The sequence below is a fragment of the Vigna angularis genome, chromosome 5 (genome assembly GCF_016808095.1).
Source record: "Vigna angularis cultivar LongXiaoDou No.4 chromosome 5, ASM1680809v1, whole genome shotgun sequence".
NCBI classification, from domain to species: Eukaryota; Viridiplantae; Streptophyta; class Magnoliopsida; order Fabales; family Fabaceae; genus Vigna; species Vigna angularis.
In genome coordinates, this window is record NC_068974.1 from 32845527 (window position 1) to 32916718 (window position 71192).

General features: G+C 31.2%; 7 protein-coding genes across 12 annotated transcripts in view; 3 read left to right on the top strand and 4 right to left on the bottom strand.

The window, feature by feature from the left end:
• Positions 1 to 10490: 10490 nt before the first annotated feature.
• On the bottom strand, positions 10491 to 13446 carry LOC108339668 (GDSL esterase/lipase At5g22810). Of its 4 annotated transcripts, none has more exons than XM_052877794.1 (7): positions 13225 to 13446; positions 12383 to 12576; positions 12060 to 12163; positions 11815 to 11945; positions 11467 to 11700; positions 11096 to 11351; positions 10491 to 10902 (listed from the first exon to the last, which is right to left on the bottom strand). In XM_052877794.1, the coding sequence occupies exons 2-7, from the start codon at positions 12514 to 12516 to the stop codon at positions 10709 to 10711; spliced, it is 1053 nt and encodes a 350-aa protein (XP_052733754.1). In that variant the 5' UTR covers positions 12517 to 12576; positions 13225 to 13446; the 3' UTR covers positions 10491 to 10708. The 4 variants fall into 4 exon arrangements, with proteins under 4 accessions (XP_052733754.1, XP_052733753.1, XP_017432342.1 ...); XM_052877793.1 differs by having other exon boundaries at positions 12383 to 12559; positions 13225 to 13445; XM_017576853.2 differs by having other exon boundaries at positions 12060 to 12458; positions 13225 to 13444.
• A 3930-nt stretch (positions 13447 to 17376) lies between these two features.
• On the top strand, positions 17377 to 19292 carry LOC108339423 (GDSL esterase/lipase At5g22810). The gene is made up of 5 exons (XM_017576556.2): positions 17377 to 17670; positions 17838 to 17968; positions 18070 to 18303; positions 18396 to 18651; positions 18985 to 19292. The coding sequence occupies exons 1-5, from the start codon at positions 17397 to 17399 to the stop codon at positions 19215 to 19217; spliced, it is 1128 nt and encodes a 375-aa protein (XP_017432045.1). The 5' UTR covers positions 17377 to 17396; the 3' UTR covers positions 19218 to 19292.
• Positions 19293 to 20456: 1164 nt separating this feature from the next.
• LOC108339968 (uncharacterized) lies at positions 20457 to 22156 on the top strand. Its single transcript, XM_017577199.2, has 4 exons — positions 20457 to 20637; positions 20716 to 20824; positions 21315 to 21376; positions 21760 to 22156. The coding sequence occupies exons 1-4, from the start codon at positions 20518 to 20520 to the stop codon at positions 21871 to 21873; spliced, it is 405 nt and encodes a 134-aa protein (XP_017432688.1). The 5' UTR covers positions 20457 to 20517; the 3' UTR covers positions 21874 to 22156.
• A 525-nt stretch (positions 22157 to 22681) lies between these two features.
• LOC108338916 (uncharacterized) lies at positions 22682 to 27125 on the bottom strand. Of its 2 annotated transcripts, XR_001833086.2 has the most exons (5): positions 26778 to 27088; positions 25125 to 26099; positions 23804 to 23851; positions 23052 to 23585; positions 22682 to 22941 (listed from the first exon to the last, which is right to left on the bottom strand). XR_001833086.2 is itself a non-coding variant. In XM_017575986.2 (4 exons), exons 1-4 carry the CDS (start codon positions 26952 to 26954, stop codon positions 23166 to 23168), a joined length of 1620 nt encoding a protein of 539 aa, XP_017431475.1. In that variant the 5' UTR covers positions 26955 to 27125; the 3' UTR covers positions 22682 to 23165. The 2 variants fall into 2 exon arrangements, 1 of the variants encoding a protein (XP_017431475.1); XM_017575986.2 differs by having other exon boundaries at positions 22682 to 23585; positions 26778 to 27125.
• Positions 27126 to 41391: 14266 nt separating this feature from the next.
• On the top strand, positions 41392 to 46125 carry LOC108340794 (aspartic proteinase 36). 2 transcript variants are annotated; one of them, XM_017578375.2, is made up of 10 exons: positions 41396 to 41851; positions 42111 to 42240; positions 42381 to 42631; positions 42826 to 43053; positions 44068 to 44230; positions 44377 to 44453; positions 44572 to 44668; positions 44827 to 44893; positions 45262 to 45333; positions 45747 to 46125. In XM_017578375.2, the coding sequence occupies exons 1-10, from the start codon at positions 41628 to 41630 to the stop codon at positions 45905 to 45907; spliced, it is 1470 nt and encodes a 489-aa protein (XP_017433864.1). In that variant the 5' UTR covers positions 41396 to 41627; the 3' UTR covers positions 45908 to 46125. The 2 variants fall into 2 exon arrangements, with proteins under 2 accessions (XP_017433866.1, XP_017433864.1); XM_017578377.2 differs by lacking the exon at positions 45262 to 45333 and having other exon boundaries at positions 41392 to 41851.
• Positions 46126 to 46686: 561 nt separating this feature from the next.
• LOC108340594 (protein argonaute MEL1) lies at positions 46687 to 52701 on the bottom strand. Its single transcript, XM_017578079.2, has 22 exons — positions 51999 to 52701; positions 51642 to 51865; positions 51362 to 51517; positions 51135 to 51268; positions 50945 to 51051; positions 50548 to 50651; positions 50107 to 50242; positions 49882 to 49998; positions 49698 to 49805; positions 49555 to 49626; positions 49078 to 49200; positions 48842 to 48992; positions 48644 to 48768; positions 48380 to 48517; positions 48160 to 48296; positions 48025 to 48087; positions 47868 to 47931; positions 47614 to 47755; positions 47453 to 47526; positions 47257 to 47351; positions 47141 to 47172; positions 46687 to 47058 (listed from the first exon to the last, which is right to left on the bottom strand). The coding sequence occupies exons 1-22, from the start codon at positions 52503 to 52505 to the stop codon at positions 46889 to 46891; spliced, it is 2979 nt and encodes a 992-aa protein (XP_017433568.1). The 5' UTR covers positions 52506 to 52701; the 3' UTR covers positions 46687 to 46888.
• Positions 52702 to 65438: 12737 nt separating this feature from the next.
• The window catches only part of LOC108340375 (vacuolar protein sorting-associated protein 41 homolog), a 12685-nt gene continuing 6931 nt past the window's right edge, over positions 65439 to 71192 (bottom strand). Inside the window, exons 8-19 of the mRNA XM_017577712.2 lie at positions 70511 to 70614; positions 70339 to 70432; positions 70077 to 70232; positions 69935 to 69997; positions 69726 to 69791; positions 69178 to 69378; positions 67211 to 67288; positions 67017 to 67136; positions 66828 to 66908; positions 66353 to 66438; positions 66126 to 66207; positions 65439 to 66031 (exon numbers count right to left, since the gene is read on the bottom strand). Of these exons, the coding sequence (XP_017433201.1) occupies positions 65591 to 66031; positions 66126 to 66207; positions 66353 to 66438; positions 66828 to 66908; positions 67017 to 67136; positions 67211 to 67288; positions 69178 to 69378; positions 69726 to 69791; positions 69935 to 69997; positions 70077 to 70232; positions 70339 to 70432; positions 70511 to 70614 (1572 nt within the window). The 3' untranslated portion in view covers positions 65439 to 65590. The remainder of the gene's footprint in view (positions 66032 to 66125; positions 66208 to 66352; positions 66439 to 66827; positions 66909 to 67016; positions 67137 to 67210; positions 67289 to 69177; positions 69379 to 69725; positions 69792 to 69934; positions 69998 to 70076; positions 70233 to 70338; positions 70433 to 70510; positions 70615 to 71192) is intronic.

Genomic DNA, 71192 nt, shown 5'->3' on the forward strand with positions numbered 1-71192 from the left:
AGTAATAGTGTAAAAACAATTTTTTTGATTGAAATAAAATTAAAAAGAAAAATATAATTATATATAAATACTTAATTCAAAGTAAATTTTTCAGAAAAAAAAGTTAAAAACCTAACTGTATTGGGTTGGTTGACCAATTGCCTGTCACGCGCCGAGGGCACAACTGTCAATTGACACTCACAACCTTGCACCGACACAGACAACGGTTGCTCGCAACGCGATTGTGGCGAGCTTGAAAAACACCGTCTTTTTTTTTTCAATTATTTAATTTTTAATTCAGAGATAAACTATTTTTCTTTAATCTAAAATCAATTAATAAAGATAAAAATTAATCAACTTGCTCAATCATGATCTCATTCCTAATTCTTTGTCAAAAAACCATAGCTGTCATAGTAAAATTACTATAAAAATCTAATATATTTTTGACTAATTTAAAATATATACCTATATATTAATTTGAATACAAATATGTATGTAAAATGACATTCATGATATTTATATAACTACAAGCGCAGTTTTTATCAAGCTTATGTGTTCAATTTTTTTAAATATCTAAAATATTATAATATATTATAGTATATATTAGGTTTAATCCTTTTAAACATTCCTGTTTGTGGAGGTTTGTCTCAAATAGCTCATCGTATTCTAAATGGTCTCAATTAGGTTCTTTATTGTATAAAATTGAATTAATTTAGACATCGTCGTTAATTAGGCTGGACGGCGTTAAAAATTTTGATTCGTGGCTTGGTGACATGAGCAAGTTGTTATGACGTGGCATACATTGGTCGCTGAGTTGGCTTTCTTTTAAATAAGTTGATGGTCGGCCAGGTGGTTGGTCTGGTGGTCGGCCACTCGGCCTAGTGATCGGCCAATCGGTTTGGTGGGCGGCCACTCGGCCTGGTGCTCGATCACTCGGCCTGGAGATCGGTCACTCGGCCTGGTGGTCGGTCACTCGACCTGGTGGTCGGCCGACCACTAGGCCGAGTGACCGACCACCAGATCGACCACCAAGCCGAGTGACCGACTACCAGCCCGACCACCAGGCCGAGTGGCCAATCACCAGGCCGAGTGACCAACTACCAGGCCAAGTGGCCGACCTCCAAACCGAGTGACCAACCGCCAGGCCGAGTGGCCGACCACCTGGCTGACCACCAACTTATTTAAAAGAAAGACAACTCAGCGACCAATGTATGCCACGCCACGTCAGGATAACTTGCTCATGTCACCAAGCCACGCATCAAAAATGTTAACGCCGTCCAGCCTAATTAACAGCAAGGTCTAAATTGATTCAATTTTTCATATTCAGGGACCTAATTGAGAGATTTTATAATATGAGGACCTAATTGAGAAATTCCTGCATAAATAGGAATGTTCTAAATGATTAAACCTATATATTATTATATCGAAATATGTGTTTACTTGTCTATTATGAGATTTGAGGACTAATGTACTGATTAAGTCAATGATCATTTCATTATTACGAAAATGATATTTCTTTTATCTATGTTATGTGGACAACTTAATAAAAACATATATAAATTTTAGCAAATTTATAGAATTTGAAATCGATGTATACCGTAAATTTATATTTATTACCAAAGTGAGATATATTTTTACACACACACACACATATATATATATATATATATATATATATATATATATATATATATATATATATATATATATATATATATATATATTATGAAAAAGAAAATATCATTAATTTATTTAAATTTTTTTAATTAGGAGAGCAAATTAATGTTAAATATGTATATAAAAAATGACACAAAGTGTTTCAAACAGATTTGCTAAAACCCTAACTAACTCATGAGTTAAATTAACATTTTTTTCTTTGGTTAGACTAGGATTAAAATTACATGCAACTGGAACTTTTGTCTATGTAGAAGATAATAACAAAGTTAAATACAAAGTTTGTGTTAGTTTAGAAATTACATCATTCTAATGAAGAAAAATATATATGTTTCTTTGTTGAAATAGCCTCAACACTAATTGTTTAGGTCATGAGATGAATGTTTCAAGTGTATCTCCCACTAATTTCACCTCCTCATAGCATTGAAATTGGAGTTGTGACACCTCTAATATCTTCAGCTACCACTCTATCCAAATGATTTGACATTTGCAGAATGTGTATGGTTGATCCCCTTAGATATAATCTGTCAATGGTAACTAGACAAGGAGGAATCTCTCCAACATACAACTTACACATGTAAAAGATATCAGTCTCTATGTTCTTTCCTTCATCATCTTGTTGTACCACATTATGTTATTGGGACATGGACTCCTATCATTGATCAAATTTATGTCTTAATTCATCATCAACTTGTGTCTTTATCGTCTAAGTTAATTGCTCATCTCATGTGTAATAAGATTCATCACAAATGTGTTTTGTTGATGATAACTTCTATAATATTGTCTCACACTCACACCATAACAAGCAGTACGTACGCAACCATGGTGCTCTCCAGTACCAATAACAATGGTTAATATGTTTTGACGATCCTAAGGAACAAAACTTTCCTGTGTATGTTGCTCTATAGAGAATCTTGTAAAAATAATGTTACTCATAACACAGTAAAATAAATTCTTAACTCAAATATATTTACTAACTTACAATTCTTTACTAAATAAAGTTGTGATTTTTCATATCTCATTTGTCCTTCTGGTTTAGAATGAACTAACTGTTATAAAAATTGTGCTGTTACACAGATATTGCAAAATAATTCTCATGTTTGCTTATCTATGCCATATATCGAACAATGAGAATTCTCTTTGTATTTTCAAAATACATATAAGATAGACAACATTGATTTGAATGCTATATATTTTATAGTTATGGATGAGAGTATCTTCTTCCGTATGATTTCAGAAGTCTCAAACTCATAATTATGCTACAAAATAATGAGACATTATTAACATTGAATAGAAATGAGCAATAAATATTCATAAGTTAACAAAATAATTTACACAAATATCATACCAAATCATATTTTTATCTACTTTTGACACATGATCTCAGTCAACTTTCAAAATAAACACCTTTGTTTGAGCTAACACCCGTAAATAACTAACAAAATTTACATAATTAGGGTATGTTGCTTTGCATGTCTAAGGGTATATGCAAACATGTATTTTAGCATTATCCAATCACTTAATAGCTAGATTTTGTAGATGGATAGCTTCTCTGATCTTCTTCTTAGATGACTATGCCATGTTACCTTCCAAAAACAACATATGTTAAATAAATCTAATTTTAATCACATTTGCATGAATTAACTACATGATGCTTAGAGTAAAGTGTGGACAAGTGAAATGACAGCAAAATTAAATACATTTGAATGAACATTGAAATACATTAAATTTGTGGTATAGTTGAAATAAAAATGTTGAGAAGTAATTATGACAAACCTGTGACAAGTAGGGAAAATAGCTTGGTTTGATTTTAAATTCTGTGGCAGTTAGAATTTACTTATGCATAAATAGTTGGAGATGTTATTCAGGAACCATACTCACTATTGATGTAATTTTATTTTAATATTGGTGGAGTTTGTTTTAGGCAATTTTTTTTCTCCAATTCAATTATATTTTATTTAAAACAATTCAATATGATTGTTATATTAAATTTAGTGTTAAAAAATGTGACCACGTGTTTTTATTCTATTTAAAACAATTCGTTATATTAAATTAATGTTAAAAAAGGTGACCAAGTGTTTGAATTTTTTATTCTCCGTACACTTTCCTTTTCAAATTACACAACTTTATATATATATATACAGGTTCTATTTTTCAGTTGGTACATTTTAACAATATGTATCGGGTTTTAGTAGACAAAAATACTCTTATATATCATGGATTTTAAGTTTTAAGGTTAAGGGTATTTTAATAATTTTCATTCTCAAAACAAAAAAAAGCTCCAAACTTCTACTCACCCCTCTCATTTCCGTTCTTATTATTATTAAATTTCATTTTTAAATTAAGTCACAAGTAGGGATAACAAATAAAAGATTGGAGTGAGAGAGATGAAAGAGAAAGAGTTGAAAGGAATGAGAGAGCTGAATAAGGGTTGGGGTTTCTTTTTTTAGTTTTGATAATGAAAATTATTAAAATACCCTTAACCTTAAAACTTAGAATCCATAATATATAAGAATATTTTTGTCTACTAAAATTCGATACATATTTATAAGATGTACCAACTGAAAAACAGGTATACGCGCATTAGCAAACTCATATATATATATATATATATATATATATAAATATATATATATATATATATATATATATATATATATTTGAATGTATTATATCAAACAATCCATAATAAAAAAATTATATTTATCATAAATGTTATCATATTTTTACTTTTATTAATATTATAAATATTATATTTAAATACAAAAATATAAAAAAAGGAACATTGCACAAGGTGAAATGCGTTGTACCATTTGCCAACATAAACAAAATAATATTAAATAATTTGAGTTATTAAATAACATTACCAATATTAATAATTTAAAGTAAAATTATTAAAACTCTTTAGTTATTAAATAATATCTATATTAGTTATTTATTTAATAAAAAAAATTTAAAAATTATTTAATATAATATTAAATTTATTTAAAATTTAATAAATTTAAACCGTGCATAAGCAATTAAGAGAAAATGAGTACATGGGAATACATGGTAGAGGAGTGGAGTAAAACTGCTTTTAAAAATCCTAAACTTGCACAATTTAAATTTTGGAGTAAAACTTCTTATTAGAAGTTGTTTATCAAGACGTGGGTGTTAATTTATGCTTTCGATTTTTAAATAGGTTTTTCAATTTCTTTTCCTTTATCTTGCTCTATTTTTAAAGATATTATATAATTTAGTTATTTTTGTTAATGATATACTAACTACGTTAACTCATGTTTCACGTTTGTTTGTGTTTTTTTTTTATTTAAAGAAAATTATCATGAATGTTGTAACATAGTTAGCATAATATAATAATGATATTGTTTCCGTAGAATTGGTCTGAGGATTTTGATCTTCAATCCTCTCCGAAAATGCAATCCACTTTGATGAGTTGTTGACCTGCAGAAAACTATCCGACGCTCAAGTCACATATGTGTGGTAAAGAGGTCTATATTTTATTGTAATAGATTAAGATTCTTGTACCTGAACATCAATTATATTTTATGGGACTTGTGACAACTAAGTCCATTGATTAACCATTAGTGCAATATATTCTTAGACAATACAACCTGTCAATCACTCATAAATAGCGTATATTCGCATTCAATATAACCATTAAATGTATTAATTGATCATTAATGATATTTACCTTTCCTGATTAGTGTTTGACTGATAGTCGGTCGGTTGCCTGTTTTGGCTCCAGATTCTCCTTAGCCGATTGGTCACCAGGGTATAGTACATTAAGTCCCCCAAGCCCCGAGCAATTGTTTACAGGTGCGAAGGAGTTTAACTTTTTGTAGTTGAGTCGTGTTAGGAGCGGTTTAAGCTGGTCACTAGAAGACCATAGTTGAATGTATGGCCGCCCGGGATTGCTAGTGAGTAGATCACTAGAAGACACAAGTGAGCTGATCACTTGACCGCTTAGGATTGCTAGTGAGCTGGTCACTGGAAGACCATAGTTGAACATCATAAGTCTGGACCTTCCTGCACATGATATTATTACTCACAAAAATATGTGGTGTTAAGCAAATATATTATAATTTATAAATTATAATCAAAAGTGGAACCTGTTAAGATTGAACGTAGGACTGAACCTTCCTGTGCAGGATATTTTTACTCACAAAAATATAAGTTAAACAAATATATTATAATTTATAAATTATAATAAAAGTGGAACTTTAGAGTGTGTATACTTTAAAAAAATGTAAATACCTATATTATATTATTCTAAAATTCTAAGGAACTACTGGTTAATATAAGAAACAGTAATAAATTAAAATAGAATTATTCTCTAAGTCATTAAAAGTCTATATCTAAAGCGTAATTTGAGATATATAATTGAAATACAATTCATAATATAAGTATTTACTTTAAATTATATATTTTGAAATAAAAAGTAGTAATGTTAATGTTTGAAATTGGATAGTTGAAAACTTATTTGAATTTCATAATCTTGAACTGAAATTGAAATTATGGGATGCAGAAGAAATGCGCCAACAAAAGTCCCCTTAGAACCCAAGTTTGATACTTTTACTTACCTTAATTTTGTTGGTTAAAGCTTCCTTCACTCCATCAAATTTTACCTCTCACTCCATCAAAAGCTTTCCAGAAATATATTTCTTAAAAGGAGGGGTGATTGATTTTTGGAAAAAAATTTCCGAAATTATTTATTGTATTTGAAAAATAAATTCCAGAAGTGATAGAAAAAATAATAAGGTGCTGGAAGAAAATATAGGATGCAAGAAGTAATTGCTTATGTCTTTTTTCTCGTTAAGTTTTTCTGTGTAATATTGGACCTACGTAATGGTCTTTACAAAAAGTTGTAGGGACTTTCTTTTTACACCCTCAAATTTTTCTAAAACCTATAAATATCTTTTTATCTTTTATTAGGGTAAAATATATATATATATATATATATATATATATATATATATATATATATATATATATTCTCAAAAGAAGCATATTTGACATCACACTAAGAGTCCAAGAAGAAAAATTAGAGATACAGAAGAAAGTTCAAATTATATATCCCATGTTTGTCTTGGATGCTACACTGCATGATTTTGTGTTTTTTTTTCTAAACCTTATATTACTAAATTATTCCGTATATTTTTATGAGTCAAGATGAAGAGATATCATGCAACATATTTTCTAGGTTATATTTTGTTTTTCATTTTCGTTCTGACCATACTTATACTTATTTTGAGAATTTGAACACTCGATTTTTACATATCCTATTGTTTTTCATAAGTAAAACAAGTAAAGTTAGGTGAATTTAAATATTTTTTTTACAATATCCTTTTCGAGTGTTTTTGTTTTAAAAAATTTCAAAATTTCTAGACAAATGTTTATAATCACTTTCTCATTTATTTTACTTTATTTTGTCTTGTTTTTCTTTTTCTCTTTTTTTTTATAGAGTTTTCTTTTCTTATAACTTATTTATTATTCAATAAGTTTATTCATTCTTAACTTATTTTAAAAAATGGAATGTCGGGTTCATGCTTGACAAGGATTTTATTCTTAATTGTAAGTTGTAAGTCATTTTTGGTTGTGAAGATATTCTATTACACTTGAAGGCTTTAATAACCAATTATTTTTCTTTTTAATTTTTTTATTTAGTGTGATATCAAATAAATTTTTTTAGACATATAAAATCACTTTATTAAATATTTTATATTTTGGATAAGTGTGCAATTATTTATTCTCTTACATACATTATTCTTTCATATGTCACTTTGAGTGTATCTTATATTTGTTGACGCATTTAGATCGAGAAATATTAAAATGAAAAATTTAAATAATTATATTTGTGAGTTTAAAATTATAACTAATACTTTCATTTTGAACATCATTTTAGTCAACCAAGAATTGGTCGACATCGTAATCATAATTTTGAATTTATTAAAGATGGTTAACATAACATCTAACATAACAATATCAATTGATTTTATAAAAGTCTTCAAATATTTTATCTAAAATAAAAATCTTGACATAAATTTATCATTTCAAATGCTTTCCTTAGTCAACCAAGATTAAAAATCAAAAGTTCACATGTTTATAGTATAAATTATTACTCAAGACCAAATCAACAATTTTAACTCTTGTATCATCAACAATGATGATTAATGACATCAAATCTTTAAACTCATAACTTGATTAAAGTTTATATTTCAATAGTTTTTAAAATGTTTTACTTTATAATAATTAAAACTATTTTTTTTGTACTTTTTATTTAACATGTCCTTATTTCATTTCTATTTAATTCAAAAAATATTTTCTTATAAATAATTATAAACTCAAAGTTAATAACAATGTGCACTTATTCTAACAGGTAATGTCATGAATAGACTCTAAAACCTATAGAAGATTTTCTTTTATTAATTAAAATGTTATTTTAACGAGTTATACGAATATGAGTTTCTTAAGATGATAAAGTTTCTTACAGTTTTCCTATGGCCAGAACCTCACCTCAAGTTTAATAATACCTTAATTTTATGAAAAAAAATTATGAAAAAAAAAATCTCATTAACACATGTTGATGTCATATAAAGAGATACTAAATTGATATGAATTATTATTTTTTAATTAATGACCATCATTTTTATACTGTCAACACAACAAGTCTTTTTGAATTCATCATTCTTCAAATTGATTGACCAGCAAATAATAGACAAAATGGAATGTAAATCTTAAAAAATAAGAATGCATATATCATTTTATCTAGAACTTATTCAAACAATAATAATATTTATCAAGTAGTCATTATTTTTTAATAAGCATTTTATAAATAAGGATTGTGCATTATTTAGAATACAATAATAATTATTCACAGCTTATATCTTTTCATTAAAAATGGTTTGCATAAAATTATATTTTAAACTAAAATTTATGTATTAGATAACTTATAATAATATTAATGTACTTTTTTACTTTACTTTATAATTATAACTAGTTATTTTTTAATTTTTTAATATAGCTAATGTTTTGTTTTTAATACAAATTTCTGTTAATATTTTCAAGATCAGATTAACCTGTACTTTTACTTATGATTTTTTTTGGTGAACTACTCATTCCCTACTATTATTAGCAACGTGTGTATATATATATATATATATATATATATATATATATATATATATATATATAAAATATGCACACTAGAATACATTAGCACTTAAATATATAATGAAAGATTATATTAATATTTTAATTTTAATACAGTGAAAAGATCAGATGATATATTAAGGCATAAAGATACATAATATAAAAGATTGCATTAATATTTTGATTGTATAAATGCAAAATATAAAATGATTGTATCAATATATTAATACATAAAAACATAATATGTTGACACAATCACTGTACTGATAATTTAGAAATGTTTTTTTTTTCAGTTGTATAGTTTTATTTTTTTAAAAAAAACAAAACTGATATAAACTATTGTACCAGATATTTTATAAAATACAATAACCAAACATTTTAAAGTATTAATTTATAAGTAATTTTTTTACAAAATAGTTTTATTTCATACTGATATAAACTATTGTACTGGATATTTTATAAAATACAAGAACCAAACATTTTAAAGTATTAATTTATAAGTAATATGTTTACAAACATTGTTATTTAATTTTAGAATAATTGTAGCCAAATAAAAAATATACAATTGTGGGTATTGAAAAAAAAAAAGCCAAAGCTCCATCTCAAGTAAAATAGTTTTGACAAGAATATATAAAGAGAAAAAATATTCATTGATTAATTTTATAACTATTTAAGATAAAATAAGCTTTTATTACAGATAAAAATGGAATACCAATATTTCAATTAATTTTGGGGATTAAATTTTTTTTATATATTTATTTATTTATTCTTTCTGTATGCATCCTGCTTTATTCTGTCTGTATTTTTAACCTTTATTCTCTCCTTTTTTTTTCAATTTTTTTTTTTCTAATCATGTGTGTTTTTTATGGTATGTTCATGGTGTATTCAATTGTAATTCCATCCACTTGTATGTTTCGATAAATCAAAGGTAAATGAGAGACTATAATTTCCAGAAGTTACGAAAAACAGTGCTTACATGCAAGAAGGATTTTTGATCTACATAACTGTGGTTCCAAAAATGATGAAGTTTGGTGAGACTCACTTCTCTCATGGGATTGCAGAGAATTTAGAGGATCCAAAATATGCTCATTACAAATACTTGTCTAACTCGCTTGAAACCAAGTAAGTATGCGAATTCATGCAAACTTTTCACTAGTTTTTCCTTAAAAGATTCAGTGATACTCTTTTACTCTTAACTCACTTTCACTCATTTGTCATGGTTATAGAATTCTTTTTGTAATGAATTTAAGTATCACACCTTAAAGCTCTAAGATATTGACACCACTTTTGTTCATAAATTCTCATTTGATTTGTCAGTTTTAAAAGGATTAAAATGAATTTATGATTCAGACTACCTGATGCTAATATACTGTCTATATGGGGTTGAAATTCCTAATGAAAAATTTATCCCTTCTGGCATGCACTAGAGTATTCCTTTGCAATTTGTTAGTTCAGAAGATGAAGAAGAAGATAGTTGGTCACAGAATGGTGTTTATTCTGTGGAATTTGATGACAAATTGTGCAAGTAACCATCTGCCATCAAGAGAACTTCATGATATGATGCAGTCTCATTGTGTTTAAAAGCCTAACTAAATAAAAAATTTATGAAAGTCTCTTTATGTTTAAATCTTTCTAAATTTGATCTCAATATGAAGTCTGCACTTAGCAACCAGTCAAAAAGAGGTAGATGAATTGAGAAGATTTTGCTATACAAAATCTGATGCAAATAACACTTTACACACACATCAAGCATAGAGACATGAGTAACAAGGAACATAAAAGCGTACATTTTATCTATGCAATTTAACATACAAAATCTCCTTTAGTCTTTTACATAGGCCTTCTCCATACAACTCCAGCAACCACAAGTGTAGAAAATCCAGAGTATGAACGGTGAGGTGTTTGATTAGGATATGAGAGAGATTCCAGCAGCAACCAAACTATCAGCCAAAAGCCTGTTAGCAGCCTCTGAGGGATGGAAACTATCCCAGAATACATACTCAGATGAATTGGCGCATGTTCCTATGGACTTCCTATTGCACAATATAGATGTCTCTATCAACCCTGTTCCACAACAAGCCTTCCTTGCTTCGAAAAATCCTGTGATATCACGATGCATGACACACATGGGAATAGATCAGATAAAACTTAGATGCAGATAAAACTGAGATCAGAATTAGAGTTTTGATTCAGTGGTGATCTATGTTGATGATCATTTGATGCTTCATGCAAACTTTTACTGAAAGCATCTAAGGAACTATATGTAAATTTTTAATCTATTTAGATCTTGTACCATTTTCAGAAGGCTCGGTGACCAAATCATAGAGAGGTTGGTAGATATCAAAGACAACCAAATTGAGGCCTGGAAGCATATTTTGCAAGTTACGAGATGTGGTGTTTAGCTTTTCATTGAAGGTAATTGCATCACTGTTTAAACTGGCCACACATTCGTTGCTATTAAAACCAAAGAGAGTGATGGCTCCAGGTAAGCAACCTATTGGAGGCAATGATGTCACACCGATCCTCCTTGCTCCCAGTGCATGTAAACTCTGTTAAAGGCATGATTAGAAATGAAAATCATAATCAGCAAAATAAATTAACTTTGCCTCTTCTTTTTGGAAAGTTTTATTATAGGACAACATGTCAAGGTTGAGAAATGCATACCTGGATGAAGTCTGAATAGAACCTCAAGAGGGTGTCTGAGAATTGATCAATTGTATAAAACTTGTTAAGCAAAGGATTTATGTAGTAGTTCTGAATGAAATCACTGGTTCCAGCACTGACAAGATATATAGCATCAGATATAATTGATGAAGCACTTGATTGTCCTGCTGCTTCCACCAATTTGTTCTGGCACTCCTTGTAGTATTCCAGCTGCTGGCGCAATGGAATTGCATTCTACATCCATGAAAACGCACAAAAGCACTTACCAATTGTATGATGTCAAACAGAGAAGAGAGAAAAGCAATGAGATTAAGCCTAAAACTTCTAAAAACTTCTAAGAGTATTTACATATAGTTTGGCTGTGGGTTCATAGTAACCAGAAGCAGCTGAGGCAAAGTTAGCACCATTCAAGAGGTTATTTCCTTTGGTGTTCAAGTTAAGGTAAGCTGGGGGATAAGAGGTAAATCCAAGGACTTCAGCTGCAGTAAATGAATAGATGAAACATATATTAAATCCAAGTTCAAAAACTGAGTGATAGAGCTTTAGGAATAAGATATTTAGCTAAATGGGAATTGAGGAAAAAGAAAAGGTGCCTGTGAAGTCTGTGGCAAGCTTTCCATTGCAGAACCTTCCTGTTGGATAGTGATTCTCAAAGTCTCTTCCATAAGGAGGAAAGTTTGCTTTTATAACAGTAAATCTGTGATTATTATTGCCCACATCAACAACAGAGTCCCCAAATATGAACAATGCAGGTACCAGGGGCTGCCCATTGGTCACATTGAGCAACAAAGCAAGAAGAAAAGAAGCCAAGAAGGGCCTTGAATACCCCATACTTTTCAATTCCCCTTCAGCAAAGGCCTTCTTTTTGTTCATGCAAAAAGACACAACAGAAAAAGCAACTTTGAAGATGGGTTACCGTTTTGAGAACTGACAATCTAACTCTATTCGTTTGCTTTGAATCTGGTGCACACAGTGTAGCTGGTTTGTAAAGGCTGCATTTCCAAGAACTTCATTAATGCTCCAACTTAAGTAAAGGGTACTGAATAACATAAGTCAACATAGGAAATACTGTATCTGTCCACTGTCCAAATTCCTGTAATTTCAAAAACACTATTTGCATTATTAGTTTCAGGAATTTAGAAAAGAGGTTGCATGCTTGGATAATGCTGCCAAAATTTACTGTTGAGATGGAATTACTTAGGTGGCAACATGATAGCTTCAACTATCTTAGCTGTATCCTCTTAATATGGCTCACTTTAAGGAAAAGTTAATTCACTATCAGTTATCAATAGAAACCATAACATGTGCTTAGTCTAATAGAATCAAAGATAAAAGGAAAAGTTAACTCTCTCAATTCTCAAATAAAACCATAAACATGTGCTTAGTCTAATAGAATCAAAGATTCAAGGAAAAGTTAACTCTCTCAATTCTCAAATGAAACCATAAAGATGTGCTTAGTCTAATAGAATCAAAGAGTAGAATCAAAGAGAGGCATAACAAGTGAGAACACACTAAGTTTAAAAACCTTTTGGTTTTAAAATTGAAATGAAAAAGTTAAACACCATATAAGATTTTTGATTAAAATTGGTTAAAAGTAGTGTTAATCTCTTATATAACTTAGACTCGGATCATATTTATGTAATATTCTGTAATGAATCCTTCCTACACAATCATCATTTTCTTCGGCTCATATACTCAAACTAAAATCATGACAGAATATTATGGTTGTATTGATGGGTGTTTTGTTAGTACACTTACCAGTAAGTAGAAGAATTGAACTATTGACACACGATGTCTTCAACTGTTAATGATCCTAACTTCCTATATTTTTCAACCATACCAAATGTATACAACAGAACACAACAACATGAACTAAACCAAAAAAGAAAACATGAATAGGAGAACAAAATTACAGAGCATAGAGAAAGGGTGGTGATGGAAACATGTAGTGTCCATATTAATGCGGTTGGTGAGCACTTAGTTTTGTATTGCGTGCCTTATTTATTCAAGTGGCAGCACCACTTTGATCACAACCTTTAGGTGTCTTTTCCTCCTCACTTCAACACAGGATACTGTTTGCAGTATATTTTTTTGAAAAGTTTACACCCAGATTATTATATATATTTTTTTAATTTTGATTTTAATATGTGAATTAAAAGATTCATTAAATAATCATCGTGTATTCGAAGGTGACATTCTAAATGTGATTCGAAAACAATAGTTGACTACTTGTAAGATGAAATCTACAATAATTAAAAATCTAAGTTGCGAAACAACAATATATTTTTGCCCCTTTTTTATTATTTTCGTGCAATGTTAATTATAAATAGGCAAAATTGTGTAGGTTTTTCATATTAGTAAAATCCACTGTCTTTATTAAAATGGATGAAAGGTTGTGAAATGTTTTGATTTGTGTTGCATTATAATGATGAAAGAAAGAGTTTGAATTAGATGTTGATTTTCGTGTTTATTTACTTTTGAAGTTTTTCAAAGGTCAAATACAAAAGCAACTAATAATTTAAGTCATTATTATTAGTATAATTAATAATTAGTAATATATAACTTAATTTAAATCTATAACAGGAAATTAGTTTTAATTCAGTTTTATTTGAATGAAATTATTATTAAATACATATATATTATTTCCAATTTTATTATACTTTTTTAAAATTAAATTAAAACTATTATTATAATTTATTTTATTAGTTAATTACTTTTTTTAGAAGTTTTAACTATATTTACGATTTTTATTTTATTTCATACTTTAATTTTTAATTTTTAATTGAAATTATTATTATTAGTGTAATTAATGATTAGTAATATATTAATTAGTTTTAATCTATAATATTAGTAATTATTATTAAATACATATTATTTTTAATTTTATTATATTATTTTCTAAAATTAAATTAAAACTATTATTATTATTTATTTTATTAGTTAATTAGTTTCTTTTGGGTGAGACACTTTAACTATATTTATTATTTTTATTTTAGTTCTTTCTTAAATTATTAATTGAAATTATTATCATCAGTATAATTAACAATTAAAAATGTAAAGACCTAACATTTTTAGAAGTGATAAATAGTCTAAAAATAGTGAAACTCGATTATTTTACTATTGAAAAGTTGTAATATGAAATTTTTTGTTACGAATTAATTTTATTATTTTATTTTAAATCATGTAAATCATTTTTCTATAGTTATTTGACTTCTTTCCAAGGAGTTCTCCTCTATGTTCGTATAAAGAACCTAGGATTGATCATTGCAGCGAATTCTTCTATTTGGAGTATCTAGTCTTGTAAGGTGGTCCTTACTGATTTACATGAGATTCCATGTGTCTCATGCTACTCAAGTCCGAGCGTAAGTTAGTGATGCTTTTGGTTATTGGACTCTCGCCATCTAGGGTCCAGCATTCTATGTTGGTTCACCTAGCAACACGAAACTTGTATAACTCTCCCATAACTTGTTTTCACGATTTAGGTTGCTCTTATTTCGCTTGTTGCTACTATGGGAATTACTTTTGCTTTCTTTTCCTCTGGCTATTGAGATGCTTCAGTTTTCCATTCGCGTAAGTTGAGTCTCATCTCTTTTTCTTAGTCTTTTTCTGTTATCTATTGCATGAGTCTTATTTTATTTGCATACATATATTTAGTCATCTATATGAGTCTCTACTTATCAGTGGTTCTAATGGTGTGTCATGATCATGTTTGTGTTATTCCTAAGTATAGATAGGACATCCTGTGAGCTTGAAGGGTTTTGGGTTGCTTAGAACAACTTCATCTATGTCTCATGTAAGAGAAACTAATTGCATTGTTTTAATGTTATTGATATCTTAAAAGTTGTTATTGCATGATTGAATGGTATGATGAAATTGATCTCTTGAATTTGGCAGATTAAAGATGAATCAGGGTGGTGGGAAGAGGGTAGGGGAATGGAAAACGAAATTGAGGTTCAAGCCACAATGGAATTATGAATTACAAGAGAAGACAACTTAACGGTGAACTGAAAAATGAATCAAATTTATGGATTGCGACAATGCCCAACAACAACTAAGAGAATGAACAAAAAATAGAAGAAAGGTTCGTTAACGATGACACAATGACAGGGCAAAGGACAAATACTCTATAACTGATGAGGAAGAAAATGTGAACTTAGGGATTGCAACAATGCCGAACAACAACGAACACAATTAACAGAGAACAAAAGAGAGACTTAGGCGACAACCGTGACACAATGCACAATGACACGACAAAGGACGAAGACTCAATAATAGAGGACGAAGAAAACCTTAACTTAGGAATTGTGGTTTAACGAATAACGACAAACAAAAGGAACGAAGAACAGAAGACACATTCAAGCAACAATGGCAACATGATGATAGGGCCCAAAGACAAAGAAAATGTGAACTTTGGGAAGAAGATGTGAAGAAGCACATACCGACGACAAAAATGAAGAAGAAAAGGTCACAATTTTTTTTTTACAAAATTAGAGATTTGAATAATTTCACAATTCGGTGCCGCCATAAATTAAAAAAAACAAAAAAATAACTTAACTACCGTTTTGAATATAAACTTTAGAAATTTATGGAGGTTTTCCAAACTATTAGAAATTAACTTTTGGTAAAATTATATATTTTTGTAGTGATATAATTCTTTTAACCCAATTACATTAAATTTTATCAATGTAATTTTCAGATATGTCAAATGCGTTTTCTTAAATTATATTAAAGCGAAAATAAAATTTTAATATAATTAGATTAAAAGTACTATATCAATTATTTGTTAAGTTTAAGAATCAAAATATATCATTAATTTCAATTTTGTATTAAAATTCAGTAACAAAAAATATTTAATCTTTTAATTTATAATAGAAAATAGTTTTAATATAGTTTTATTTTAATAAAATTATTATTAAATACATATTTATTATTTCTAATATTATTGTACTCTTTTCTAAACTTAAATTAAAACTATTATTACAAATATCTTATTAATTAATTGCTTCCTTTTTGGTTAGAGATTTTAACCATATTTAGAATTTTATTTTATTTCCTTATTAAATTATTTTTTATTAATTAAAATTGTCATTATTATTATTACAATCAATAATTAGTAATATATAAAGTAGTTTTAATCTATAGGAATTTTTTTTAATCCATTTTTATTTGAATGAAATTATTATTAAATGTGTACCTATTATTTCCAAATTTATCATATTTTTTCTAAAATTAAACTAAACTATTATTACAATTTATTATATTAATTAATTACTATTTTTTTACAAAATTTAAATATATTTATGATTTTTATTTTATTTCCTCCTTAAATTATTAAGTATTAATTGAAAATATTATTAGTATATTTAATAATTTGTAATATATAAATTAGTGTTAATCTATAACAGGAAATTAGTTTTTATCCCGTTTTTTATGTGCATGAAATTCTTATTAAATATATACTTATTATTTTCAAAATTATTATATTTTTTTCTAAAATGAAATTAAATCAATTATTACGTGAAAACACATTTGTTACACTGAGTTATTTATGTTTTATGATAATAAAAAATAAATAAAATTATTATTATTATTATTTATACTTTTATAATTATAAAACTAAGTATAAATAATTTTTATAATTTTATGATAAATAATTCTATTTATTTTGTAGGTAGTTTTATAATTAAAAAATATTAACTTTAAACAATAGTCAAATTAAAAAAAAAACTGGTTAAATTTAAAAAATAAAGAATTTAAATATTAAAATTAATAAAACGATTTTTTTTTAATTTAATAAATTTTATTTAAAAGATAAAATTGGGAAAAAATTAAACACCAATAAAATAATCTCTTTATATATATGTATAGGTTTATTATATTGTTAATTACTTCAAAGTTTTTTTAGTCCTGTTGTGTCTTTTTGCAAGAAAATGAAAAGATCTTTGCTGAAGGGGAAAGTGAAAAGTATGAGGTTTTCATGGTCCTTCTTGATTTCTTTTCTTCTTGCTTTGTTGATCAATGTGAGCAATGGACAGCCTCTGGTACCTGCATTGTTCATATTTGGGGACTCTATTGTTGATGTGGGCAATAATAATCACAAATTTACATTAATAAAAGCAGACTTTCTTCCTTATGGAAGAGACTTTGAGAATCACTATCCCACAGGAAGGTTCTGCAATGGAAAACTTGCCATAGACTTCACAGGTACCTTTAGATTTTCCTCCGTTTTTATTTACCTAAATAATTATACTGTTGAGTCTATCGAAAAAGAGTTACTGACCGTTAATAAAATCTGAGTTCACTGACATTCAACATGACTCATTTTCTGAACTTGGTTTTGATATTTGTTTTCATTGATTCATTCACTGCAGCTGAAGTTCTTGGATTTACCTCTCATCCCCCAGCTTACCTTAACTTGAACACCAAAGGAAATAACCTCTTGAATGGTTCCAACTTTGCCTCAGCTGCTTCTGGTTACTATGAACCCACAGCCAAACTATATGTAAATACTCTTAGAAATTTTTACAAGTTTTAGACTTTCTCTTCTTCTTTGTTTAACATCATATATTGGGTAAGTGCTTATGTGTGTTTTCATGGATGTAGAATGCAATTTCATTGAGCCAGCAACTAGAATACTACAAGGAATGCCAGAAAATATTGGTGGAAGCAGCAGGAAAATCAAATGCTTCATCAATTATATCTGATGCAATATATCTTGTCAGTGCTGGGACCAGTGATTTCATTCAGAACTACTACATAAATCCTTTGCTTAACAAGTTTCATACAGTTGAGCAATTCTCAGACACCCTCTTGCAGTCCTATTCAGACTTCATCAAGGCATGCATTTCTCAACCTTACCATTAATTAAAACTTTAAGTTGTTTTGTTTTTGCTGATTATGATTTTCATTTCTGATCATGCCTTTAACAGAGTTTACATGCACTGGGAGCAAGGAGGATTGGTGTGACATCATTGCCTCCAATAGGTTGCTTACCTGGAGCCATCACTCTCTTTGGTACTAATAGCAACGAATGTGTGGCCAGATTAAACAATGATGCAATTACCTTCAATGAAAAGCTCAACACCACATCTCGTAACTTGAAAAACAAGCTTCCAGGCCTCAATTTGGTTATCTTTGATATCTACCAACTTCTCTATGACTTGGTCACCAAGCCTTCTCAACATGGTACAACATCTAAATAGATGAAATGTAGATATAATTCTTTACATGTTTTTAAGTAGGTTAAAAATTACGTATAAAAGTCGATTTTATAAGATTGAGTTAAGGTTAAAGTTCACTTTTATATAAAAATAAAGGTATGCATGAATCAGATGATCAACATAGATCATCACAACTATTGGAAGTCCTACATGACTAGATATAAGATCAATTCATAGTTTATAAGTAGATGCAAACCTCATCCTACAGGCCAGTTTTGTGAGGTTGAATTAAGTTTAAAGTCCACTTCTTACAATAATGGACACTCTAAAAACAACGTGATGCATTGTGTCATGACAGGATTTTTGGAAGCAAGGAAGGGCTGTTGTGGAACAGGGTTGATAGAGACATCTATATTGTGCAATAGGTATTCCACAGGAACATGTGCCAATGCATCTGAGTATGTATTCTGGGATAGTTTTCATCCTTCAGAGGCTGCTAACAAGGTTTTGGCTGATAGTTTGGTTGCTGCTGGAATCTCTCTCATATCTAATCAAACACATCACAATATAGTCTACACGGGCGTTGTTTGAAGATGGCTTATGTAAAAGACTAAAGGAGATTTTGTATGATAAATTGCATTAATGAAAATGTATGCTTTTATGATAGTTGGATTAGTTCAACAACAACAAATAATATGAATAAAAGAAAACAAGTGTATTATATCATAAGATTCGTATTATATAAAAAAATATAGTTTTAAAATAAAACATGTCATTTTCGGTAAGGAAGATATAGTTTTAAAATAAAAAAGTTCACTGCAAAATTGAAGGGGCAGCTTCTTCCTACACTTAATTGAAGGGGCAGCTTCTTCCTACACTTAATAAAGAATAAGGTAGTATCACACAGATTAACATTCATTTGACAGAGTAAAATGATATTAAAAAAGTAATTTTTTGTAATTTTTCAAAAAAAAAAGAAAAATGATATTTTGACACACATAATTTTTTACATTCAATTGATACTACATTTTTTTTACTTTTACTTTTCCTTTTGAAAAAATTACAAAAATTCATTCTTTTAAAGACTATTTTACTCTTTTTTAGGTGTGTCAAATGAATGTCAATATATATCATGCTACACTTAGTAAAAAAAATAAAAAAATAAAAAAATGTAAAAAAATTATATATATATATATATATATATATATATATATATATATATATATATATATATATATATATATATATATATATATCAAAGTATATTTTTCCATCATAAATTCTCCTGCAAGAAAATTTCATTTTTATCCTTTTTTTGCTTTTTGGATTATGTATATGGAAATGATTTTGAGATGATATCATTCGAAAACATTTTTTATTTTTAGATTACGTAATTTAAAAATCTTTTGTTTTTAAATAAACGTTTTACACAATGTGAAAGTTAATTTTAGCGTTTAATTTGATCTAAATATTTTCTATAAAAGAATATTTCTAAATTACACTGAAAAAGTTTTTTTTTCTTACTTTTAAATGGTACAATTCTAAAGTCAATTTTAATTTTCAGAAATAATTTACAAATTGTATAATTCAAAGAACAGAAAAACAATTTTTTTTATAGGAAGACGAGGATGGAATTTAGATTACATTTTATATTAAAAACATTCAGTAATATATTTGTGTTCTTACCCAAATAAGGAAGCATATTTTTAGTCTTTATAGTTACTTGAAAAGTAGAAATGATATTTTCATCCATACAAATTTTTTATTTTTTATTTATTTTTAAAATATAAAAAATTATTCTTTTATAATTATTTCATCCTTTTGTGTCACTACCATTTCTATGAAAAAAAGAACAGAACGTGGGTTATTGACGCCGTGAAGAGAGAGCGTAATGGACTATAGCTTGGCAGCGTTGAAACTTTTGTGCTCGCAGCTGAAGCAGGCTGGAGAAGTAGCCTCTCAAAACAGCTACACGCTCGGCGGCCTCCTCTTCCAGCGAGCGTGGTTGCAGGTTTCGACTTCCCTCTCCGTTGGCATTCCCTAAACGCCGCCGTTTTCCTTGTCTTTCATTTTTTGCCTAATTTCTCAGGGCGTTCTTGTCTCCGTCTCCGACACCGGCTCTCTGCTTCTCGATGACGGCACCGGCCTCATCGAGCTCTCCCTCACTGGGGAGTTTCGCCACCGTAGCTGGCAACTCGGTAAACTCCACCCCCTCTGCATTCCATCAATTAATCTTAGAATTTGTATTAGTGCAACTCGTGTAGAAAAAAATAGCTCGTAACATTAAGATTACTCCATTTCGATATTTTAATTCGAGTTGTCTCGAATATCATTTGTAAAACAAAATATCCTGACACAGTTAAATTGATCGATCAAGTGGCAAAAATGGGCAATGAAGGCAATACATACGGGGAAATGACCTACATAAGATTTTTGGGGTGAAAGAAGTGTAATAATTGTGCCAAAAAATAAAAATAATAACAAGTTGGTGGTAGCAGTAAGGTTATTACATAACAGTGTATAAATAGGGGATGACCCTTCAGTCCCTTATAGATTGTTGTTTTGTGGGGGTTGAATTGGATTTAAATCGAAATTGTAATAACTAAGCGTGGGGTTTTCTCAAAATTTTCTACTTGATGTGTTTCTTCAAATAGCTCACTCTATATTTTAATTTATTTACTTTGTCAGGGATGTATGTAATGGTGGTTGGAGGATATGTTGCACGTGCGGGAGAACTTCCTATGATCAAGGTAATTATAATATATACTTATGTTTATCATTTGATCTGAGTTAGAGGCATTTCCAAAATGAATGAAATAATCTCAAAACTAGCTTCCATTGCCATTCATACTTGCATTAGTTTTCTCTTCCACAAAGTAAGGGAGTTTGTTTTGGTGATGTTCAATGAATGTAGAAAATCTGATTTTCGCTTTCTGCCTAGGGGAGAGCACTTTTATATGGCTGTTTATATTGCACTCGGGTTTGGGCGATGTTGTGGGAAGGAATATTATATTCGAGATTACTCCATTTTATCACTGCTTGTTATTGGTCTCACAAATAAAGAAATATATAAAGAATTGTAACAGATAATTTAAAGTAGTCAAAATCTAATTTAAACTGATAATGGTAACAGATTCACAAGATTGTTGATCTTTCATCATCTCCTGACCGAGAGGCTATGTGGTATCTTGAAGTGATTGAGGCATACAAAATGTTCTATCAGCCTCTTGTTGAAGAATTTACATGATGTGAGTATCTTATAAACAGAGATTGGCTATATTGAGGATGGCATCCGATATCGATATCGGGAAGTTCCCTTCTTTGCGAGTTAGCACACAGAATTTTCTGAGATTGTGTTTGTATTAAGATATCTATATCTTTATTCTGAGAAATTTACCAACAAAGTGCATTAAAAATGACTGTTGCAATGATCCAATTAGGTATATTTGGTGTTTTAATTTTGATTGTATATTTACGGATTTTAGTTTAATTTAGGGTAATTAATATGCATTACCTTGTACATTTGGTTATCTTTTTAGGGATTTAATTTTTACTTTGTTGGTCATACATAGACCCTCGTGGTATCTAAATTGAGTGAAAATGGTATTCCACACCCAGATGAACACCCTAGAGCTTTTCTTTCTTCTCTCTTCATTCCCCGTCACGTTGTCTTTGACATCTACATATTTGTAATACCAATCTATTTAATCACATTTGTATATTAACTCTTGATTCAAAACTCTATCATTCAGTTGTGATTAAATACATGTAATGGAAATTTATAGGGAAAATATTCTTATATAGACAATTCAGGAACCATGTCATTTACTTTTGCACAATCCATGCCCCTTAACACGGTGTTTTCGAAATATGAAAATAAAATCCTGGGATATTACAAGTTTGTAACCTATATTTTATTGACTAAGAAAGCTCATCGACTACCATTTTATTTATAGCGTTGTAGCACCCTGTGGGTACCAAGGGTCATCGATATGGTAATCCCTTATCTTCTAAAGTTTTTGCGACTTAGACGTAATAATTCAAATCCAGGAAAATATTAAATCTCCTTTTTTTACATACAATAAACAGAAACTAAAGTTAAATGTCCCACAAACTACGCATGCAACAAAGGCTGATGCTGACAAATCAAGGATCAACTCGTTTAAAATGTACAATTTGACAAACCCCCACCCGAACAAGTGTTGCGTTTTCGAAAGACAACTCTAATATAGGAAGAAGTTCCAAGCACAAAAAAAAATCGTAGTTTGTATAACTGAGCACACTTGATCCATTGAATTTGAAGCTACACCTACACCTGTAATGCCAGTAAAGGTGGAATAAGTTAGGTTAAAACAGTACAGCAGAATTCCAGTAAAGTTTGCCCCAGGAAGAGCTTCTTCCCAAGGCATAAGCTTCTTGTCTGACCTGCATTGCATATAATGCCCCATGCAACAATTCCATGGATATCAAGCTCAAAGGATCAGCAAAACGTATCCATGAAAACAACACGGGTTGCATATAACCCCCATACAGGCCCATTTATATCTGTTTGGATGATTTTACAGATTGGGAGTCTTTGAGAGGCTCAGAAGTTCCTTTAATGGCTATATTTCTCAAACCAATTTCCACTGACTCTTTTTCAGCAGCTTCCCTTTTCCTTCTTTCAGACAACTCCTCATTGACGGCATCAGGTTGAGCGGATGTTATTGAGGGCTGAAGAGTACGGGGACCTGCATTCAACCACGGATGACTAAGACACTGAGCAGCTGTTGGTCTCTTTTCTGGGACGAAATCAAGTATTGGAACAAGGAAGTCAACCATGTCCTTTGTGTCTTGCTCACTGAAATTATACTTGTCCATCAGCACCTTATCCATTGGCCAGAATCTCAAATTGCTTATGTGCCTCAAGTCACCATGTGTATTGAAAAATTCTCGAGAATAGCGTCCCCCTAGTGCAATCTGAAGGACATATACAAATTTTTCTGTTCAGCACACAGATGAAATATCAACGTTGACCGATTTTCAGAATGAAATACAGTAAATTACCCTATTTTTCAATTTCTTTTAAGTAGAAAAACTCATTGAAAGTAAAATGGAAAACACAACATGAAGATCTGGAAAATAGTCTGAAACGAAGTTTAAATTTGAATAGTGATTCTTGGATATAAAATCCATACCTTCGGAGGCATCTTCCCAACAAGCTCCATCATCAATGCCAGATGGTCCTGTAAAACAAACGCCTAAATATCACCAAGACAAGATTGCAGTTCATTTTTACGTAGTTATCACTGTTTTTAAACATGGTTTTCCACTAATGTCAAAATTTCCAGCAAGTATAAAGCAAGGAAAAATATATAAAGTGTACACAAAACAACATGGACCTAGAGTCCCAGTGATTTCAATGGATATATATATATATATATATATATATATATATATATATATATATATATATATATTTCCCCCAAAATTTGCTTTAAAATTTCATTGATTAGAACCAAACAGAGAAGACTGATGAAGCCCCAATTTTAACCAGTAGCATGACTTCACAAACTGCAAGCTAAAGCCTCCATTTCATCCTTCAGACGTTAAAAACGAGTACAAAGTTGAAATATCCTTAGTAGGAAAGAAATCACTCTTTAACTATAGGCCTTGTTCTTTTGAGTGGATTTGAGGGGATTTGAGAAGATTTGAAGATAAATTTTTTTGTCGTTTATTTGAGTGAATTTGGAGATAAATGAAAGTGAATTTGGAAATAAAATTTGTGAGAATTAGTATAAAATTGTATTGATGTGACAAATTAAAAAAATTTATTTCCAAATTCACTCTCGTTTACCTCCAAATTCACTCAAATAAACGACAAAAAAATTTATTTTCAAATCCTCTCAAATCCACTCCCTCAAATCCACTCAAAAGAACAAGGCCTAAAAGTGTTCTGCCTACATAAGTTAGCGATGTTCCCAATGAATGTTTTTCTTAATTTCCAAATACAACATGAATTCCAAAGAAGGCTGATATAAATGAAAAAGAATTAAGACACACGCATGATAATATTATTGATTCAACTGCCATGGGCATGTCCTTTGTATTATTGCTCCCAGCCCCAGGGCCCATAATATATTTCCTATTGTCAAATTAGAAATTACAAACTGTATAATTTAAGCAAGGCTTCCAGCAACATAAGTTTTAAATTTCTTTGAGAAAGAAGTATATTCTACCCACCCTTCTCATGGCATATAATTGTTTCCAAAAGATAGCATTTGCCTTTTTCCTTTTGAAAAAAACAGATATTTGTTTAAAATGCGAAGAAATATACACTTTTGCATTCACTCACATGTAACAAAAGCATGAGGATACAAAATTGAATTGTAATAGCAAAGCGACCAAATAAAAATATTAAGCACAAGTGAACTTCCACACTGTTAAAAACACTCAATAGAAAAAAGTTCATGACAGTTAAGCATGATAGTGTTTTTAGGGGAAAAGAGGTGCAATTACCTCATCTCTATCATAGTTGTCACCACTGTGAGGATCAAAAAGAACATCACCAGTGGCAAGCTCAAAGCAAATGCAAGCAAAGGACCATAAATCTGCTGGGGTTGAGTATTTGGATCCAAGAAGAACCTCAGGACACCTATATTGCCTTGTCTGAATATCATTTGTGAATTGTTTGTAAGTCCAACAAGCACTTCCAAAATCAACCAGCTTGCACCTAAGATCAACGGCTGCTAGCAATTTCTTTTTCATCAAACGGCTGCTACTCATATGACTATGACTTCCTTGTGAACCATCCTTTTCAAAATTCTTTGTTGATTCATCTTTACTCAGAGAACTATCAGGTTTATCTTCAACAGATTCTACACTTGATTTTACATCATTGCCACAATCTTCTTGCTCGGGTCCTTTATAATCCTCAGCTTCCTCTGAAGTTTCCGTCCTAACAAAGCCTTGAGCTACCTTAGCCTTCCTCTTCACTTTCTTTTTCTGGTTCTTCAGTGGATCTCCATTCAAAATTTTATTGTCTTGGTGAGTCCCATTATTAGACGCAGCCTTATCCTTGGTATTCGGAAGGATGAGTGAAGCACCTGATTTCCTAGGATCTTTGGATGGATTTATCAGTGACTGAAGCAACACATTTTCTGGCTTCAAATCAGTGTGTATAACAGAAAGCTCACGATGCAAGTAATCTAAGCCCACCAATATATGAAAACAGATTTCTTTAACCATATGGAGTGGAACCCCACGATAGTCAGTATATTTAATAAGGGTGAGAAGATTGTCACCCAGGAATTCAAAAACCATACACACATGCTGTCCATTAGGCCCCGAATGCTTGAAATGATCCAAAAGCTTCACAACACATTTCTTATCATCCAGGTCCCCCTCGGCTATTTGTTTGAGAATCTTTATTTCATCCATTGCAGCTTCAGTGTAATGTTGGGCACTCTTTTGAATTTTAAGGGCTACAAAACGCTGCAAACAAAAAACTTTCCTATCAGTAAGAGATTCAAACTCCAAAGTTCAACATTTACAAACAGCGACAAGTTAAACATGGTGGATGTTTCCTTTGTTAACTTGTGTCACTTTTTCATTTCAGTTTACATGTTTTCACTGATAAAGGCATCCAATAATAACTAGTCAAATTTAGTAAGCTTGCGACTTCTGATTAACTAAGAGTGTAAATCTTATACTAACAAGTAAGACTGTCCCAAAGGCTTCAGTACCATATTTTAGCACTCTAACATAATCAGTTCCTTTAAAAGTCCATGGAATCCTTTCCCAACCCCAACCCAAATGGTCCATTTCCCTTTCACGGCTTCATTCACCTAGAGTCACTCAACGTGGGACTCCTAACAAATAGTGCCACATAATTTTCATTTAGCTCCCTACGTTCAAGGTTCTATAAAGTCTCTTCTCATTTCCCACCCTTCCCTCGCAACTAAAACAAGAAACTGGAAAAATCTGTAACATTCTCATAATCATTACTCCAAAAACATCACAGGGAAGCAACTAAACGCAATGGAGTTCTCGAAAAACGAGGAACTAACAATTCAACGTAGTGAGTGATCGAAGTCCAAAGACATAAAAAAAGCATAATGTGGGCAATTATAACATGAAAACCAAAGGAACGGAGTTGAAAAATGGAGGTACCGAAATGAGAGTGTCCCAAGCGAGCCAGACGGTGGAAAAATGGCCCCAACCGAGCTTGGACTGCACGACGTAGCGGCCGTTGTTGAAAGCATCGCCGATTCGAACGGCATGGTACCCTCCACGCCTGTAATCCTCCATGCATTCCTCCTCTGAACTGTAATTTTCGTTCCTCTCCATCAAATGCTTCGGTTACAAATCCCAATTTGTTTGAGTCAGAGAGAGGCGAATTGGAGTTAGGGTTTTTGAACTTTACCGGGAAAATAAAACCACCGGAATTTGAGAGTGACTGAGGGAACTATAGTTATTATCATTGTGACTGCCATTAACGAATTAAAAAATATGAAAAAAGTTTTTTTTAACTCCTTCCCTTCACTTTGTAACAGTTCGATTTTTATGAAAAATTCTGACTCTTATTTTCAAAATTTAAAATTCAAAACAATGTAACTAATCCAGCAAAATTTATTTTGGTTTAATATCTATTTTGTCCTTAAGTTCGGTAGATATGTTCAAAGTAGTTTTATCTTTTTTAGACATTAGTCTCATATTTTATAAAAAAGCTTAATACCTCTTTTGGTCGCTCGAAAGAGGGGAAATGTAATAATCGTCCTACCTTTTTAAAAAAGTTAAAAACGGTCTCAACTTTTGAAAAAACTGGTCAAGTTAATCCTTTTTTGTTACGGCGTCAAATTTCTAACGGTGCATCTGCCATCCTGGAGAAAACTTAATGACGGTCCAACTTTTGTGATTGCGTGGCACATCGAGGTAATTGTTAAGACTTTGACAAGTGTACCAAATCGTTCTAAGTAATAAAACCGGTAAGACCAGATATCGTTTCCCAAGAGACTCGTGTCACCAAACAATCGTATAATTTCCAACTAACTTATACTAAAGAATGCTTCATAATTTGTGTTTTTGTGCAAATAAAGTAAACATGAAACATAATTGATAAAAGTGATCTTAGATACTCAAACACTTGGAAATGATAAGATTAGAAATGATATGGAATGGTATTGTTGGGGGTATGATTTCACCTACTTCACTCTTATGTATAGAAAATCACTTCCTCTTCATTAATATGTCAATGTCAATCTACTAAATTACTCAAACCCAATCCCTTGGTAGAGAGAGCCTAGACTTCCTTATTAGGCTCCAATCCCTTGGAAAACCTAACAATTATTTCTGCATTAAGAATTGAGATCTTAAGACAACCAAAGGTCCTAGCTCTATCCCTAGATACTATTTCCTTTAGGTGTTTAATCCAAGTCCAGATTTACCAAACATTTCCCAATATTAAGCAAACCCTAAAATCATGTAATGGGTAGCAATTTCACAACAAGCATTAAGAAAGGGAATTAAACACTAACAATCAATGAAAGAGGCATAAATTCATTCAAAACATAGTAGTTTACATAAGAATTCAGTGGCTACATCAATCCCCCAACAATAATGAAACTAGCTCTCCATGAATGGAGAGCTCAAGCTTACAACAATGGTGGAAATGGAAGAAGGAAGAAGACCCAAGGTTGAAGAAGGACTGTTCCCATAGCTCCTAGCTCGCCTTCAAGAGCTCTAAATGAGAGAAATCGTGTTTGGGCAGCCAAAGATCCTTTCCCCTTTGCGTTTTAGGGTTAAATAGACTCTGTCTGCCACATCAGTAAAAATCGCGCCCGGCGCCCTCTGTCAGTCGCGCCCGGGCGCGAGGCTCTCGGGAAAAATCGAAAACTCGCGAAAAGTCGCGCCCGGCGCGGACCATCTGGATAAATTGAAATCTGACGAGCGTCCTCTTCTCTGGCCTGGACGAGCGTCCTAAATCTTGGACGAGCGTCCTCTTAGCTCCTGGACGAGCGTCCACTCTCTTGCAGGACGAGCGTCCTCTCTGCTAGCTGGACGAACGTCCAATTCTGATCGATGGACGAGCGTCCTCTTTGCTAGCTGGACGAACGTCCAATTCTGATCGATGGACGAGCGTCCTCTGCTCTCTTCGCTGGACGAGCGTCCTCTGCTCTCTTCGCTGGACGAGCGTTCTGCCTGGCTGGACGACCGTCCTCTTCTGCCTGAACGAGCGTCCGCTCTGCGACGAGCGTTCTTGCGTTGCTGATGGTATTTCTGCGTGCTAACTTCTTGGTCCAGTTCTATACATTATTGGAGACTCTTCCAAGCTTATTTTTAGCTACAAAATAAGGAATTTTTGATGAAAGTTCATCAAAGTAGCCAAAAACACAATTATTTAGAAAACAAGACAAAAGAGGAGGATTTAACAAGTTATAAGTTAGAAAGGAGTTGATTTTGTTACTAAAATAATGGTAAAATTTAGCATTATCAGTAATATAATATGTCAACTTTTAATTTTTTTAAAAAAAGTTGTTTGCCACATCAGCTTTATCTTCCACCTCCAAAAACGTTACAGCCAGAAGTTGCCGCCATCAACACCTCAGACCACCGCTAAGGCTATCAGCTTCTTCCTAACAACCAGATCACATTTTCCTCCTCCATGTACAACTGCAACGAAACCAAAAAAACACCATCTTCTTCTTCGCTAGACTTTCGAAAAAACTCAGAAACAAAAACGCGAGCTTCTCCACCAATCTCCTCCTTCGAAACTTGCAGGAAATCGCATAAACCCAGAGAAACCCAAATCGAGCCTCATTCATAGCCATCGAGAACCTACGAAAACCAAATCCCAAATGAATACTAATAGCAGAACAGGAAAGCCCAAATTAGAAACCCTAATCGCGAGTTCATCGCGAATAAAAAAATGCCAGATAATTTGATTGGAAAAAATTGGAGGAAATTGTGAGTGCGTATGAACTTTGCCCAGTAACCAGTAAGTTCAACATCCAAATGAGCCAAATTGTACACAATTTCAATCCCGTGTAATCTACAGTAATCAATCTCTTTCTTAATGGACTTCAAGAGGTCATGATCTCCAATAGGGTTATCATAAGGTTTGGGAGGGGAAGTAGTGATGAGCAAGATGTGAGGTTTACCTCTGATGAAATTAGGGTATTGAGGGTTTTGAGTGAGCCAATTTTGGCACTCTTGGTCCCAATTATTGATTTTGGGACCGAGGGTAAAGGTAGCGTTGGGGTTGAAGGGTTACTGGTCATCGGGATCGGAGGGGTCGACGTCGGATCGAATCTCAGCGAGGATGTGGTTGGTCTCCTTGATAAGGTTCTGGTTGACGGCGTCAGAATCAGAGGAGCCGAGATTGACGCCAATGGTGCCGCGGAGGACGAGGATGGTGACAAATCCGCATAGTATAGTGATCTTGATGTTGTTGAAGGTCATATGGATCTGGCGGTCGCGGGAGATCCCGGTGGCGCGGCCTCAAGCGTTGGAGGTGGGTAAACGGGCGCTGATGCTGCGCTTGTGGTGATTGTCTTGCCCCTCACCCTCAGTGCGACACAATCACAAAAACTAGACACATAATTAAGTTTTCTCCAAGATGGCAGCTGCACCGTTAGAAATTTGACGCCGTAACCAAAAAGGATTAACTTGACTAGTTTTTTCAAAAGTTGGGACCGTTTTTAACTTTTTAAAAAAGGTAGGACAATTCTGAAGATTCCCCCTCTTTCGAGGAACCAAAAGAGGTATTAAGCCTTATAAAAATGGTTCAAGTTGGTACTTTTTACTTACAGCGTTAAAATCTCTAATTGTCTCTAGATCAAAACTGAATGAGTTGTCCAGTTATTGAGTGTGTGGCAAACTCAGCCAATAAGGGATTACCACGTGGCAGTCCCCTTCCCAGCCAAATTAGGGTTTCACACAATTGTAGAATGGTGTTTGCGACGCAAGAAACGTTCTCTCTCCTCATCTGCGGCAGCTGCTAGTTCTTTCATTGCATGAAGGAGCTCGCGATGCGTGGAGGTGATGGAGGAGATGAGCTCGCGGGCTTTCAAATGTTGGTTGTGGAGGATCGAATTAGGTGATTTGGTTTCTCAGCTTTTCTGATTTCTGATGCATGTTTTGAATCGAAGGAGAATGAACTCATGATTAAGGTTCAAAAGGGTGGATTGTGATTCTCGTTTAAGATTTTTCTATAGGCACCGTCACGATTGAACGAGCATCGTTGCGGTGGAGACGATTTGCGATTTAGGGTTTGATGCGTTTATGATTTTGTGCAGGTCGTCATGGCTGCTGAAGGTGCATAATGAAGGTGGATGGTGGTTCTGCAATTCGAAACGAAGATAGTGTGACGTTCACGCATGGAGGTTGATGGTGTGGTGACTATGGAGGTTTGATTGTGCGAGAAGATGAACCTGTGATGGCGGTAATGGCGGCATGGTGGCCCTATGGTGGTGTTTTCCAAGTTGCCAAGTCAATTGACCTCAGCATGTCACTCAATCAATAACTCGACAACTCATTCAATTTTGATCAGGGATACACCGTTAGCGTTTCTAACGCATTAAGCAAAAAAAAAAATCAACTTAAACCGTTTTTCCAAAATATAAGAACATTTAAAAAAATATAGGACCACTTTGAACACATCTACTAAACCTAAGGACTAAAATAGATATTAAACCTTTATTTTACCAACAAATCTACACATAGCTAGAAACACATGCACTCCCTTTTGCTATAGTAAAAGTTTTATAAAGTTAAAAAATATTTTTTATAAAAATAATAGTTTTTATTATTTTGGTACAGTTAATTTTTTTTTAAATTGTAAAAGAGTAAAATTGGAAAATGATTTTTTAAATAAAGATTAAATATTTTTTAATCTATAAATATATATATATATATATATATATATATATGCAAAATTGGAATTTGTTCCTGTATGGGGTCGAGTCACCTAAATTCATGTACTTTCTGCTGCCCCCGTCCAGTCTTTCCGTGATCCAGTCTTCTGATGGTCAAAGTTCGTCCGTCCTGTACGCTTGGGAGGGTACCTGTTAAAGGTGCTCCGAAGCTTAAGTCAGTAAAGGTCTGATCGGTTGTTTAAATGCGTAATTAATGAGTTTGTCTACCTCTCACCTTTGACGTGTATTTATATTTTTGGTCGTGGGCCTAGGATTAACAAGGCCTTAATCACGGCCCAATCCAGAGCTCAATCCTCTAATCAGTGTTTTACCTTAATCACGCATGGAGGAGACCTACCTGTCACAACCGTCCGGTTTGGGTGTGTTGAGAGGTATCGTCTGTCCCATGTGTTTGTCTGGGGCCGTTCGGGAATCATCTGGTACAGAATTCTAGATCAAATTTCATACATCTCAATTTAATGGTGTTATTTTTTTCATGTACTAAATAATATTTAAGGTTATAATTTAAATTAAAATATAAATAATTTAAATATTTTACACTATAGAGAAAGATTCACATAGTTGTCTTGAAAAGATTATATTTATTTATTTCTAATTTAAAAATAAAACTGAGATAACAACGAATTTTAATTTTACATTTTTTAAGACTAAAAATATATTTAATTTTTTAAATAATAATTTTAAAAAATTAACATAAAAAATCCAATTATAATAGTGGTATTGATTTAATTGAAAGAATTAAAAAAAATATAAACACCAAGAAAGGTAAATCTCCTTTATGCATAACATTATTAATAAATATAGATTCAATTTTTTGGTATCATATATTTTTTATTTATTTTATCCTTTAGTAACCATGCTTTTAAATTTAAATAATTACTTATAATAAAGAAATATTTTTTAATTTTATCTTTTTTTAAATAATTATTTATATAATGAAAATATAGAAATTATTTTTTTTATAATTATTTTAAATAAAAAATATTTTATGACTTAATAATTTTTTGTTACAATAAAAAATAATACACATATATATAGCATGCACTACTGAATAATAAATAAAATATATAACATATTTTATTATTCTATATTTATATAAAAATTAAGTAATATAAAATGTTCTCTAAATAATGGTCACACTTTGATTTCCATACTAATTTGATCATAAATAATAAATAATATTATTTAAGTAAATATAAATAATAAGTCATTCAAGACAAATTTGTTGATGCCATGTTACTTTAAAAAAAAACACCAAATTTAAATATTAAACAAGTGTTATTTTTTATATATATTATGAATAACTTATCATTTGAAATTTACTACTCTGAAAAACAAAATCTTTTTAATGCATCATTTAAAAAAAAATGTCTAACTTACTTTTTCATTTTTTTTTAAATTAACCGAATAATTTTTTTTTAAATTATTATTTTTGATAAATTTTATATAAACTATTAAATAATCGACCCACTTAACAGACATATATATGTTATATCATCTAATTATTATAAATTATTACAATAAATTTAATTTCAAAAGTGTAAAAACTAAAAAAGAGTATAAGAGTATTGATGATTTTTAATTATCACATTTGATTATTTTATTAATAAAATATTAAAGCTATAAATAGATTTTCTAAGTTTTATTTTGTAAATTTTCTTTTTAAAAAATGTATCACTAACTAGATTTTTAAACTTATTCTTTATCTTTTTAGAAGTAAAAAACTATATCTGTAAAAAAAAACTATGTGATTCTATTCAATTAGAGTGAAGAACAAAATAAATTTACCTTTTATTCGTTTTTAGATTAATTTGCTTTTTAAACTGCATTTCGGTTGGAATTCAACACGTGACTTAAAATAGTTCAAAGTAAACATTTATTTATATATGACCATAAAGACATGGTTTGACTTTTAATTAAAGTTTTAATCTTACAATTAGATCATCATGTGAGATATAGAACTCTAAGGAATAGTTCTAATTTAGTGAGCTAATTCCATGAAGTAAAGGAAGCTAATACTAGATATTGTTTTTTGTACTTTTGTTAGATTGTATGTCTATACTTAAGTTAATTTTATAATTATTTGGTTTAAGCTACTAGACTAACATCTATGAAAATTTATGTTGAATGAAATTGTAGTGAATGAGAAGTCTGTTAAATTGGATGTGTTTAATTGTTTCTTGAAATTGTGGAATGGTTGAGAATGAGCATTTATGTTTGAACAATTGGTTTCAAATAGTACATTTCTAAACTGAATTGGTACCAATTAGGATTTATAAAAAGGATAAAATTACTTATTAGAACCAATCAAACAAATTGAGGTGTCATTCCCCACTAGTATAATATGGTGTTGGACGCTAAGTATCTACCACTGGGCACCACCTTGAAATATGAAGTTAGTGAACTTTAGTGGCTATAGTATTAGGTGTCACGTTATAGGCGTTAGGCTCTCACTTTACAGTGACATCATAGTTGATTCACGTTATGCGTTAGAGATTTTTGCTAGGCAAAAATATCAAACTGTTGGACACAAATTTTAAATTTTCTTTTAGGGAAGCCCTTTATCTAACCTAACATTCGTTGTCTTCTGTATCCACTGGACGATGTTGGTTGAAAAAAGTTTGATAGTTTGAGATGTGATATTTTCATAATAGATAGTTCCTATTCTTCTTCTTCTTTTAAGGAATGTTTTATATAAATGTTATTCAACATAATGACAAAATGGAATGTTTGGATTGGAAGGTTACTATAATTGTGTGTATTATATGAATATGGTATTCCTAAGAGGCAATTATATATTGGTTAATATAGTGTTATACATTGATTAGGGATCCATATTGTGAAATTACCTTAACTTTACTAAATCTACAGACTCATATAAAGATTAAAGTTTAGGTAATAAGAGTTGAAGAGAAACCCCTTTTGTAGTGAAGTAACATTGTCATAAGAGATTGAGACTTTGTAAATTAGGTGGATTGTGACATTTTATTTCACGAGAAATTAAGGTTAGGTTTCAATCCTTTACTCAAGGGTAAAACCGGTATTTGCAAAGAATAGGGGTGCAAGAAGAAACGACCTCGACAAAGCCGTGGTTAGGTTCATGACGCAATTCATTAACCTAAGCCACAAATTAGGAGGCCTTTCAATTATCAGGCTTAGGACAGGGACCAATCTATTATACACATTTAACAATAGAAAGATGTTTGAAAACTATTTCTGTAACTTTTATTTTATTTTCTGAGAAAAATCGACAAAGGCTGCTATGTATCCCAGAATAAGGTTTTTGTTTTGGTTATTGGAACGCTTTTATCCCAATTGATTGTTGAGTGATGCTCACTCCACCACCTCATCTTTTCCGTACACTTCAATTTTTTTAAATTCTAAATTTATCCTTTTTATTTTTTACTTTTACCAATTTTACTTTTTATTTTTTTAAAACCTTAATCCAATCTCCTCTCACTTTCACTTTTCCTTTCACTCTCAACAACAAACCTCATCCCTCAGTATCACTTTCTCTCTTTCTCTTAATTTTTACTTCCGTTAACACAAAATTTGACAGCATAAAAAAACCTTAAACTCAAGTGTTGAAAACTGAATTTAATTAATATATATATATATATATATATATATATATATATATATATATATATATATATATATATATATAATGTAAGGAATTGTCTTGTTATTGTTTGATTCATTGGTAACATGATTGAGTTTTATAACTATTGAATAAGTTTTATATATTATCATGTAAAGTATTTTACTCAATCAATGACTAGAAATCTCTGCTATAGTTTTATATTAAAGTAAGTAACTAACTAAATTTCCAACCACCAAACTAAAGTTTTCTCCTTTAACTTTATGACTTGGGATAGGATAGGAGGGAAACAACTGAAGAAAAAAAAGAAAAGTGGAGTCTTGCAAAGATAACCCTCTCTATATAGACCCTACTGAATAAAGAATAAAGAATAAAGAATAAAGATAATATTTTTATTTTTCAACAACAACAAAAAAACTCTCGTTTATGACCAAAATGTCCATGAATATTGACAAAAAAAAAGTTCATGGATGTGTTTGAAGCGCCATAATTCATGATTCAAATATTCAAAATGTAAATGTGATTAAACATATGAGATGGTGATATAAAGTGAAAGGGATAAAGAGGTTCCAGCCAGATACTTCTGGTGTGTTCTATAAAACCACTGCTGTTGATGTAATTATGAGTAAGATATTGTAGGTATAATAAATTTTAACGTAAAGGAAATTATATAGACGATTTGGGATCAGAATAATGGTGAATTTTAGATGATATGCACTAGATTTTAATTTAGTGAGGTTGAAAAGTAATAGGATTCCAAAATCATTAGATATATTAGGTGATTTTATATTATATAGATGATATAAATCTCATTTTTCATTTATATATTGTAAACTTTTTATTTAAAATTTAAGTGTTTTTCATAAATACATCATAACCTGTGATAGAACTTCTTAAATCAACTCAACTTCTCCAATAAAAAAACACTTTAATAGTAAGTTGATTATTATTGAGAAAGAATAAACAAGTAGGATATTCTTTATAGAAAATGGGATAATTTTTTTCCCTTAACCTTGTTCAACTTCATTTTTCTAACATAAAAAGTAAAGAATATTTTTTTATGATTAAGATGTGAACATTTATTTATATTATTTATAACTATATATACTCTTTACAATATAATTATTTTTTTTTTAAAAAAACTAATAATTATTTTGACATGTTTTCTATAGAACTGTATTAGATGTTTTCTTTTTCTCCATTCATTAGTAATTAATTTTTTTTCTCCATTCAATCCATTTTTGCTCATACATATTTAAAAATGCATTTATATTTAGGCTAGTTTATTGAAAAGTGATGTAATAAAAAAAGTTTTCCGTTCCAAAATAGAAAAAAAAAACACCCAATTAACTTTATATAGAAACTAAATATTAAAATCACATTTAATTTAAGTATATTACTTTTGTCCAAAATTATTTGTCAATATTTTTTAGATAATTGGTATTTTTTTCATAAAGGTATGAATAAAAATATTTAATACAAATGAACAAGTTATAAATTATAAGAAATTTTAAGTGTATCTAAACCATAAAAATTTTAAGAATGGGTTTGTGAACTTGTATTCCACTCACTTAAATTTTAAATGATAATGAAAAATAAAAAAAGTTCAAAATATGTCAAATTTTGAAATGGCACTTTAGTCTAGCCACCGTTTAAAGCAATAATGAAGTTGTCTCAACACTTTTTGACAATTTATGGGATAAGAAAAGAAGAAAAAAATATCATTAGCTTTACGTGTAGATTTCGGTTCTTACATGGCTTTCAAACATAAATAAAATACCTAAAATGGTCATTGACAAGTATAAAAAAATAATAAAAGAAAAATAGTTTTTTCTTTCAAACAATTGAAGAGTATTCTGAGACAATAAAACTTATCGACTGAAATATTAAAACTTTAAAAGTAATTCATTCTTAAATTGTTACTTTAATAAGATTATAATAAATACTATTTTTAAAATATTCTCTATGAAGTTAATAGCATATATAATTATTTATAAAGTCAAATTACTTTATAATTATTTAAGAACTTTTAAGACTACAGTGATTTTTAATCGTTTATATAAACCAAAAACCAAGTTTCTGAAAATTTGAAACTCGCAAAACTGATGATATTGGTCACGAAAATTCAATAGAGATCATCACAAGACCATAACCCAACTAAAATATAGTTTGAAAATCAATTTACAAAATTTTAACTATTTTAGAAATCTGTTGAGTGATTTCTATTTTATAATGACATATTGGATTACGACTAAGTAGGTTGAATAAGAGCAACTAATTGCACTAACTTTGAAAAGATAAATAATCCAATCATAGACTTTGGAAGAAGTTAAAAATCAATTATTTTAATGAGTAATGAAAGACAAGTGTCGACGCATAAGTAAAAGCAATTTACCTTTCCTAAGAAAAAACAAAAGCAGTTTACCTGGAGATTTGTGTCAACTTTCAAAATTAAGATGACTTAATCATTAAGCTTGGATATGTAAAATACAAATATTTTTTTATAAAATTTATTTTAAAAATTTAATCCATATTTTCAAGACATTCAAACCTTGGTATTAAGAATAATAATTAAATAAAATATGTCAGTATTAACTATAACAGTAAATATATACTGATGATATTAATTGCCTTATGTTTTTTTTGGGTCAATATGTATTGTGTTCACTTGTTTCTTGGGTTTTTTTAGTCTGATGTTTTAATTGATAAGTCCTCTTTGGATGTAGACGTATGTTTATGTTTTTTATTGGAATAGTTTTCAAATACACTTTGATGCTTTTGATGTTTTGTAGATATGTTATAAATGACAATGTAGTAATAAATAATTTAATTGACATACTTTTAATAAATAAGGACTATGTATAAGGATTTTATGGAGGTTGATTATTGAGCTATAGGGTTTATAGATTTATTTATTTTAAGATTTTTTTAATTTGTTTAATTATTCTTGATTTCTTTACAACTTAGTCATGATTTATTTTTGGGTTAAATATGTTTTTAGTCTCTAAACTATTGGCTGTTTCTAGTTTTCGTCCCTCTTTCAAAGTAAGGTACAATTTGGTCCTCATTCTTTTCAAAACTTTGGTTTTAATCCTCGAAAACTAACACTGTTAAAAGTGTGCTGACGTGGCTAACGGTTCACTGACACACGATTTTTTTTGAAGTGTTTCTCACTTTTTCTCCCCTTCTCTCTCTTCCTTCCGTCTTCCACAAACAAAAATATTAAAGTGAATAATTTGCCTCTGCAATCGACCTAGCACAGAAAGAAGAAGCTTGAGCGATGATAAAAAGAAAAAGAAAACTGTGAAGGGGAAAGAAACTTGGTGATGGACGCATTTATCCACCGCAAATAAACTAACTCTTCAAGATCTGAACATCTATCTGCATGTAATTGCTCAAGTTCTTTCGTCAACCCTTCATTCTCTTGTCTGAGACGTTCACCTTCTTCCTTCAGAGCTTGTGTCTGCATCCAAAAGCATTAGTTATCAAATATTTTTCAAGTTAAAAAAGCAGTGACTGAGGGTGTGTTTATTTCTATTTTTCAAAACTGATTTTAGTTTTCATCTTGCTAATAAACAAGGGTGTTAATTGAGGGAGAGATTGGACAAGATTAGAACGAAAAAAAGATGAGAAAACATCTTCCAGCTGTTTCTGTTTTCTGGTTGTGAAAAACTAGTTTTGTAAACAATTTCAAAACTTGTTAGATTTTTTATGGAAATTGATTTAAAGTAGTGTGGAATTGTTTGAGAAAACAGTTTTTAAAACAAAGGGGTGAGAGGGGAATCAAACTGGCACCGAGTCATTGGATTGCTTGTAACTTGTAAGTAATATTACTACCTCGGCTTCTTCTAGAACAGCATTTGCAAGGAGCTGAGTAGAATCCAATCTTCGAGATAAGTCAGAATTTTCTATCTGGAGTCTCAAATTAGATTTTCTCAATTGCTCTATCCAGGTGCGACCGCCACGACCGCGATACCTTCCGCTTCTTGCACGCGCCATTTGAAACGACGCCCGCGCTCACCGGTCCGCTAGCCGCGGCGCCTCCAACTCCGTCGCCACGTAGAGCAGAAGAAGAAGAAGAGGGGTGAAGTTGGGTGGAAGATGTAACCAGGGATGAAGTTGGGTGGAAGACGGAAGGAAGAGAGAGAAGGGGAGAAAAAGTGAGAAACACTTCAAAAAAAAAATCGTGTGTCAGTCAACCGTTAGCCACGTCAGCACATTTTTAACGGTGTTAGTTTTCGAGGATTAAAACCAAAGTTTTGAAAAGAATGAGGACCAAATTGTACCTTACTTTGAAAGAGGGACGAAAACCAGAAACGGCCAATAATTTAGGGACTAAAAACATATTTAACCCTTTATTATTTTTACATACATAACATTTTAAGTATTTCATTTATTATTGTAGTGTTGACCGAGATATTTTCAAAATGTAAGTTGGGATGTCTTTCTCTTCGGCCTAATAGTACATTAGTCCCTTAGGATCGAGGTGATTTAGCTTAGAGTCATCTGGTAAGTGATGCAAGAAAATTTATTTTATTTTTGTGCGTTTGACTTTCTTAAACCATATTGATACAGTATGTACTAATTTTGAGATTTTAATAAATATAGAGGTGTACGAAGAAAATAGAAGATGCATGAAGAAATATAACTCAACTTAAAAATATTATGTTGTAACTTACTTATAACTTTTCCTTATTGAAAAACAAATGATATAAAATAAATAAATAAGGTTATAGAAAAATAATATAATTGTTAGATACAAACCTATAAATACATATAGAAAACAATGTATCTTTATTTTATACATTTATAAATATGTTTTTCTAATAATTGTCACTCTCACATAATTTACTTAATTACTTTTAGTAAATTCTCTCTTTTCCATAATATTTTTTTATCTTTGTTTCACTATTGAATTTTTCTTTTGTTCTTAGTTTTTTTAAATCTTTCAAACTCGATTTAATATTCCCTTATGAACTTGGGATTATTTTTTTATGTAAAAGTTAAGAAAATTATTTTTTAGATTTGATAATGTGTTTGAACATCAATTTTTGTTTCAAGTATTTTAGTTTCAGGACACTGAGCTTCAAAAAGTATTGTCGAACACTCATTTTGCAAAAGGATTGGTGTTGAGTGACCCTGAGCACCATTTTTTACTAGAAGGATAGTTTTTACCATTGTGACGGATGCTGAAAGTTACCTTTTGTGAAAAGTCTAACGCTGAGCGTCATCTCTGAACATTATGTCTAAATTTTTTTTCTTTGGCTATTATAAGTAGGTTTATAATGGATCGTATATATGTTTATAAACATTATAGTGTTTGAAGAATATGATGATAATGTTGTGAATATGTTTGGTGTTGAGGTTGAAAGAATTTGAAGGAAACGTTCTTTGTGATAAAAATATTCATGTATGTATTAACATAGGGAAGTTAAAAGTATCTTGAATTTTAATAATTATTCACACTCAAATAAAATAAAATAAGTAATATAGTAAGAGTCATAAAAGGTCTAAGTCACTCTGAGTCTAAGACATATGTATTTAGACAATTAGATATAGTGTTAACGATTTGTATGAATATATAACTTATGTGATATTGTGCATGTTTATAAATTAGTATACTATAAATAGAAAAATTTAAATCTTTTATACATTAATTTATCTTTTTTACAATTTTATGTTTTAAGATGATCCGTATAAACAGATGTTAAGATAGGTAACAATATGTCTATCATGAAAGGTAAAAAGATAACGAGGTAGTTTTATAATTTATCTAATTGTTTTGTATAAGATTTTAAAAAAGAAAAATTTATGTAATTTTTCAGTGTATATATTATATTACTATAATTATAATTATTATGATAAATTGCTGTATTATTATCTTATATATTTCTAAATATCTGTTTTATAATGTTTTATTTATTGTTTTTTATAGTGAGGTATTACATTCTTCACCTAAATATAATTAACTCTCATTTTAATCTTTTCATATTTTCACTTTTTTGTTATTTTCATTTAAACTCTTTCTTTCTTTCCTGGGTAGAAAACATGCTCTGTTTTATCATGGTTATGAAAAAATGTCCGTTAATGTTCTGTTTTTTCATAAGAAATTTAGTAATATATAGTATAACAGAATAATAAAAATACTCCCCCAGTATAAACTTTTTATTTTCTTAAACGGTGGAAGAAGAAGGTAGAGTATATTACAAAAATGTATGTAGCGGTGGTGCAGTAATTGTTACGATGGTTTCATATAAAAATGGCAGTAACTATACGTAATCCATTATTGTTGTGTTATGTGAACCAAATTCGCAACCTGCAACTTGCAGGTTCGTTCAGGTTACAATTCTCTCTCATCGCGATCATGAAGAACAGCAACACCAACAATTTTTGCGCTGCGTTGCTTTTTGTTCTCATATTTCATTAGTGTCACTGTGTCAATTCCGCTTCACTTTCCCTTCTTTTACACTTTCCAACCGACACTAAATGGAAGCGGTGGCCGCCGTTTTTCTATTCGCCGCCGCACTTCTGTCGGTGGTGGAGGGGTCACCGGTGACTCTGACACTGGAAAGAGCGTTTCCTTCGAATCATGGCGTGGAGTTGAGTCAGCTCAGAGCTCGGGACAGCCTCAGACATCGTAGAATGTTGCAGTCTACTAACTATGTCGTAGATTTCCCTGTCAAAGGCACCTTCGATCCCTCACAAGTCGGGTAATTCTATCACCCATTTTTCAATTCTAAGTTTTATGTGTTTTTTTGGATCAGTTTCTCTCATGGGTGTCTCCAAATTTCTTATCTTGGTGATTCTTTAACATGTGTGGCTGGCAATTCTGAGCTTTTCTTTATGATATTTGAAATTCTCTTGCAATTCCAATCTTGATTCTTTTGTTATATGTTTTGTGCTCTCCATTTAATGTTTTAATTTTTGAAATAAAATAAAACAAAATAAAAATTTTGGCTTTTCCCACAGGCTTTACTATACCAAGGTAAAAATGGGTACTCCTCCAAGGGAATTTTATGTGCAGATTGACACTGGGAGTGATGTTCTCTGGGTTAGTTGTGGGTCCTGCAATGGTTGTCCTCAGACAAGTGGGCTGCAAGTAAATTTAACTTCCCTGTTCCTTATTTGTTAGTTAGTTGATTCAGTTTAGTACACATTTTGGATGAGACTATAACAATGTATTTTTGGGATTTGTGAATGATATTGATTGAACATCATCTTTGCTGGATTTGGTTGCAGATTCAGCTCAATTACTTTGACCCTAGGAGTTCATCAACATCTTCATTGATCTCTTGTTCTGACCGGAGGTGCAGGAGCGGAGTTCAGTCCTCCGATGCAAGCTGTTCCAGTCAGAACAACCAGTGCATTTACACGTTCCAGTATGGAGATGGCAGTGGGACATCAGGCTATTATGTGTCAGACTTGATGCATTTTGCTAGTATTTTTGAGGGAACCTTGACAACAAATGCTTCTGCATCTGTAGTTTTTGGGTGAGCTATCACGAGTTTGAAATAACCAATCTCATGTAGTAGGATAAGACTGTTGTTATGGTTGTATTGTGAGTCAGAAATGGCTCGAAATAGCATTCCTATGTTTTAATAAGCACCCCTCCCTCATCTCCCCTTCTGAATTTGTTGGTTTAAACTTGTAAAGCATCGTCTTATAATGTTTTACTGTGGAACAGTTGTAGCATCCAGCAGACTGGGGACTTAACAAAGTCCGATAGAGCAGTTGATGGGATATTTGGATTCGGGCAACAAGGCATGTCTGTCATTTCCCAACTCTCATCGCAAGGAATTGCACCGAGAGTGTTCTCTCATTGCTTAAGAGGAGATAACACTGGTGGAGGTGTCTTGGTTCTTGGTGAAATTGTGGAGCCAAACATAGTTTATACTCCACTTGTTCCATCGCAGTACGTTTATTTATTTGTTAGACTACATGCTACATTTCAATTTCTTTATGCCAAGTTTTATTTGTGGTTTAGAATGTGCTATATTTAATGGATTCAGTGAAATTTCAACATGGTACTTATCCTTTAGATTATCTACTTGACTTGAAGATTGAAATTTTTTGTCAAGTGTTGACTTCTGTTGATTTTTTTTTTGTACGAGATGAAAAAAGTTGATGAATTGATGGAGCTTGTGTTTGTTCTTAGGAGCCTAATAAAACAAATAAATGAAATCAATTTATAACATCTAGGACACTAGTTAGTACTGTGTTGTGAAAATGTTCACCCGACAATAGGTATTTGACACTCTGATTGTTTGTCACTGCACAAATTAACGGTTCTAGAACTATGGGATGGATGGAATGTTTTCAATGTTCTTGGGTGCCTGCTCTTGGAAAGGTGCCTTGTGTGAGGTCAAAGAATTTTCATTCAGGAGTTACTGGTTGGTCAAGTGGTCCTCTTTATTTGTACTTGGTGCTAATGGTGGTTAGATCTCTAAAACATTGAAATCAGTCATCAAAACACAGAAGGAAAACATGTTCCATCTTGAATCAGAGTCAATTACTTCTTTTTTAAGGTGACGATACTCTCAAATTGATTTCTACTTTTGTAAAGCTCAATCCTGAAATCAGCAAGACAAGGTCTATTGATTTTTAAGCTTTGAAGAGCTTGACAACTGAACATCTCAGCCAACCTTCCTTCCACTATGAGAGCATAGTTTCTAATAGGTGTGATTTGGTGCAAGTGCTTTTATTTATTTACTAGGATTTTACAGATAAACAGTTATTGAGGCTTAATTTTTGGATTTTACAACTCTATCATGGTTACTGCCTTTTCCTTGTACTAAAAATTTGCTTCAATTATGGCTTAACATGATGCAAAAAATTGAATAAGAATTTTCAAATTGGAATATATCGCTATATATAGTTTATTTGTGAAAACTGGTTCGAGTAACTGCTTCCTTGGCAAATATTTCAGGCCTCATTACAATTTATATCTGCAGAGCATCTCTGTCAATGGCCAGTTTTTGCAAATTAACCCTGCAGTTTTTGCTACATCAAGCAACAGAGGTACCATTGTTGATTCTGGAACAACTTTGTCCTACCTTGCAGAAGAGGCTTATACAACCTTTGTGAATGCGGTGAGTTATGTTAGGTAATTTCTTTTCATCCAATGATTAATAATAGGTGATGCTTTGATTCTTCATATGTGATTAGCAATAGTGGCATTATTTTTTCTTTCTAGGAAATTTATGGATAATTGACAGCAATATTATTGTTGATGCAGATTACAGCTGCTATTCCACAATCTGTACGCAGTGTTCTTTCCAGGGGAAATCAGTGTTACTTAATAACCACCTCCAGGTTAAGTTGACCTGTTCATATATATTTTGTTGATTTCAAGCATTCTTCTTTTCATGTTTGGATAAAAATAAATGTTTTTGACACTGTTTATCTGTTTCTCTGGCTATACTTTGTTTAGCAATGTTGACATGTTTCCACAAGTAAGTCTGAATTTCGCTGGTGGTGCATCTCTGGTTTTAAGACCACTGGACTACCTTATTCAACAGAATTATATTGTAAGTATTCAAGTTTTAATTTCCTTTTATTCAATTTTCTGAGGTATAATATCTGACCACTGGACTACCTACATCTATTTTTCATATGCATGTTATTATTATACTCTGCATGTTTTCTCACTCGTACAAGGGTATCAATTAACCTCTGTGTGATGCAGGGTGAGGGTTCAGTTTGGTGTATTGGCTTTCAGAAAATCCCGGGTCAAAGTGTAACTATCCTAGGAGGTATAGTGCTGGTTTGGAAACTTTAGGTCCTATGTGCATGTTGTTTTTTGGTAATATAAGGATACATAAAACAAGTTGATAGTGTCACTGAAGTTAAAATAGCAATAGTTGGACCTTAAAGCTTATATTTAGAAAGAAAATACTTATATTTTGTAAATTTGGTAATGCCCACAAATAGTATAGAATAAAAAATAGAAATCCTTGTACTCTCTTGCTTATTGTGGGGCTGAGATACTATAACTAGTATGCTGTACATTCTGAGTCTGACAGAATATGAACTCAAAAGTATTCTTGTTTATACATTATTGTTCAGCATCAAGTAACTATCATGTATGATATACTAACAACATTGGATTCTTTTGGGGCAGATCTCGTATTAAAAGACAAAATTTTTGTCTACGATGTTGCTGGTCAACGCATAGGATGGACTAACTATGATTGTAAGTTTCACCTACACTTCATTGCAAACACATAGTAAACGAGATGTGTAAATAAGGATTCTATTTACTTATGAAGCAAGGTTTCTTTAGGTAAGTGGAAGGATAAGATTACTAAAACTCAAATTTTAGACCAACTAAAATAATTATAGGTTATTAGTGTTTGTAAATAAATGATTAACAAAAGGGTCTAACATGTAAGTCTCTTATTTAAAGTAAAAGGTCTCTTCAATTTTTCTTTAGATTTTCACTCATCATTATTTTATAAAAAGCTAAAAGGGTCCAACACATAAAGATGTGTCTAAAGTTTTAACTTTAGGTGTCACTCGTCATTGGGTTGTGTTGCATTGTATTTGTATATGTTGAAGGGTACATCATATTCTAATGAGTTTTACAATTTAAATGCATTAATATAGGTTCATTGCCAGTGAATGTATCTGCATCAGCTGGTAGGGGCAGAAGTGAGTTTGTAGATTCAGGAGAGCTAGGTGGAAGCACTTCTTTATGTGAAGGACCTCACACTTTGATAAGGATGTTATTGCTTGCTCTGTTCATGCACATAACACTAATTTTGTAACATGCAGAATTGGAACTTATTCTTTTTTGCTATGTATTTTCTCTTGCCGGAATTGGTGCAATAGGCAAGACCACACGTTCCGTTATTACTTGGATTGTCAGTTGTTTGTGTTTTCTTTGTGCATAACAGGTTGTCCTGTGGTTTTTTTGCTTTTCTGGTACATAATATTGTAAATTAATGTTTTTTTATGGAAGTCATAACATGTTTGTCAAACTCAATTTCTGCATAAAAATATCATCATAGTTATTTGTATAAAATGGCTTATTGCAAATTGTGTTTCTGGTACATAATATTGTAAATTAACATGTTTTTTTGATTGAATGAAGGTACAAGTCATAACATGTTTGTCAAACTCAATTTCTGCATAAAAATATCATCATAGTTATTTCTATAAAATGGCTTATTGCAAATTGTGGAGGCCTTTAGAAAAATAATTATTCCGATCATATGTAGCACTAAATTAACATGATTATTGTACATAAAACTCATATTCCATAACATTCACATAAAATAAAAAACTAGAATAAAAAGCAATCCCAACTTCTCAATTTACCCCTTCATAAATTTAAGCATTTTTAAATATAAGCATTTTTAAAACGTTACTAATTAATTTAACAAAAAAAAAACTTTTCATTATCGACTCCTATCTAAGTTTTTTAATATCACTCATTTTCATTAAATAAAAGTATTATTTCTGTCTTTAATTATAAAACACAATCAACAACACATTTAATTAAATCTTAGCCAACAATAAACTAACTAAAAAGCAACAAAACAAATGCCCTTACAAATTCATAATCCGTATTTCACTTCTTTCACTTCTCAGAATTGTTCTAGAGAACCAAAAAGCTCTGTAAGTCACAATGCAGCTATGTTTTTAGACCAAAAAACAGATGATGCCAAACTGTTTAGACCAAAAAAGGATTTCGCAACACCAGATATTTTTCCACACAGATCTTTACAGAAAACCATCTTGAATCTTCAACAGAAAAACATCACGTTGGCGACATTACCCTTCACCGATGGCAATTTAACCTCAAAGCTGGCTGAAACACCCTTGCCTCCAGTTGAAGAACCAGCATCTGATGCGTCACCTTCAATGTAATAGCGAGCACGGAATGCGGCCAAATGGGCATAATATGCTGGAGGAACTGCAAGCAAACAATCAACTCGAATGAGAGTAAATAAACTAATATAGTCAAAGATATAGGAACCAAATTTGATGTAACAAACCTATTGAAACTGATCGAGTACACCTTGCATAGCTGAAAATAAACTCAAATTTCAATCAAACTTGACAAGACAGCAACAACAAAAATAGTAAAAATAGCATGGGAGTAGAATTTTACGTGTAACACAAATTATTGGTCAAAATTTGCAACTCATCAGCAGTAAATTTATTCTCATCATACAATACATGGTAATGAGTTGGTCGGCTTGTTCCCTGCAAAATATACACGTACAATCCAAGCAGATAACTTATCAAATGTCTTTAGAAAAATAAATAACAAAAGTACAATGCACGTCTTAAGGGTAATGCATTACTTGAATTCCAGCATGACTATTCAGATAAAAGTCAAATTCCCGAGGATGACATATAGTTGTATCAACTACAGTACCTGAAAGAAAAAGTACACAAAATTAATAAATTCTGGCGTGAACAAATGAAACCTGCAATATAGCCAAACACAGCTGAGATATAAAACCTGGCATTATATTTCCACTTTTATCTGTAGTATCACGTGCTCCTGCTCCGTGAACAGCAGGGAACAACCGAGTGTGGTGCCTCTTTTGGACCACCACAAAAGTAACTGGGGGTAAATAATTCTCTTCTAAAGAGTTACAAGCCTGAAACAAGAGATATCAAACTCAATTAAGTGTGGAATAAATCTCCAATTACAACATTATGCATTCCACGTGCTTATCCTCTCTTCAAAAGAATTCCCCATATCCAACATACCTTTCTTATGGCATCCATTTCATAGAGAAGCACTTGATTAAACTGTCCTTCACTTACACCATCTCTGTTGAGAATAAATTTGACATTGATAAATGAATTAGATACACAATAAGAGCCTAATAGCATAAATGTCCCATTAAGTTCGATCAAACCCAACCTGTAGAATATAATTCTCTCCGGTTTACGATTAGTTGAATTTCGGAAAGCACGAAACAACTCCCTGAAACGAGTAAAAAAATGTCAATTGGGTTGGATTTACAAAAGTGGAAATAGCAACACCAATCAACAATACCTGATAATTCCTGAATGTGGAATTCCCCCTGCCGGATCTCCAATATAAAGATCTTGTATCATTTCGTCCCTATGTTTCTGCGCAGAAACAACTCCTTTGTACCTTGTTACAAAAGGCCAATCCATGGATGCCACCACCTACACAAACATTGAGCAATTAAACACAGTAAAATCGTCACCGAGTAATGCATCTACAAATAAGACTGAAAAAAAGAGCTTACTGCAGCAATGGAAGGACTGCTGTCCTCCCCTGGCTGGGGATGCGTAACATCTGCACCAAATATTATCGTCGGTACATCGGAGACATGAGGTATTCTACGCATAAGTGCATCATTCAATATCGTGTTTGTACCACCCACCTATATAATCAACAAAGACACGTTTACAATTTAAAAGAAACAAAAGGTTTACTGAAACATATATGTTATTTAGCTTAAGCAACAATATGATTAACACAAACAATGTTTTTAGTGAATAACTTCAACCTTCACATTTATCTTGAGGGCCAGATTTTCAAGGTATTGCTGCTTGTTCGGTTTTAACAATTGTTTGGGCTGACAACACTGAGATACTATTCCTAATTCTGTTTCACATATGCGCTTTATTTTCCCTGTCAGAACGAAATGATTAGATATCATAGAGCCAAATTAAGAGTATTATATTTGAAAATAGAAATCACTCACCATACGACCCCTTGACGTCAGGTAAAATTATAATCAACAATTGGAGCCCTACATTCGCCTGTTTACACTGCTTATGCAGGTTCACAAGAGCATTCTCTATTTGACCACTTGGAGATGATGTGATTGGTAGTGCAGGACTTTCTTTAAACCGCTGGCATAAAATCCACGCAAATAAAAAATACTCAACAATCTAGCCATTAGACAATCACAGTAGCAATCTGTACAAACTACCATACCATTCCCTTCCTGTTACACATTTCAGCCAAATCCTGACAATGTTGATATGACAGATCTCTGTGTATTCTTCCAGAGAAGTTTAGGCAAGTCCAGTGTTCAACGGTACCACCAGCAATCATTTTCTACAAAATATTACAAGTGATTACATCTTATTATCCGGTCCAGTAAATTATTATAATATTACTTGGAGTAAAGTACTTGATAGACATTAAATTTACTTGTAATAATTCCCTGTGTGTAATTGAACAATGTATAATATTAGCCATATCTAAGGTACATGATAACACAACTTACACAAGAAAAATAACAAATAATGATGAAGAATGAAATACAAAAATGCATTAGGTTATGGAGCATTGTAATCAATCATACAAAGAGCACCCAATTAAACCACATTACTCACGAAAACCATAATCAGTATTTTATAAAACATTGGTATTAATTACCACCAAACAGGAAATCATTCATATATTTACCTTATTAATCATATTCCATTGGCCCATCCTTGGTTGAACCTGTGATTCACCACCCGATCCATGGTATTTAAGCTGCAGAAACAAAATAAAATTAGATATTCTAAACAAAAGAATTGGCCAAAATGTGTTGCGTATAATCATACCATGGGAGGAGGTAATACACGAGCATCAAGTGTCACTAGATCCTCCCTCACTTGAATGTCAAAGTGGCGGGCAAATTTGTCCGCGCTGAATTTGCTCTGCCTCACAATCTGTCAAAACAGACAAAATCACCACCAGTAAAGAACTAAACAAGCAACACATGCCAATTCATTACGAAGTAGGTACCTGTCTGATAGAGTCTTCCCTTTCACGAGGACGCTGACATGTGGCCTTTAAAAGAGCAGTCACTTGATCCTCATTTAATTTTTTAGTGTATCTCTGTCCAGCAACAATTTGACACAGCTACAATATAAAACAAGTACATTGAACCAAAGTTAAGTCTCACCAAAAATATTCCATACATTTTCTATATATACACTCGTAAAAAGATGAAGTGATGTAGAGATAAACCTCCATAGGCAAAAAAATTGGCTTAGTGTCACTTCCAGCTTGAAGAGCAGAAAGCTGTGTATACTGCAATGAAATATTATATTTCTCTTGGAAATACTGAACAACAGATTTTTTTGTTCCAGTGTCATCATTAAACCTAAACATAGAAATAACAAAGTCAAACTCTTGGATTATTCATACTGAGAGACTACGCACTTTATATATAAGAACAGAGAATACTTTCGTAAGTTAACTGATGAACGGACTAAATGAGAATGATTTGGACATAAACCTTTTTGCCATTTAAAAATGCCAATAATTTATGAAGAAATGAAGTACAACAACTGAAATGCATATTACAAAAAACCATATATCCTTACGATAAATTTTTCCACCATTTAATGATCTAAATGTAAATGATAGACAACAATTAAAATGGAAACTAAAGCAAAAGTTCTTTACATTAAGGCTCTGAGCGGTTCTTTTGTGACTGCAGTGACTTTGTAACGTCTAATATTCTGTCCATGATTAACTTGGACCTTGATTCCTCTCAAAGCTTTCTTAATCTGTAAATTAAGAACCAAAAGGCACACGTGATTTCTAAATTAATTATACACATTTCAACATGCCCAGACTGAAAATTAATCAAACGATCTCAAGAAAATTTTGGTAACAGATCTTTACTCTCAGCATAAACAAAAACCTCATTAGTATGCACTCAAAAGCAAAATGTAGCTCAATAAGAACAAAAAAACCACACAATCTTCGAGCACAATATAAAAATCTCATTGGTATGCATTTATGAGCAAAATGTAACTCAATACCAATAAAGAACGACCACAATTTTCCAGCACAATACCTTAACTCGGTCCTGATCAGGCAAAGGCCTGCGAAAATCGAGTCTAAAATTCTTCGAAATGAAGTCAAGGACAGGAATGGCCTCATAAAATGCCCTAGCTGAGACATCTGCAGCACAAGAATGATCAGTTGCAAAGACTGCTTTATTCAAGACACTCAGAACTTGACCAACATTGACAAGTTAAACCAACCAATATTAAGAGACAGGCCCATCTGAGTTGGGCGAAGACTCTGGTAATACCCCCGCCAATATTCAGTTCCACTACCCAACGGTCCTTTAGGTCCCAATGCAGGAGAAAAAAAGGATCTCCCAACCACATCAAAACTTTATTTTAAAAAATAAACAAATCAGTAAAACAGAGACAGAACAGTTCAAATCAAAATTCAACCAACAAAACAACACCAAATAAAAAACAACTTCTCAGAAGGTGTAGCCCGCAGCACAACATCAAGGGCCTGAATAGTTTCCTGAGGGCAGTCCAACTGACGGCAACTGAGAAACTGAATAAGGTGATGAAGGTCAGTCTTCGAAGCAAATCGTATCGTGACCCTAAACTCACGTTCACGCTTTTTCCTATGCCAATAGAAACAAAAATTACCGTAAACTAATGAAATATTAAAAATATATTTACATTTAAATACATGTAAACTATAACAATTATTACACATAATAATAATAATAATTACAAAAAAAACACCTGGAAGAAGTTGGGGTGGCAGAAGCCCCTGGTTCATCGTTATCTCCCAGTTTGACCTTAAATTCCTTAATTTCAAAAGGCAGTGGTCCGGCGGTAAAAAGACTTTTTCGTCCATCATAAGCCGGCATGCGATTTCCCAGAATCGATTCACGGTGTGCTCGAACCAACAAGTCGATAACATCTCTGGAAACCTTCTTCGAAGTAATCTCCGGAGTGATCGCCACCTAATCACAAATGAACTCACTCAGACACACATCTCATTTCACTCTCAACCTCATAAGCAACAGAAAACACTATCATGCAACCCAAAGAAATAAACTAATGTAGAACAGAATAAATACGATTCAGTTAACTAACATCGTAGTGATATATCTCTTGCACCCCAACTTGAACTTGAAAATGATTTGCTCGAATTTGGATCTTCCTTCCCTCTGTCCCGAATCCTGGCCGGTCTGGGTATCTATTAGCCTTAGACGACGACGGTGCTGACGTCTCCAATGTAAGTTGCTTCTCGAGCGCCGAAGTAACTGATTGAACTGCCGGAGACGGCGCCGTTGTAGTAACCGCTCCGGATCCAGAAACTGGCGCCGGCGAGGCTTGGACCGGCGGAGGGCGGGATGGACCAGGCCCTGCTGATGCAGGGACAGGCGCCACCGCGCGGGGAGGAGCGGCAGTAGACGGGGCCAGAGAAGCAGCGGATGAAGTTTGTGCAGGAGGAGGGTAGGATGTTTGAGCCGGAGGAGACGGAGCGGAATGTCCGCGACCTCGACCGCGGCCTCGGCCTCGGCCTCCGGCAGTGGAAGAAGAAGCCGAGGATTGCGGCGGACGGTTGAAATCGGAATGCTGAGAGCCGCGACGAGACATTGTTGCAGGTGAGAGATTTGGCAGTGTAGTTTGTGGTGATTGGAATTTTATGAAAAATGGCTCTTCAAGTGATTCTTTAAGTAGTGAACTGCATTGGGGGGAAGGTAACAGTTTGGTATGGAAAGACGGAAGGAAGGAAGGCAGGAAGGAAGGCAGGAAGAAAGAGAGAAAACCAATGGGTAAATTTCAAAATTCCCCATTTCTTTTCATTAACAGCTATTTTCTACAGATAAATAAATAAAAACTGCTTGTAACTGCTTTTGTAAAATCCGAAATTACAAATTAAAATAAAAAAAATAAGAATAATTAAAAAAATAATAGTTTCCAGCAATTAAACTCATTTTCAATTTTTTTTCTTCCTTCTATTTTATTCTTTCACAGGAAACTGACTTGGTGTATTTAAAGAAAAATAGAAATACCATTGATAATTGTGTGTTTATAATAAACAGCAGAGTTTAATTTTTTGTTTGTCGTTGAAAGAGTACTGATATAATTATGTTTGGAACAGAATGCGAGTTTAATAGGTAAAAGAAAATAGTAAAACAGAATAGATAATATAAAATATATATTGTTTTAATCAATGCTATAGTTTTGTGTATTTATTATCATTGATGAGTTTTAGTAAAAAAAAAACATTACAGCGTTCTGTACATTAATCATTCTAGGAAAAATATTAAATGTGATTAAATTGAAATGGGAATGCTATTAATCATTTCTCCTTCCTATGAAAATAGAAAAAGTCTTTCAAGTATGACTGTTGCGTTTACAAAATGAATATTTTTAATAACCATATCTTTTGAGTAGAAACGTTCTATATTCAAATCTATAAATAAATACTGATATACTATTTATATATATGTTGGTATTAAACAAATATGATTATTAGAATAATGTGATGAGATAAATATGATTATTAAATAACTTTCAAAAAGTTAAGATGTCAGGCAGCTATTTTTAATTGAGGAATTACAATAGTCTATATGGATAAAAATATAAAGACTTTATTCAAAATATTATTTTCATTTAACAAAATAAAAGTATTTATAAAAACTATACCCTTTATTGGATAAACTATTATAGTATAAAGAATAAATAATATTCCGTATTTATTTAGTTTATAATAATAATTACGTAAAAAATAAACTCCACACGTAAAGGAGAAAGTTTACCCACACTCTCACGTTCATCAATCTTTGTACTCGCCCAGGTATCTCTAAGCGTACTTGAGAAGTTTTTTGGTTAGACACGTTTCGCGAAGGCAGCGCGAGTATTGTGGATTTTCAAAAGAGGCGCGTGAAGGAATTGGATACACCACTAGGTTATCATTCCTCGCGCTGATGGGCGGCGTTGGATTACTGGACACAGACACGATTCTTTCAGTTCCTGTCAAGAGTCGCAAGCGATTATATATCTTAGTGGACCCTACAACTACTTTTATTTATTTTATTAATAATATTAGACTATTTATATTTATACTTCAATTTAACATTTTTTTCATCATGTTAGTATTTAATAAATCCACTAATGAATTTTCCTTTTATTTTTTCTATATTCTTTCCCAAATTGACGGTTATATTTATATTTTCAATATTAGGGTTGGATTTCCAATAACTTTTCTTCCGTTGTAGGATATCCTGCTCCGTACAAGTTCAATTTTTGCTCTCTGACCAGAACTTTTCAGTAGTGAAGCCTCGTGGGGAAAGAATTTACTTTTTCTGCTTCATCGACCATGTCCTTTTTCTTTCTATATGTATCCGAGGAGGATGTGTTTCGAAGAAAGAGAGAATCGAGGACGAAGAAATGTCCTAATTTAATTTTAATTAAAATTATTTTGAAAATAATATTTTAAGAGTTCTTTTCTATTTTAAGCTTCCATGGGTAAATAAAGTAGAAAAAAATTCCATCAGATAAAAAAAAAAAGTTAAAATGAGAAAGAAAGAATAATATAACAGTTTAGATTTCCAATCTTATAAGTTTTGTTATGCTTTCTTTTGTTCCTTTCAAACAGTAATATGTTAGGTTACGCGTATTACTTTATGTTAAAATTCTACTGGACTTTTCATTCACGCGCTTATGCAATTAAATATCTATTTAACTTCTTTATCATTTACAGGTAAAAATGCATTTTTTAAAAATGTTTAATAAAATTTGATAAAAAATCAATTTAGTTAATTAATACATGTAATTTGTTTTTTTATGAATAAAATATGAACAAGTAGAGTATTATTGTAACATATTTTAAGATAGAATTAAGACTTTAGTGTAGAAGATAGGAGAAAACGACATAGTGGTTGAAATGCCACGCTAATTTGTGAGTTAATGTGTCCGTACAGTTATCTCCTTCGTATGGAAGTTTTGGTGGGTCCGTTCTAGAAGGTTCGAAGACAAAGAGGAGTGCAGACGTTGACGACGTTAGCGTTTACCAATACACTAGAAGGTGAAATGAAAGCGGAGTGAAACAAACAATGCTGATGTTTGTGTCTGTGATCGTGACGCTTCCCTTGTCCCTTTTTCTCTTTTCTTTCTCCATCTTTTCTACTCTTCAAAATATATATATATATTTATTTTTTACTCGTGGAACCAGAACGACTCAAAGAGTAAAAACAAATTTAAAATTAATTTTATTTAACATTTTTTTATAAATAAGAGAATTAATAAATTTTTAACACAAAATAAATTATTCAAATAATAAAAATATATTTTAAAAAATAGTCAATAATTAGTCTTTATTCAAAATGCAATAAAAATATGTTCATAATGATTTTTATTGTTGTATATCCAAACCACCGTATAAAACATTATCTTAATTCAGACTACTTTTTTTCTTTTATTAGAAGAATAACTTGGTTTTTCTGCACCTACTATTTCTCGTGAATCTTTTGCTTAGAAAAAACAATATTTTTATCATGTCACACTCAAGTTTTCACTTCTCTTATTGAAATAATTAATACTGAAATTGTTAATGTTATAAGTTATATAAACATTTGGAAAATAAATTACTTTTTTATATAATTAAGAATATCAATTATTTTATTATTTTTCAAATCTATAATTTCTCTTATTTAACTCTGAAAATAAATTAAATTCATAATATCTAACAAATTGTCATGTTTTAAAGATTTTTTAATGTTTAAACATTTTTCTTTCAAAAATGTATAATCTATTGACTTTAATATTTTAATACTAAATCAAAAATGAAAAATCTATATTGTTGTTTCCTATGTATCTATATTATTATTATCTTGTTAATTCAAACAGCATTCACTTGTATTTTTTTAATTCATTTTTATTATCTATTTTTATAAATCTATTCATAACTCTGATGCAACTAAAACGTCAACTTTTTTCTTCTCTTGGAATTTTGAATAGCCTTATTCAAATTTTCTAATTCACATATATTTATATATTTTTATATGAAAAATATATTATATAAAATACTAATAAAAACAAGTATATGAAAAAAATCAAACAATAAAACCTAGTTTTGACTGTCAAGAAAGTGAACTCGAACATAGACTCAATCTCGAGTCTTTCTCTTTCTTAACTTCAACTTTTTCATAAACATGCAAAGTTTATTTTGAGATTAATAATTAATAAATATAATTAAAAAATTATTGTTCTGGGTTGAACCCTAAAACTTAATCCGTGCACAAAATCAAACAAAAGAAATGCATTGTTAATCATAGTATAAATTCAATAAATAGAATAACAACAACATCAACACAAATAAAATGAAAAATATACTAATGAAAAATGAGAATAAAAAGATTGGTACGTATAGATAGTATAAAATTCAAGAAATGGAATGTGTCAAGAAAGCAAAGAGAGACAAAGAGTGAAATCAAAAATCACAAATAGATAAAAGAAGAAAATAAAATCAAAATTGAAATCACATAAAAATAAAAAAATAAAATATAATTAAAATTAAAGTTACATAGAAATAAAAGAAAAAATATAATAAACCAAGAAAATAAAATAGAATTAAATTTGAAGTATAAAATAATAAAGACAACTGATTTTTTTTAAACAAAATTATAATTTCTTGAAAGAAGGTTTTAACTTATTAAATATCATTTTCAATACTAATTAAAACCAGCCGACAATAATAATATTTCAATTAAATTTTATTTTTAAACATAAACTTATAATTAATTTAATAGAGGTACAGTACTACCAAGTCATTTTTTAGGTTTTTTTAAACATAATTTCATAAATAATTTAAGGATTAAATATGTTTTTAATTTTTTAACTTTTAAATAAAAATTGAAATTAGTCTATTTTTTAAAATTTGAAATAAATTTACTCTTCTAACTTTATAAATTAATAAATTTATTCGACCTTTCAAATTCAATATAACATTTAAATTGGTTACACTATTTAACACGTTTTTTGTTTTTAATTGATTAAAGTTTAAAAAAACTAATTCTAAGTTTCACTTAAAAATTAATGAACAAAAAAATATTTCACCCTTAATTTAATAGAAGTATATTAGTATTAAAAAAAATGTGAAGCCTTTTTATTTAGACCTAAACAAATGTTTTACCTGTTTTATCTTTGAGTCAACCTTGTGTTGAACTACCCATTTTCTTTTTCTAAAAGCAAAGTTTATTATTTATTATTAAAAAAAATCATTACATATAAAAAATGATAAGATTTATGTAATAATTAATATTTGAAGTTAATGAATATTGACTTGAATTTTAATATAGTATATATATTTGATCATAATTTATGATGTCTTAATTGAGACTAAAATTGACATTAAGTACATCTATTTGTATTTCATATACTAAGCAAATAAGGGAAAAAATACAAATTATACATATTATTATAAATTTATGATTTTCAATTTTTCAAGATAATTAACGTTCAGTATCAAGTTTTTTAAAATGTCTAATTTTGAATTATAGAATTATTTTTTAACTTAGGTATTTGGATTAATGTGTAATTAGGCTTCAACAGAACACTTGTAAATATATTAATTAACAACGTGTGTAACGATACGAGACAATTATTATATGAATAGAAAACATAGTTCATTTTAAAAAATAAAAATTTATTTATGAGTTTGTTAAGTGGTATCATTATAATTAATAATTCATTGTATTGTGAGTTTTAATGTCTATGAAAATGTTTGAAAAAACTATTTGAATTACTTAATGATGTCGTAATAAAGTAAGTTACTCCAAATATCATTCTTTATTATAACGATCAAATCTCAAGAAAAGTACAAGGTTATGTGATTTTTTTTTCAATATATTTGTTTCGGATGATGGTCAAAAACTACTCATTTATTTTTAATTACTTTTAATTGTTGTTTTTGTTTTGTCACCTTCTATATTTACTCTTTGTGTTCTTGGTATAATCTTTTTCTATATTTACTTTTTGTATTTTTGGTATAGTCTTTAAGTTGTGTCATGGTATATCTATCAAATACATTATTACGCTTAATTTAGTTCTAGAATTTAATCATTTCTCATAGTACAATATTAATTTCATAATAAATGCAATTATTTACTTTGTTATCTTAGTTAAGTATTTACATGTTTCAACACTTTTAATTAAGATTGACCCAATTATGACCTAAAGGTTCTTAAGCGTGTTTTGTCCTTTTAACCGTGTAGACTTTATGAAAAATAAATTACATATGTATTTATCGATCAATCACCTCTGAAATGTAGACTGGTCAGTTATGATGTGTATGACCTCCCTTCAATTGTTTAGGAAAATGCAGTTTCAAGGTTATCCAGTCGATCAACACAAGAGAATACATTGACCAACCAGTTGTATGATACAATGTTCTATTCAACAAAATGACATATCTAGAATAAGAATAGTCAAATAACATTCTTGCATGAACCAAAAATATGTTTGTTATTTGTTCTTTTAAATCCATTTGATAGACATAAAAAATTAAAGATTATTTACCATTTTTTGTTACAAACATTGTAACAAGTTTTAAGCTCCATCATATTGTAACAATGTATTTCCTTGCGTTGACTGATTAGATAACCTCGAAACCACATCTTCCCAAACAATTAAATGGAGTTTATACACATTATAACCGATCTACATTTTAGGGGTGTCTGATAAACACATATGTAAATTACTCTTTATAAACCCTATATAATTAACAAGACAAAACATGCTTATGAACCTTTGGGCCGTAATTAAGTTAAATCTAATTAAAAGTCTAACTCGAAACCTATAAATGTAAATGTAAAGTAGTCAGGTAAATGATTATATTTATGGTGAAATTAATATTATCTTTGAGAGCTTATCGGACTCTATAACTAATTTAAGTATTAAAATATTTTGACAAGGATATCAACGACTTAAAGACTAAACTAATAGACTAAGAGGTAAAGAAAACTAAATATTTTGAGAAGGAAAAATATTATGATCCTAAAGTTAACTTATACCTATAATATGTAAACATTTAATATGTAAAGTTTAGAATCTATGTGAAAAATAAAACTTCAAGAAAAACTTTAACTTATACGTAAATCATACTCTTTTATTTTTCAAATTTGATGTGAAATGAAACATGCTGTAAAACATCTGCACACATTTTCATAAACAAAAGCAAAGGGTAAGAGTAGCAAAGCCCAAGATGAAACTAAAAAAATAAAAAGAAAAGAGAAACGACAAAAGGAGTAAAAGTGATTCATAAGCCGAAACAAATCTTAATTTCAGGGATGTGTTAAGCTATTTGTGGTTTCCTTCTCATAACCATTCTCAGGTAAGTCAACCTGACCCAGCATGCATAAGGAACTTCATTTTGGATTTAGGAGACAATCATCAACAAAGCAATATCAGAACAAAAGCAATAAGCCGAACAAAACCTATATTTGGAAAACATTGGAAGTTGAGGGAAGAAGAGAAATACAGCACAGCAGGAGTTTCAAAAAGTGTCAGGATTTTTCCTAACTTGTATAGATCTCATTTATAATTTATTAGTCAACACAGATATATATGAAGTTTAATGGTATTTAGCGTGATTTCTTAATTTTTTTATCTTTAATTCAGTTTTATTTTATTTAAAAGAATTTAATTTAATTTTTTCCGTTACATTAAATCAGTATTAAATGTATCTCTTTTATCCGTTTGGCTCACATTTGTAGTACTTATTTACTTGTTCGTATAACATAACTACTGGTCTTATCAAAATTGTGAGAATGGATTTACATATAGATGATAAAATTCTAAAATTTGTTGCTTAGAAGAGGGAGATTTATAGAATTTTTATGTCTCGTGAGTTTATGTTTTCATTAAAATAATATTTAACTAAAAATATAATAATAATACAATTAATAATAATAAAATTAGATTTTATCATAAATAATAATTATAATATTTATATGAAAATATTGTCTTAATAAACTAGTTTTAAACTGTTTTAGAATTAAGATACTTACTAGATTTTATTGGATCGTGTGTTTTTAACTTTTAGTATGTGGGTTAAGCCAAATAAGAATAATATAATAAACAATTTTTTTTCAATCAGTCAGTCTAAACTGTGGAAAATTTGAACAATTAAAAATAAGAAGTTGATTTTGGTACTCAGTAACGGTAAATTGTTCAATCTCTTTGATAAATGATTCATTATGGCAGCAGCCAATGTAGAAGGAAGATAACTCATAACCTTTAGGTACTCTCTGTGAATTGTACGTGAAAAGGTGAAAACTTTTTCGGGTACTCAGGAGTTTGGGTTTTTGAGTCTTCATTTTTAGGGCACCCATTTGAGAAGGGAAATGAAGTTGCCAGTGAAAGATGAAAAGAAGAAGGACAGTGAAGATTATTTGAGGATAAAAAATAAAATAAAACAAAACAAAAAAAATATTAAAAAAATATCAAGAGATCACAATGAATAAATTTTACAAATATTATCACCAAAATATTAATTAAACTTATGCATTATATAAATTGAGACAATTTTCATCTTCCAGACAATTTTTGTGAGAACGAATTGTGTGTAAACTTGGACAAAATTATTATATTATTTTATAAATTAAACGAGTCAGATTTAAATTTATTTTTTAATAATATTTTGAATCATAATAAAAGCTTCAAGTTAGACTCCAAAGAGAAACACAAAGAGCATGCATGAAATTAAACCATATGAGATTTTATTATTTGTTTATTTCTTAATTGTTTATATGATTATATAATTGTGTTTACATTTTTATATTTTTCTATTTGTGATGCCGTTCTTGTATTGTTTTGGAAATGTTACGTTAATCACATATGCTTGATAATGATGTTCTATAGTCCGTGCCTCCGTTGTTTAACCTTTTTTCTTTACTTATTATTTAACACTTTTCTTTTGTTTCATTTCACTTCCGTTTTCCATATTTTTCTCCTATATAAGATATGATTGTTTTTTAATATCCCGTTTTTAATAGTAAAATACTACTAAAAATATATTACAATAATGATAATAATTACTATAAAGAAACAAACCTATAAAAGATAATATTTACTCTTCTAGATTCATTCGACTTCTCAACTGTTTCCCCTCAACCACCCGTCGCTGGAGTAACTGAAAAGAACGTCTCCCTAAGCTCACACCAATAAGGTGATCATTGCAAAAGAGAAAGCATACCCAAACACAAACAACACACATAAGCAAGGGTAAGCTAGAGTATCAAAAGTTTACACATACCATTTAAAACAATGATCATATACATGCATGTTATGAATCAAACACCACAAACATTTGACCCTTCCACTTGAAACCCTTTACTATCCGGATAGATGCATTAATATCGGACTCATAAGAAATAATAATAATAATAACCACATCCTCAACCACCACCAATAATACCATACACCAAGGTTATTTCATCAAACATTTATGGTCCTAACCAGTGACCATAAATTAGGACCTCCTGCTATTCTCCATGACATAATCACTCATCTCTACATGAAATGGGGTTTTTGAGAGTGTCAGGATCATTCCCCAATCCAGGAGCCCCTACATCAATACATAACACCTCATAACCAACTTATGATATTCCTCCTTGGAATTTCTTTCTCACATGATACTTGAAATTCACACCTCACACATTACTTGAACAACATCATCACATCACATCCATAATCATTTCCATAACTTTATTTCCATACCAAATTGTATAATATCACTGCTCATATAATCTCATGAATACTTATACATCATCCACAATGAATCAGAACATCACTTAAAACCACATAAGATCAAAGAAGAAAAAGAGTACATTACAACCTAGACCAGTCACTCAGCGAACCCTCTTGCTGAGCGACCCCAAAGTTCCCTCACTCAGCGACCCTGCTCACTGTGCAAAACCTCCAGACAGTACCTCTAGACTCCAAACCATTCGCTCAGCGACCTAGTTCGTTGATCGAATAAAACTCCCAGATATAACAGACCTCAACTTCTCGCTCAGCGACTCGACTCACTAAGCGAATCCTGAGATAGTGACCCAGACCCCTTGACCTCTCACTAAGCGAGTGGAGTCACTCAGCGAGTCTGCATAATTCTACAACACGAAAACTGCAGAATTATCACCCGAAACCACTCTTGACCTAAAGAATATATTTTTCCAACTTCTAACCCTCCTAGAACATGTTATATACCCAATTAAACTTAACTATGTGTGTCTAAACCCTTCTAACATCAATCTAAACAAATAGCTACAAGATCTCAATCAAAAACTCACAAAAGATTAACTTAGAGACTCAAATTGAATTCTACCACTTGTGGTACAATTTCAGGTAACTTAGGAGCTCTAACAAGTCCCAAACAACTTACCAAAACTCTCCAAATTGACCATTTGAGCATAGAACCTCTAACTCAAGTTTTCACTAGTTCACTTCCTCAATTTGAGTTCTAAACCAAGTTGAACTCTACACAATCACCACCACTTACTCCTAACTGAAATCTCTACCAAATAAAGTGTTGAACATGACTCAAACCAGGTCATAAGCAACCCAAACTTCATCAAATCAATTCACCAACGATTCATAATCATTTCACTACCTTAAACCTCCATTTTAGACCAATTAACTTACAACCAAGACTAACCCTTTCTCTTCCAACAATTCAATCAACACAATTCACTTTATCTGTTGGAACAATCGGTACCGTTATAGAGTCGCGCAGCGGAAAATTAATAAATAACGGAAAGCGTGTAACGATCACAACACAAGTTAAAATATATGCTAAGAGTTTAGGGATCAAGAAAATCAACACAAAATTTTTATCCTGGTTCGAATCAAAAGATTCTACGTCCAGTCGTTAATCACTATAAATAGTGATTAACCTTTTTTTTTCACTAAAATATGGTTTACAGATTACAATCAGATAATCAAAATAAGCAAAGAATAGAAATCACCTTCCTTCGACAAACGAACGAAAGAACCTGCTCAGCCAACTTGAAGAGAACCGCTCCGACCTTTGACACACAAAACGCGAGCTTCTCCTATTCACAAGACTAGGCAAGAGCACTCTATCACTTTGAGAACTTCCTCAGACAAACTGTATTCTCAAAATGGCATAGATCCTTTTCACTCACAGAGAGCTTCCCTTAGGCACAAAGCTCTAATACTCTCAATTGAAAAGTTCTTTCTAAGAGCTGTGAAGACCTCTATTTATAAGCCTAGTTTCGTGCAGGGTCAAAAACTGAAAAGACATCTCCCAACTGCCACTGATAATCGATTATCAATAGTGATAATCGATTATTTGTGTCCGTTATGGGGTTTACAAAAAAGTGATAATCAATTATATGATGTGATAATCGATTATTCCTGTATGACTCTGTGATAATCGATTATTGCCATTCCATAATCGATTATTGCAGTTAAAAATGAAAGTTTACAAAGTTTACAAGAATTTCCTACTACATTTAATCTCTACAAATTGCTTTTAACTAATTCTAATATCTTCTTCAACTAAAACTTCTTGTAGCATCATCAAAACAAATTTCTTCAAGATTTACCAATACTCCTTATTGGTAACATTATCAACATCAAATTCAACATCACCAATATACATATAACAAATTCAACATGTTATACAACATCCATCATCATACAAAGCATCAAACACAACAATTGATTTCTATACCTCCAATCACATAACAAAATTTTACTTCAACAATTCAATATTCATACATTCTCTAACATGCACAATTAACATGACTTAAAGAACACTCTAGCTTCTCTTACCTTACACCAACGATACAAAGCTCAAACAACACTCCAATTACTTCTCACACAAGAAATTTCTAGAAACACCTACGAATCACCAATTAGCGATTGGAGACAAATCTTAAAACCCAAAATTAACCAATAATCATGGAAGAAGATCATTTGATACATGCAAAACAGTTCCTCTTTACTTGATCAAGGATCAAGAAAAGGAATAAGAAAAAAGGATGAAAACTTACTTGCTCTAAACACCAAAAATTGATCAAATAGAATGGTAGACCTTGACGCCGTGATCGTCTAGGCACCTCCTGATCGTCAAATAACTTGAGATCAAGAACTCTTAGAGAGAAGGTAGAGCACTCTAGAAAAGTGATTTATAGAGAGATGATACATTTTAAAATAATGAAACTCGTTTATAACAAAACTATTTATAATAAAACCATTTATTATTAAAATAATCGAATTCTACTATTTTTAGACTACCACCACTTCTAAAACACCATTTTCTGGAGTTTTACAGTTTTTCTAAAATAATATTATTTAAAAGTATGTAATATGAAAAAATTATTAGTATATCTTATCTTAATTTTGAATTAACTATTACTTTTTTTAATAAGTTTACTCATTTGTTTATTAACTTATAATGTTTGTGAAAATTTTTACTTATTCATTTGTAAAATTATATTTTTCTGTCTTTCCACCTTTTCATACGAGTTATCTGGGTTTAAGATGATTATCAACTGTACCTTTTTTTATTAATTTTAAAAAAAAAGTTAAGTCCAATTGTTTATGTATCACTTTCTGATTAAAACTATTCTAACACTAATATTTAATGCTAATTTTTATTGCGATGTTACTAAGATGAACTTTAATTTCAATTAAAAAATAACAGTAAAACCACTCAGAATTATACTTATAGATTATTTTTCTTTTCAGATTTACATAAGCTTTGCAAGAATAAATATATGGTTTAAGTAATTGTTCTTTAAAATGTTATAACCTTTTGTTTTTAATCTCCATAAAATCTTTTTTAGTGTTTAATTCATGTATTCAAACATTGAGACAGCATGACAAGATAAGGAGTTTGAAACTAAGTAGAGAATCATCCCAAAAACAAAGTTTAAACTACTATGACGTGGCTGATAACATAGAAAATACACATGGCATAAAAAAATTATATGATCAAAGGCTTGAAATATATATACACTCACATGTTTTGGATAATAAAAATAATTCTGTTCTCAAATACCCAAAGACAATGAAATTTCAGCATGCCTCCTTGTAGGGGCGCCTAAGGTATTTTTTCATCTCATGTTCTTTTAATACTCCGGAATGTAAGATGGGTGAAGTTATCTACGAAAAATTATCTATTGATATTTATCTGCAAGAAGATTTCACTTTCACTTTTTCCACCGTTTATATTTCGTGAGAAGTTCACATCCTCAGAAAAAGTATAGTTATTGTTCATAATAATAATTTATTCCCACCATATTTCTATCTTTCCTTTTTAATTTTTAATGGAATAAACTATTTTTTTAAAGCTGGTGCTGATATAGTCAAAGATATTAAAAGATAGAAGTATTCAATTTGTCTTGTTTACAACGATAATGTAGAGATATATTTATAGATTTAGAAACAGAAACTCAGTATCTTATCGGGACCTACTACATAACCAAACATGTGAAACGAAAAGTATTTTCGTGAAAGAAACAAGCCCCTGTATCAACAATGAAGGAATAACCATGCAAAAAATGGGGGAGTGAAGCCCATGATTAATTATATTGATAAAAAAAAAATTGACAACAAATGAAACCACAAATGCTCTCGGTGCATGGAACTACGAACTAAAAGATTAACCATGCAAACACAAACTGTGGACACATTCAAGAACACACTCAACTAGAAGCAGTAGTACACAATATACAGCGCATTCGTGGGCCACCCGACTTGGTTTCTTCATCTTCAACGTCATCGCTAGCATCGTCCTCATAACCATTGTAACCATCATACATTCCTGCCTCTAGGGACGTGGTTTCTTTCTTGTTACTACTAGTGTAAGAGGAATCCATGAGACAAGTTGTATGATAACCATGACAGCAAAAGAAAACAATGACCGATACATTCTGTATAGAAAATGGATCAAAACATATACAACATCTTCCACCTCCCCTAGTCTTTGACTTCATCTCCATAGTTCTCAGACTCGGGGATTTCTCAAATACCTGAGAAGCACGAGTGTCACTCATTTTAACTCGTGTCTCATCTTCTTCATTACCTAAAGAAACTCCATGCCTTGCCTCGTTGTAATACTTGATTAAAAGATTGACACAGTCCGCCTATTTCAATAACAGCAAGACAGTGGGATATTGATCAGATTCAAGAATTTGGGCTCCAAAGGTCGAGCCAGAGGGAATAGGGAAGAAAAAACACCTTAAGGATATCATTGCACCCATGCCTGAGTGATGTTTCAGTCCTGTAGTCAGTGATAATCTTAACCAGTCGATCCCGGAGCCTATAGAAAGTAGATAGAGATATTACAGTCAGTGAACATAGTGCTTACCGACACATATCTCTATGACTTCAGGCCAGCACAAATCTTAGTAGTATTTTCGAATACAATCAATGATCTGATAACAAAGTTGACACTAATTACTTACCGAGGTATTTCCAACCCATTAGGAACCTTATTTACAATGTAAAGGGGATTCAGATTTCCAACCGTGTGCTCCAACAATATGCCCACCTATTAATTACAAAAATCAAGCTTAAAACAGATCGAGAAAGGGTAGAAGTACAACATACTAGCATAATGGGTCAGTTATTTCTCTCTTTACTTTTTTCAATTTCTAATCAAAGTTCTAAAGGTTAATAAAAACAAATTTAGGGTATTATTTAGGTAAAAATATACAAAAAAATATGCCTAGATTTTTTTTCTCACATTATATTTGTCTTTTTTTCATTTTTAAAGCAATGTAGAGCACTAATTACAAAAAGAAGCCAATCTTTACATGGATAACAAGTAGTAACTAATCCTACTAAAACATCATATATGTGTGGTAAATCATCAAATATTCTAATACAACACAATGATTTCACATTCACGCCTGTAAAAAAGTTCAGTTATCATGGTACCATTTCAGGTTTGTGAAGGCATTGTTTGATCAATTCTTCCCAAAGTTCATCATCATGCTGCATGGTGACAAACTCTACAGCCTGCAAAATATCATGACCACTTCAAACATAAAATCACCACAGTTTTGGTTCATGATTTAGACGTTGTTTGAAACCAAACTCATTCAATTGAAAACAAAAAATAATTACCTCCTCTATATCCCCCAAATGGTTTATAATAACAGCTAGGGCTTGTTTTGAGTTTCCCATCCTTCCTAGAATGAAGACTTGCTCCCTCAATAGGTCCCTTTTAATGCAAATGTCATAAGCCTGAAAACAAATTTCAGAATTTGATTCACAATCACAGTACAAACTACTGTCAAAGTTTTCCATTGGTTCATCACCTTCTCAAGGGTGTAGTGTTGACTGCTACGGAGAAAAGGTAGTAGCATCTTTGGATCATAGTCTGCGTAGAGTTCTACCTATGCGGATTATATGAAAAAGAAATTACATTAAATGACTGAAAAGAATAATTTAATGACGTTTACAAACCATTATTATTCATGTTTAGCTTCAGAAGACAGTTATTGAAGCAACCAGTCAAAACCAATGAGAGAAGGGTAGAGCAGTAAAGACTTGGCAAGAATCAGTATTAATACTAACAAAATAACCCAGGAGCCAAAAGGCTTCCTGTTGCTATGCAAAGGTATACGAAGGGTCATTGTATTCAGTCTTACCCTAGAAGGTGCAAAGAGACTGTTTCTGGATTTGAACTCATGACCAAGTGGTCACCAAGATGCAACTTTACGCTGCATCAGAGCTTGTCCTCAGCAATCAGCACTAATATTATGCTATTAAAATTGAGACAGAAATGGTGCAGCCGGAATACCGCAGAAATGTAGCACAAAAATAGGGCAATTGTCTTAGACTACTTAAAGTTCAATTAAAAATTAGCAAACCTAGGATGAATCAGAATAGACACAATGACCTGATGATTCTAGTTCCAGGGCGCACAAACACACTCATGCACAACAATTAGAGATGCTATATATCCTTATGTTAAGAGTGGGACAGTTCCATGTTAAAGAAGCAGAACAGCGTGTCTAAAGCTAAAAACCCAAAGCTAAGGATTCCACCACACAAGGCCAAACTCAAGGTGAGAGAAAATCCCCTCAATCCATGGTCATACTTGTGAATAAAATGAACAGGTCCTGGATTTCTGGTAGCTCTTAAAGTCTTTTACTTATGGCATTTTCATTTCAGCCATGCTTTTCAATGTCTACCAAACTTTATGTCTTGATAAAGTTATTATTTTAACACTTAACATTACAATACACAACAACCATCCATGCGTTTTCACCTAATTCATGACATCAAATAGTTTTTGACACATCAATTATCGGAGACTCCATAACCTAGCAGGTGGATTGATTACATGGATAAACCACCTGTGTTTTAGTATAAACCTATCATTAACGAAACCATGTCATCTCTTTCCAAGGCTCACAGATTAGTACAAGTTGTGTTTGTTGTTGTCCATTGCCTAAGACAAATCATTTTTTTTATTTGGGCTTGGCAACAGTAACGTAATAATTTTCAACAGGCACATCATAAGAAAGTTATCCAAATATAATGTTAACTTTCAGTTGATACAGCACAAAGATTCTCTCAACAAAGAAGATGACTAGTGCACAAGGCTCCCTGACAAGTGGAGACTAAGGAGGGTCCACGTAAAGAGTCTTATTAGCCATGCAAGCAAAGAGAGATTTGAAAACATGATCTCCAAACTTTCAGTTATCTCATTGACAAGACAAACACTGGATAAACTTTCGAGCAAATACACATAAAAATGAGGACGAGACATTTGTTCCTATGACACTTATTCGTACTTCACTCAAATTCGTCATTGGTTAAAACCCTCTCTTGGTAGCCCCTTTTGAGACGTTGACAACCGACTTTAATACCAATTGATATGCACCCATAGACTTAGGGAAGCCACCTTTAAAAGCTAGTTGTTGTTAAGGAGAAAGAGCCAAACACTTAAATACTCCAGCAAACATTTCATGTTATTTGATGTGGGGCTTAGACACCAAATATTACCTAAGTCCCTATCATTGGATCTAACATTTCCTTGTTCCTGTACATTTGTCTTGGACCATAATCAGTTACAGTCAGAGTTATCACTCAATGAAGTTTGCTACTTTATTTTCTGTAAGAGAAACAAAGGTAGGAATGGTCGAGTGAAACTCCAAACGCCAGACACATGGCTTTCATCAAATGTAATTGTAAGTATTAAATACAGATTAACTTACAGCTTAGATTCCAAAGCTAAGGAAGCTTGCAAAAAGCTAAATGAAAGAAACAAAACTACCTGCATATCATGGAATTCTTTCCCAGCATGAGGATTTACTTCAAATAATGAATGAAGATATAGATGTAAAAAATATCTACGATCACTCTTATCATCAGCATTTAGAAGTTGCTTCACAACTTCGGGTGGACTTATTAAGTCTCTATTTTGGATCAACAAAGGAACTGCACGCTTGCAATCTAGCATCATTAATTGAACAATCTGCACAGAAAAACATTAAACAAATAAGAATTCAATGATCATTATATAAAGAAATGAAAACCGATACAAACAGAACCAAACTCATACTGCTTAAAAAGAAAATTCGACAACTCTATAAACAATTCTGGGAATAGTAAAATCTTACTCAACAAATCTATTATGGTACTTTGTTCATTAATCCTCAAAAAAAATATCAGATATAGCAAACATGGATACCCAGACCTTAATGTACCCAGAATGCCAGCAGATATATGAAACATAAATTTGTCAGGTAAGGTCTATGACCTATAGAGAAAACACAGACAGAATTCCAAGATTACCGTAACTTCTACAAAGCATAATTATACCTTTCCACGAATTGCATCATGTAGGTTATGTTTATCAATAAAATCAAATACTTCTGGTTTCATAAGCTGAAAAATTCAACCAAACAAAAAAGGAAAGTCAATTAGCTGTAATAACAAATAGACAATATGCTCTAGTATAAAGCATGCGTATAGCATTTAATACATGTCATGGCTGCCTGAATGCAAGAAGAATTACTTTGAACACTTACATCAGCATACAACAAGAAGGCCTTCTCATATTGCCCATTGATTACATACAACTCTGCCAGTGCCTAGAACAATTTTAAAAATTATTAACATAAATATGTGGTTAACAGATTAAAAAATGCAAGTATGATTGATCAGACTAACCTCCTTAAGTGAATCAGTCATGGACGAAGTATTTAGCTGAGGTTCAATGGCTGAAATTACAGGTAATGCAGAATAAATTACAGAAGGCCAGGATTTTACAGTGGACAAGAGATCCTTATGAAAAGAAGAATTTGTAGCCAATGCAACAAGAGCAACCTGTAGAACCAAAAGCAGCACACAAGATTATGTATACCAAGCAAGTTAATTACAGATACTGAGCAAGCACATTAATTGTGACAGAAACCACTTTGTTCTAGCTAACCTCATAAGCAGTGTCACGTAGTCTGGGGTTTTCTGTAGGCATGTAAGGAACTAAAACAGGTAGTTGACGAAGATGTGCAAAATGGAAAACCCATCTGTTTGAAAGCAGTTCATTAAACACCAATTACAAATCAGAACACAGTAACAGACTAGCAAACAATGACATGTTGTACCTCTCCCAAGCTGGAGCTGATCCCCGAAGCAACTTGGGACACAGAGATGCTGCTTCACTGTATTTTCTTTCCACAATCAGATGATCAAGGTACCTAGATCCCACCTGCAAAGATAGTGGGAAAAATTAAAAACTTCTCATAATACTCAAATGGACAAATTCAACTACAAGGTAACAAAGCATATACACAATATATTTATCCACTGTAATTTATTTTATAAAAAAGAACTCATTAAAGAGAAGAAAAGTACAATAAGGGATATCGAAAGCCCGGTAAGGTACCCTCAAGAGTAAAGACTTTCAAATAACTAAACTAAAACAAGCATAAGAATTACCACTTGCATCAAAATAGTCTCGAGGAAACTAGACATTAAGCTTCAATACCAATCAAGTTGTTTCAAGTTTTATATAGATCTACCCTGAGCAGGTCAACAGTTTTACTTTACATAATCTAGTCACCACTAATTATATAGGAAATTACTATAAAATTCATTTCATTTCATCTTAAATGTCTATATAGTGTTATTGCTAGAAAAAACAAATGATAATAAATTAATAGATTTCTAGAAAAACAAAGTAGTTGAGGAGGAGCTTTCAAAAACATACAATCAACTAAAACAAGTGCCTACATATGCAATTGTGCATATCATATTCCAATTATGTGCCATATATGTGCCCTTTAT

Excerpts from the sequence above, each read along its gene's own strand:
- LOC108339968 (XM_017577199.2), top strand. The coding sequence starts at position 20,518 with ATGGACTATAGCTTGGCAGCGTTGAAACTTTTGTGCTCGCAGCTGAAG. Across the intron at positions 20,638-20,715 it reads TCCAGCGAGCGTGGTTGCAG|GGCGTTCTTGTCTCCGTCTC; the intron begins GTTTCGACTTCC and ends CTAATTTCTCAG. Across the intron at positions 21,377-21,759 it reads GAGAACTTCCTATGATCAAG|ATTCACAAGATTGTTGATCT; the intron begins GTAATTATAATA and ends TAATGGTAACAG.
- LOC108340794 (XM_017578375.2), top strand. The coding sequence starts at position 41,628 with ATGGAAGCGGTGGCCGCCGTTTTTCTATTCGCCGCCGCACTTCTGTCG. Across the intron at positions 42,241-42,380 it reads CTCAGACAAGTGGGCTGCAA|ATTCAGCTCAATTACTTTGA; the intron begins GTAAATTTAACT and ends ATTTGGTTGCAG. Across the intron at positions 44,669-44,826 it reads TTATTCAACAGAATTATATT|GGTGAGGGTTCAGTTTGGTG; the intron begins GTAAGTATTCAA and ends TGTGTGATGCAG.
- LOC108338916 (XM_017575986.2), bottom strand. The coding sequence starts at position 26,954 with ATGGAGAGGAACGAAAATTACAGTTCAGAGGAGGAATGCATGGAGGAT. Across the intron at positions 26,100-26,777 it reads CTTGGGACACTCTCATTTCG|CGTTTTGTAGCCCTTAAAAT; the intron begins GTACCTCCATTT and ends TTTTGTTTGCAG. Across the intron at positions 23,852-25,124 it reads ACAACTATGATAGAGATGAG|GACCATCTGGCATTGATGAT; the intron begins GTAATTGCACCT and ends TTTGTTTTACAG.
- LOC108339668 (XM_017576853.2), bottom strand. The coding sequence starts at position 12,339 with ATGAACAAAAAGAAGGCCTTTGCTGAAGGGGAATTGAAAAGTATGGGG. Across the intron at positions 11,352-11,466 it reads TCTATTCAGACTTCATCCAG|AGTTTACATGCACTGGGAGC; the intron begins GTATGCATTTCT and ends TGCCTTTAACAG. Across the intron at positions 10,903-11,095 it reads CACCGAGCCTTCTGAAAATG|GATTTTTCGAAGCAAGGAAG; the intron begins GTACAAGATCTA and ends GTGATATCACAG.
- LOC108339423 (XM_017576556.2), top strand. The coding sequence starts at position 17,397 with ATGAAAAGATCTTTGCTGAAGGGGAAAGTGAAAAGTATGAGGTTTTCA. Across the intron at positions 17,671-17,837 it reads ACTTGCCATAGACTTCACAG|CTGAAGTTCTTGGATTTACC; the intron begins GTACCTTTAGAT and ends CATTCACTGCAG. Across the intron at positions 17,969-18,069 it reads AACCCACAGCCAAACTATAT|AATGCAATTTCATTGAGCCA; the intron begins GTAAATACTCTT and ends TCATGGATGTAG.
- LOC108340594 (XM_017578079.2), bottom strand. The coding sequence starts at position 52,505 with ATGTCTCGTCGCGGCTCTCAGCATTCCGATTTCAACCGTCCGCCGCAA. Across the intron at positions 51,052-51,134 it reads GGGCCTGTCTCTTAATATTG|ATGTCTCAGCTAGGGCATTT; the intron begins GTTGGTTTAACT and ends CTTGTGCTGCAG. Across the intron at positions 48,088-48,159 it reads CCACATTCAGGAATTATCAG|GGAGTTGTTTCGTGCTTTCC; the intron begins GTATTGTTGATT and ends TACTCGTTTCAG.